The sequence below is a fragment of the Scleropages formosus genome, chromosome 6 (genome assembly GCF_900964775.1).
Source record: "Scleropages formosus chromosome 6, fSclFor1.1, whole genome shotgun sequence".
Taxonomy (NCBI): domain Eukaryota; kingdom Metazoa; phylum Chordata; class Actinopteri; order Osteoglossiformes; family Osteoglossidae; genus Scleropages; species Scleropages formosus.
The window spans coordinates 8,062,163-8,134,251 of NC_041811.1; the positions used below are offsets into that span (position 1 = coordinate 8,062,163).

Consider the following 72,089-nt stretch of genomic DNA (forward strand, 5'->3'; position numbering starts at 1 on the left):
TTGACTTCAGGCCTGATGCTAAACCCTTAAGGGAGGCAACACCTTACCCAACAGGATGTGGATCCTTTCACTGAACCTGTGTGTCTGGTGGCCACCTGGGAATCGATCTGCCTTCGATCCTTTCCGTTGTCCCCCCCCCCCCCCCCCATCTGTCCTAATGGAGAAAAAAAATTTTAATTCCCTTTTATGCTTTGATTGGGGGGTCCTCTATGCCAGTCATGGTCAGGAAGAGTGAATCCTATGCAGATTTTTTTCTTCTGAGTATTCATATGCATATCATATTATTTCATAAACTGAAGGAAATCATTTTTCCTCCAAGTGCTGATGTGAGTGTTTTAAATGGAGTTGGACAACAAACAGTCATTGCTGCCCCTCCAGGCCCAGCCCTGGACACTCCTGTTCAGCAGGTAAAGGATTGTTCTCTCAAACCCCTGTCCAAAATGAAGGAGAATAAGTCCCAGTTATGGGCCCAATATTAAAGTCACACTGGTGCTTCCTGTGGACGACCCCCACCGGAGACAGTGTATTATTCCGCGCAGGTGACCGGGCTCGTAAATGTCCGATAAAGCAAACGTCACCCCAGCAGGGCATGTAGGGTCACCGCACCTGTCTGACAGGGGGTCGACACCCCACCTCCGCCTTCCAGTTCACAATGCCTTCCCCATTTCAACTGCATGTTGGTTTTTCACAGATGACTGCCCTCTTCTTCCTTACGGGTCCTTAATGTGATCAATAGGACCAGAGGGTTTGGGGCAATTAAAGGCACTTCTTCCATGGTGCTGGATATTAGCATATATCCTAGGGTGCAATATTCTCCTTTCCATCACATACAGCCCAAAGTGTTTATTTTCCTGAGCACTGGGTGGCCTATACAATCAGCATGGAAACAACGGACCAAGAGCGTGTTTCAAACCCACTACATACCCCAGACATGAAACCTTCCTGGTGAACCACGCATTCATAAATCCTCCATAAAACCATCACCTTTGAAGTCCAACTGCCCCGTGCCCCCAGAAAACAGATACCCTAAAGTGGAGAACCAGAGAGAACGCAGGTCTTTGGTTCATGACAGGGCATATTGGGTTGGGTTGGGTTGGGTTGAGTTGAGTTGAGTTGAGTTGGGTTGGGTTGAGTTGGGTTGAACGTGGGGTTCGAGCTCATCTGCAGACGCAGTTCTGCAGCTCTCTTTCACATGTCTACAAGCTGCGGTCATGAGCTGACATGTTGACTGCTGGAGGTAACGCTTATCCACAGGTGGACTTGATCAGAGTTTATTGCTGGCATTTTACCAGATCAAGAGGACTTCCTGTTAAAGTCAAATTAAGTGAAAATCTGTCTCAAAGTTATAATTACTGCTACCGAAAATAATTACTATTAGTTACCTTAGTATTAATTGTCATATTTGTGTTTAGATATGAAAACCAGATAAGTGTAAAAATATGGCATGATAGGGATTTAAAAATCTTAAAAAAATAAACTCAGGGGTTTTACAATATACCATGATGTTCTGTATCTTCTTAGACCGGCATCGTACATTTTAAACATTAATTTGGAAAACGAAACAAAGACTTTTTTTAGGGCTAGACTGAGAAAACTGATCTGCTCCTTGAACAGGTCCTGTGGACCACCATGAGTCCCAGAAAGTATCTACAGCCATGCTTTCCACTTGAGCCCCCGACTGGTGCTCCAACAACAACGATCGTAACCCGTTAACACTTCCGTTAAAAAATGTATTGTTTCACAAACAGACATAAGAATGACATAAAGGGTTGGTTTTTGGAGACTGATTAATTCTAGCCAAATACACACACACACACTGCCTGAAGCCGCTTGTCCCAAGCGGGGTCACAGCAAACCGGAGACTAACCCAGCAACACAGGGCATAGGGCTGGAGGGGGAGGGGACACACCCAGGATGGGACGCCAGTCCATCGCAAAGCACCCCAAGCAGGACTCGAACCCCAGATCCACCATAGAGAAGGACCCGGTCAAACCATCTGCACCACCGTGCACCCATCTAGCCCAATACTAAAAGTGATTTTCGATGAATAACCCTCGTTAATAGTTTAATTCAGTCCAATATTAGGCTTAATCCATATCTGGAAATACAGCTCAAAAATAACACAAGGCTAAAATCTCTTTGTAACTCTTTCCTCATCTATTTGCTGTAAGAGTGTTGAAGACTCACTGATGTGCCACTTTTTGCAACTAGAATTTGCACGGATCCCTCCAAGCACATCACTTGCATTGTCACTTTTAAGTACTCTGGTTATTTATTGTTATTGGCCTTATTTATTAATTTTTTTGTGTCTAGTACCATCTACTGTGTTGTCTATGGTCTGTGGAGAAGCATTCAAGCAAGAATTTCACAGTACTTCGCACACGGTACTCATACTTATGACAATAAACCTTGAACTTGAACTATTTAGCCATAAAACAGACACATATTTTTCATAAAATACACTAATAAGAGTAAGTTTGTAACAAGAGTCGTGACTGAGCCCCTGCGCATGTCCAGTCCATTCCTTCCTGGCCACAAAACCAACGGTTGGTCTTTGATCACATCAGACTCGACCCACACCCACCGCCGATGTCCAAGCATCAGAGCAGGAGGACGGGCTCATGCTCAGCTCCATCGAAAGCCAATTACATTAATGAGTGTCACATGGCCTGTGTTGTGGCACCATGGGAAGTGACCAAAGAGAGGGAGCGAAAGAAAGAATACTAAACTTGTGGAGCAGTACAGCTCATGAATACAAAGCATCTACTTAAATATACTCTTTAATAAAACTGACCTTAATTTAGCATTTATTAAAAAAGCTTCCTCTTTTCCTATGTGCAAAATCTTGTACTGCACGGGGGCTTCTCCAGATTATCGTTTTTGAGTGATCTACGTTTTTCCGATCCCACCCCAATCATCACGTTTCAATCCCTCCCTTCCGGGAAACAGTACCAGACAATAAGGACCCAAACAACAAGACTTGACATAACAGCTTTTCCCCTTAAGCCAAGTCCCTTTATCACTCTGTCTGAAGTGCGTTGTAATTTATCCCACTCTTGAAATTCTGGACTTGAAGGTTCTACTGTTGGCATCCAGGCAGCTTCAGCTGAACAGAAATTAAACTTGCACTGCTAACAGTACAGATTTATGTCCAATCGTTTCCGCCTCTGTGCCCATGTTTATATACAAGTTGGTAACTATATGTTTAGACTTACATTTATGCATTTAGCAGGATGGACTAAATGATCACCTTCCTAAATTTTTCAGTAGCGGCTGCGTAAAGGCTTATCTGGGGATGATCGTGAAGTTACGGTGCATGAACATTTACACCATACATGAGCTGGAGAGATCTTGGGCGAAATGAGTCCAGAAAAGGTGAGTTTTCAGACCCTTCTTGAACGTAGACAGAGTTTCTGCAGTTCTGAGTGGTCATTCTACCACAACGGAGCCAGAACTGAGAACCTCCGCACTTTACCGTTCACTTATACTCTTAACGTTTTTACAGTTTGAATATTCATCCCATTTTCCATTCATTCAACAACTACCTATTGGAGGGGGCTGTACTAAAGTTCGTTTGGGGGGAAAAAAAAAATGGGGGGGGGGGACATTTACCTGTTCCAGCAGCAGGGCATTTGCCCATTCCATGTACCAGCTTTAAGAAAGGTGTGTTCACAGCTTGCCATACCAGTGTGGCAATGTGTGTGCATCAAGTTTTGTGCTCCATGTTTTAAAAACCACCTTTGGCGACAGTCAATGAGTTAGATCATCACTGATCGGTAACCATTTTCAGGATGGCCAAGACCCAATCAAAGATGACCCAAGTTCAGGGTGAGTGTCAGCATCATGCAGCGCTGTCAATGCTGAGATTGTTGATCGTGTTTTTTCATGTTTACGATGTTATCATTCTGAATTTGTGGTCAAATAGCCAATCAGGCCTTTTTATAAGGGGGTTTTCCACTGATTGTGGGATGAAGTCAGGACACACTGCCATAAACTGTAGGAAAGTAGCAAACAGTCAATGGTTTCTGCTCCACTGCGTAGGAGCAAAAAAAAAACACACAACATTCCTGTGATGCCACAGTCTCAGTTTTTGCCTGCTCTTGCTCCTTCCTTTGCTCCCAAAAATCTAAATGTTGTTGAAAGGAAAGAGATTTGACGATAATCCAGCCAAACTGTGACAGAAGAACTTGAAGTCACATAATAATTAGATTTCCAGTATTACTTCCAAGAAGCTGAAGAAAATTGGGTCAAATGCATTTCTGCACGAGATCACTTAGAAGGGGACATCATATGATATACATATGAAGAGTTCTTTGAAAAAATAAATTAAATGGAAATAAAAGCTAAGTCTTTTGACCGTTTGATCAGACCTCATAGAAGAAAAGATGGTTAATAGCACTATAGAGTATGTGCACAAGAAGGGGCAGATCAGAGAAACCTTTTTTTAAACCTTTGAACAAATGCAGAATTTAAAAGTTCTATTTTTCCAGCCCATTTCAGGAGTTTGCACAAAGGGAAGATCCGCCAGTTTGACTGTCCAGCTTCCTCAACTGGTTTCCTGGCTGGTCCAAAGGACTGAGGCTTAGTGGTTCATTCAAGCATAAGATCTACACTTTTCGTTTTGTTCTAACACAGATTTGTGTTTCCATTTTGGCTCCTGCTTATTCTATGGTCTTTAGTTTCTTGTACAAATTTTTTTTTGGTCTGTTTTGGTCTGCGCTCTATTCTACCAAGAGCGAGTCTCGTAGGGGTAGTCAAGGATGCGTAGTTAGGAGCTGGGACTCTGAAGGTGTCATTCCTGTCTGACACCCGCATCTCCTGCTCCATATCTTCTTTTTCTTCCATTTCTCTCTCTCTGTGTGTTGATTTATTCCATCTTCTTTCTACACGTACCTCACTGGGTCGAGTCCGAGTTGTGTGACATTAAAGAAATGTTTAACCTCAAGAATAAAAAGCGCATTCTTGTCATTTGTCAAGCCGTTCCAGGTAAGTGTGGACCAAACCAATCTGATGAGCTATTTATTGTGTCCAGTTTTCCTACCTCTCTGTCAACTCAGCCACACGTACTCAGTAAAGCTCCCCATATGACCACCCGTGTAGCCAGGATTGCAGATCAATGGCAGACCCTCTTTCCCTACCGCGCTCTGTCCTACAGGGTACCCAGTGCTGCTCCAGTGCTCACAAATCAAACATTCCAGAGTTACTTTCAGGGAGCAGCAGGTGCTGCAGAGGTTAGAGCCGTGGTCTTGCAATTAAGAGATCCAGGACTGAATCTCTTAACCTGTTGCCGTACCCTTGATCAAGGTAATTGCCCTGAACTGATGCAGTAAAAATTATCAGCTGTATAAATGGATAAATCATTGTACCACTATACAAACCTCACACTAAGTCACTCTCAAGGAAAATGACTGACAAACTGCCCTCGACTGCTTATCCAAGTCTGGGTCATGGTCGTCCAGAGCCTATCCTGGAAGCACAGAATGTAAGGCTAAGTAGGGGAAAAACATAGACAGGATGCCAGAATCTAGACATATAAATTAATACATGAATTAATAGTAAAAAATAATAAATTTGCAAACAGACTCCACTTATTTCAGCTTACTAACAGTGTGGGTAGCATACCTGGTCCATCGCATCGGCAGTTGTCACAGTAACGCAGTGTGTATGTTCCCAACAGTCAGTTTTTAATCCAGTTCCATCTATACAGAAAACCATCCCAAAAACAAGAAGTCTTTCAAAGCAACTTTATTCAAATTATATTAATGCAGACTAATAATCACATGATGATATGTCCCTTTGTAAAATATAAGAACAGATTCTAAAATAAATACAAAAATGTTACAACAGCTAGATGTTTTTAATCACACTGATGGTTTATGTACAGTTCCTCGCTGCAGGAATGTGCAAACCCATCCTGCTGCTCTCGTTTGTTCGATGTGCGATCACAACAGTCCCAGCGGTGTCTATTTTGGCAGCTCTGGCAACATGCGTGCTCCGAGAGCGGACGGCCAGGTCAGAGGTCACACCATCTTACAAGCTATATTTACAGGACAGCACGTTGCACTTATCACAAGACGAGGACCAAAAACAAACACACATACACACACAAACAAGCAAGCACACTGTTTCGGTTTCACTCAGAGGATGACGAGGGTGGCGCCTGTTAACGCCAGCAGAGAACGTCCATCTGGCGCTCACCTCACACAGGTTTCAGCGAGGTGGGGGAGAAAAGAGAACCTGAAAGTGAGCCTGCCAGCAGCTTCCACTTGTGCAAACACCCCTGCTGCCAAGGCACTGCATTCAAGGTGGGCTACAGGTGGAGGGACACAAGTAAGTCTTCTGTAATGACCTGGACACCAACAAAATAGTGGTTTTCTCAAATTTAACAGACCAAGCAGCTCCTTCTTACGGTAAGAAAACTAATGTATGGTAAACAGGCACGAAACATGACTAAACCAGACTAAACACAACCAAGGCAACATTACACCAAATATATAAACATGATTTGATTTCTGGCATAAAATACTGAGTATTATGGGTACGTAAAAAGGTCAAAGTTGGTCAAACGCCTCTCCACCCCACAGAAGCACTCTGTGGCAAATAGCCTACAACTGAGCATCTCCGCTGATGGGCTGGGTACTGCTCTAAGGAGGACAGGAAGGAGAAGACTGTGGTTTGAATCTGCACCCATACTCAGAGTCCTCACACACGCCTGACTCACACCTTCTGAAGAAACTCAGGGATTAAACTCTACACTTTTACTGCGGAAAGGATGGAGCGAAAAAAGCTGTTTTGCTGTTCCCCATGACATTAAAAATATTTTAAAAAGGGTAACATTCCCCGGGAGGGAGGCTGTCACCATGGCACCAAGCCCACATCAGTGCGCGCACATGGATGATCCCAGCCCAAGAAAGTGGTTGGCAGCGTAGGGTTTACAGCAGCCACCAGGGTGGCGCTGACAGGAGCAACCCCAGAAAGTTTACACAAGAACTATTAAACAGACTCCACTAGAGGCATGACCCCCAAAAAGGAACATATAAAAAGGAGGAAATATGGAAAATATTAGTAATAAGCCACAGGAGCTGTTACATCACAAGTGGCTGGCAAATGAGTGCGCGCTGCGTGTGTCCCCCTTGGGAACACACAGTCAGTCCTGTTTGTACGTCACATGAAACACTTCCCTTTTTGAGAAGAGGAGGAACCTAGAAGATTAGATGCATCCATCCAACTATGCACCCCAGTATGCATAGTTGTATCCAGGTATGTGCAGGTGCGACACCACCCTTTCTGTAGACTACTCCAGCCAATGGGACTGCTTTGTACAACCAAGTAACAGCACAAAGAACAGAAAAGTAGCCTTTACAAAGAAAAAAAAAAACCCTTTCATTACAATATTGTTTGGAACACAGCAGTGGACAGTTAAAAAAAAAAAAAAAAAAAGAAGAAGAATGGGTGTGTGTCTTTATGTGCACGCTGACAGCAAACAGTATCCTCCTTCACAGCTGCATGAGTAAGAAACACACTGTCAACTGCCTCAGGGAATCACTGGAGGGTATCACACTTGGCAGTTGGATGGAGACACCATACTGCTCACCTCTGTCCTCCTTCAGTGCACTTTTCACAGTCACACGAGTGGCTAACAGTCCCCATAGACTCGATATGGAGTTATCGTTTTTAATCAAATATGATCTCTCTCTCAAAACCTCTGCTCAGCCTCACAGTAATCATAAACAAAGAATACAGAAGTAAGCTCATATACAAATCAAATTTGGAGTTGAGGAATGGCTTACGTTCAAAATATCCTGACATGATAATTTAAAACAATGTTATAAATTTGACAGCTGACAAAAAGTTTTACATTTGGGGGAAAAAACCAATGGGACAGTGATCAGAAACATATAACAGGCCAAAGTTTAGCATAAGGCTCAAAGGACTTTCTACACAAATGTTCTGCTGTTATGAAAGCACCAGAAAGGTGTTATGAGGCAGGACGGAAGGCGTAAGGCTCTGAGCCCAAGATGCTCAACAACCAGAGGTCCTGCGTGTTACCTTGGTGAGCGGCGGCAGTGTTTCGATCGGGCAGAATCTGAAAACAGGGACTCGTTCAGGGCATAGTGGAAAAAACATGCCCATCCACTCAGCATCTGTCTACTAGAATTGGGCCTGGATGAAAACACACTAGTGGGTACAGTAGGAGGTAACAGTTGTTAAAGTGGACTCTAAACAGTGTGGTGGAGAAGGGCGCTACCACGGGTGCTGGCCTCAGTCCCTCAGTGCCCTATAACAGAGAGCTGCATTAAGGTTAGTGCATTTCACTGTGGTAAATACCAGACTTATAAACACTTCAGAATCAGATGAGACTCTCAACACTAATTTTGTCAGTAAAAAGCAGCAAGTGCTGCAATATTAGTACTCTGTTCGCAGAGATTCTCAGTAAGAGATGTACTCCCACATGTTAAAACCCGTGGGTAAAACCAGTGAAACATGAACCATCTGCTTATTTTAAACAAGACGACCAAACTCATGAGAAAATTTCGTTCACACTGCTGATATGCCGTCCTCCAAGGCTTCTTGAGCTGCCGCTTTGATAAACGTGGTGTGGATATTAAATATAAAAATGTAGGAACAATAAAGACGAGCAACTGAACCTCAGGAGGTCTGAAATGTCACACAAGATAAATGTTGCACCCAAGAAGCATCCCATGAAACACCCTTTCACATTTGACAAAGCAGGGAGGAAAAAGTCTGTGTCGGCAAGGGCATGCTTCTGCAGCCGCTATGCCCCCGGTGGCCACTGTGGGACACTGACCCCCCCAGGACTCCTTTGCTGCTAATCACTAAAGGAGGGAACAGAACAGCTATGAGGACTAGTTTGATATCAAACATTAAAACTGTAATTCCAAAGCAGTGCACTCAAAGTTAAACAAATTAAAAACAAAAACATTCCATATTCCATAACCCTATAACGTGAGGATGGGGGGCATTTATAGTGGCTCCTCAGAGGGCTAAAGGTTAAACAGGGGGCCGATGTAAGCAAACCTCAGACCCAGAGCTGGTCACCAAGCAGCACCATACATGGTGCTTCACACTGTCCAGATGATGGGGGATGGTACTTATCCATACAGTGGCATGAGGCCAGGAAACCTGGTGGACATCGAGGACATCACTGAGTCTCTATGGATGTGGAGTGGGCTGCTATGTGGTCTCACACAGAGGATGCTGGGAAAAGCAAGTCCTCCTTTTTAAAACGGGGACACACAGGGATGGTGAGTTCCGTGCCAATGGCATGGACTCAGCTGAGTCTTGAGGAAGCATCCACCACAGCAGGATTCTCTCCTCCTCCCTTCTTTACAGCAGCGACACACATCTGTACACAAAGAGGTCGAGTCTTGGCTCAGGCGAGACATGCGTGTATTCATGGCTCCTGGATCCCTTCGGGGACTCTTTCTGTCACACACACACTCTCTTAGTGCCCGTCTTTTTTTCGCTCTGTGTTGAGCTGCCATACACACACGGACACAGTGCTCTAGAAGTGTTCAAAGAGCGAGAAGAAAACAGAAGTCCATTGGAAAAGTTGATTTTTTTCCCTTTTTCCAATATCGAAACGAAAAAGGGGAGTGAAGCTGACTGGTGGTTCGAGGATGACGATGGGGCTGGTGAAGGGAAGGGTCCTCCTGCTCCTCTTCCTCAGTAGTGATCATAGTAGTGGTATGCCCCCCGACCCAATCTCGCCCATTCAGGACTCGGAGCTGAGTGGGGAGCGAGTAGGGCTCGGCGGCAGACGGGCAGCAGCGCTGTGCTCTGTGCGGAAGCTGTACTCGTACTGCAACACAGGAGGGGCAAGCAGGTGATGCGGTTGAAAAGACCACAGGAGAAGGGTTTTTTTTTTTTTCTTTCTTCAAAAAAAAAAAAAAAAAAGTGAGGCAAGGGTAGCAAAAGACATTTTTGTGTATTAATCCAAATTAACACTCTCGCAAGCAATTGCCAAAATAGCAGAGACTTGAAAAGCCAGATTAACTTTTAAGCATTTTTAATGACATGCACATTTCTTTATGAAACAGTTTTTCCACCACCTTTTACTATGTATAAATTGACTGTTTTTCAGAGCCCTGCTTCAGCATAAAACCCATAGAAGTAGGGAAACAGCGCCACCTTGTGGACGGAGGCTGCATGTTACGTGAAGCTGAACTGATACAGTTCAGTTACCTGCTCTGATTTCAGCAATGGACAATCTAGTAAATGAGCTTCCTTGTACTTCATCATGTGTATCTCTATGTACTTTGTTTTTGAGTATACTGTTTCTGTCTTTATGTTGCTGCAAGTCATTCTCTTGCTAATGCATGAAAAAGAAAGTTCTTCAACATTCAGCCTTAAAAACACTATTTCATGTACTGAGGCTCCCTTAGCAAGAGCTAAATAAATAAATCTGACTAAATAAATATGAATTGAATTTTATCTCACGGTGCTAACTGCTCTGCAGTATGCAGCTGAGGCACTAGGTGATGCTACATGACTGCAGGAACAATGGCAGCTCTGCCAGGGAGGCAGCAGGAATTTGCTGCTCTTCCACTGCCTCCCCCTGTAACACAGCAGCTCAGTAGAGAAAGCAAGTCAACTCAGAGCACACGTCGCCTGAAAACAACAGCTAGTTTGGGCAGGTCCAAGGAAAGATCTGCCAAGTAAAACACGGGTGCGACCCGACAGATAGTAGCAGCAAAGACAGGTCATGTGACGCACGAAAACAGGGAAACACACAAAAGGCTACGTTTGTGTTGCAGAAAAGGTACATAAAGACGTCCACACGGCTCACCAATTAACACCAAAGATGACAAATTAGACATGCGTGGCTAAGAGCAATTAGGATGCGTACAAGTGTCTCGATTCGTTCGAGAAATAAGAGGGATGGCCAGCTGCCGAAACAAGCACCGCATGGAGGAGCATTAAAAAGAGACGTATGCTAGAACATACAGTGGAATGCAGCCGGACAGCACATTCTCCCCATTAGGCGCCCATAAGCTTTGCCCCACCACACGCTTTCAATGAACATATTTTCATAAAGACACACATCTGGAACCAATAGTAAATAGTCAGTCACTTGCAGACTCACACTAACCCCTATAGGACAACTCAAAAATTCCCCAACAGTAGCTTTCAGCATAACTACAAGAAAAAGACAAGAAATACCTGCTCAAGTCACAAAAACACCCATCAGCTTCTCCTGTTTCACAGCTCTAGTTCTGAACACACTGTACAGCCTTGTATTGCACCCACATGTACAGGGTCGATCGGACATACAGCGAACCAAGGTTTAAACTCATGCTCCTAAAATCATCACAGAAAACCCTCGCTAGGAGATGCCAGACTGACTGGGTGTCCTCAGTAAAATATTCAAATCTTCACTCCATCCATCAAAGATCTGAACTGAAATCTGTATGCTCACAGTTGTATTTGACTGGAGAAAAGTACGTTAAGTGAATAAACATAAAGGGGATGCGCTCACCTCCTTCTCGATATCTGCCAGAGACTTGATCGTGATGCCCATCAGGTCAACTTGTTGCAGCTGGAACCGCAAACGCAGAAACGCAAATTTTCAGGCAGAGAATGCACCCTTTTACGTGGTGGCCTTGCACACACCACGTATAACAAAACAGGTTATGCAGGACAGACACGAAGCAGGCTTAGGGACTCTCATAAATCACCATCTGTAGGCTGGCTTTGAACACACAACACCGTGCAGAGCAGCACCCCAGCAGTATACTCACATACAACCCAAGCTCTTCGTACAACATCCAGATAAAGTGCAAATGATCATCAGACAGTTTACCTTTTAAGATTATTCAATCTGACAATGAAATTCTCATTTCCAGTGTGTAAACTGCTCCTGGATGCCTCACTTACTCATCAGAGCAGCCAGCTCAACACATCGAGGAAGTGAGAGAACCAGAAGGCAATGAAGAGGTGAATTACTTACATTGCCGGTAGCAGAGGCAAACTTCTCGGAGATCATGAAAGGTACTCCGTCCATTGCTAAGGGGAGGAGAAGAAGAAGGGGGAGGAAAAAAAAAAAAAAAAACATTGAGAGCAATTTACCTTTCTGAAGAGTGAGGAAAAACTGACAGCAAACAGCAGTTGAGTACAAATAACCAACAAAAGAAAAGAGGTTCAGTGCTTTATTTAGCACCACATATCTGATTCTGTTGAGTGGTAATCACCTGTTATTCCCAAACCCTCCTTGTCAGGAAGATGAATTACGAGAAACAAAGATGCTCTCAGACAACAGGAGGAGAACAAAGATGAAGCAGGACAACACACTCGTTGGTTGTCAACTTGCACGTGCGCAACTTCCTCTATCCGACAGCACAGGTCTGAACCGATAACCTGCCAGAAACATGGTGGTGCAATTGACAAACTCTCACATGAGGAAGCAGCGGTGCAGCTATAATTAAATAGGCCTGCAGTTAAGAGTTTTCACTTTATCATAACGACAGTGCCCTAAAAAAATAGCCTGATGGTGAATGAGAAATGTAACACCACAGTGAACCGGATGGATCCCCACAAGGATGTCCACATCGGACAGTGACACGTTCCCAGTGTTCAAGGGAGTAGGTGAGCACCAGACACATTTCGATAATGGAGCGGCTGAGTGTGAACTCATGAATCCCTAGTGGGCATCAGGTTGCATCCTTCAGACATACAGCAATCCCAGGTTTAAAGCTGAGCTTTATGTAGGTCACTCTCGGCTCCAAGAGAAGGAAGCAGTAAATGTCACGAGTGCATTCCCAGAACCAGAAACCTCAGTAGTACTGCTTCGCTGCCCTGGTGCTAAGAGTCATTCGGTCAGAGTTACAGGCTGCGTGTTCACCCATTCTGACCTCGGTCGGGTCAAATCCCAGTCACGCTTCACCATCTGTTACACGAGTCAATAAAAGCCTACAGAAAGGCTTTTACGGGTCCAAGCGTGCTGTGGTAAGTATATATAACATAAGCATCGCCCACAAATGCAGGGTTTGTCAGACATTTCTGAGGCCTGCCCTTCCAAAAGCCACAACCGTTTGGCATTTATGAGGCACCCTGGACACAGGGGTCACACGGGTACCGATAACTTACTCTGCTCAGTCACTCAAAGCAACCAAACACAATCCCAAGAAACACATTAATCTGGACAAAAACAGGAAATCCAGCTGAAATCACCGCTTCGCGTAAAAATAATAATTCTAGTAGGAACAAGAGAATTACAAGAATATTCCTGCATACATGGCGATCACAGCAGAGATTGCGTTTCAAGCACTGAACTCTGCAGCAACAGCATGTACTTTTATATTGTGACTGGTCGAGACACCAGAAAGAGACTAGGTTTGGGACCGTATACTTGGTTAACTCCAGGACCATTGAGGATTGTATCCAAAATGACACTATTCATAATCATATGCACAGTACTTAAATGATGAAATGAAAGTCAGAGATCATATGCGAATGCAACTTGATCAACCAGTCTGTTAGAGATTAGCATAGTTTAATTAGGTGTGCTAAAAATATTTTTTTAACAAAAAAAAAAAAAAAAAAAAGCACTACAAAATAAGATCATTCACAACTGCTGTGGAAATGCCCTTTTCTCCGGGTTGCAATTTATTGGCACGCATTTCTCTGGTTGCCGCAGTGCAGCTGTGTCAGTTGTGAGAAGGCAATCGTCTCTATAAACAGTGCTGTTCTCTGCTGGCACGGCATAAAGCCATTGGGGAAGTGACGGTCACTTGCGTGCGCTGGACAGCATGCACTCAGTTCCTCCTAGATGTCACCGGTCCTGCAGGCTCAGCATCTCCTCAACCCCAGAAGTCCACAGCCAAAAATACAACAGAAGACTTGCAAGTGTCGCTGCTCTTTGGGCAGGGAAAGAGAGAAATACTACATAGAAATATTACAACTAAAAAGTTTTTTTTTTTCTTTTTAAAAAAAAAAAAAAAAAAAAAAAAAAAAAAAGCACTACATTTCAATTAGCCATGCTTCATTCCTCAACGTACTACTTAATTTAGATGGTGTGAAGAATGCTGCGGGTTTCCTGAGATCCAGGCACAGGATTATTACAGATCCTGTTTACATGCTGTTGAATAATATCGTGTGTGTATGTGTAACAGCCACAGACCTCTTTTTACTCTTACCAGCCTGAACTGTAACTCATTCATCATGCCTTTAAAGCGACGCAGCACAGCCGCCATGCTGCCAGTTGTCATTAATTATGCTAATCAGCACAGAGCAACTCTCCCACAGACACTGCAAGCTGCTGCTGTTGTTGTTTTGTTAAGCCAGGCCCTGCATTCTTGTAGTCCTACACATCATGGTTGTCCACAATCTTAAAACTGCTAACAGGCTGAAACGGGTGTCAGGAATAGAAGTGACACAAAGTTCCCTTGAATAAAAATGTTTTCTACAAATAAATATAATCCCAAAATATTCTGACCATAAATTCCTGGGCAGAAGAAAACCACTTTACAAATGAAGACCATAACTCAGTAAAACCAAAAAACATACTAAGATTTTACACAACACCGTGCCATCAACCCATTTTTTATTTACAGTATTAAAAATATATTTTCCAGTACCATTGCTCAACAATTGATTGAACACTGATCAACTCATTTTATACCCCTGCAATCAAAGGGAAGCTGCTTTCGCCAACATCAGGGACAAAATAATATTTAAAAAAAAACATGCATGGGTGTCAGGAAAACTATGAATAATTGTGGTATTGAACTCCTTTCATTATACTCTGATTTAAATCAAAATATGTGGAATTAAAACACAGCACAAGTGAAGAGCAGGTCAAATTCCAGAAGGTCAGAAAGTCAAATGCGAGAACTGGCCGCACTGGTGTAAAAACCGATTTCCCATCAATATTCCAATAATAAATGTTAACGTGAGTGCATCTGATGCCCATATACAGGGTAAGCGAGAGCAGTTGCTCAGACACACTTGGCGGTCATGGCAATGCCTGTCTTCGTGTCTGTTTACTTTTAATTTGGCTCCTGCGTGGCACTTGGTTTAATTAAGCAAGCAGGCAATTCATCAATGGAGGAGCAGCCGCCTCTGAGTGCGACAGACCGCACATGGCAGCATGTGAAACCTGTCCTGCTCTCTCTCTCTGTCTCTCTCTCTCTCACACACACCCACACCCACACACACACACGCTGACATAATATTTAAACACATAACACCTGTTTCAAACCATCGCTACATCCTAAAAGTGTAAAACCTGCTATGAAGTGTAATGCTCAAGACAGAATTTTGACTTGTTAATCACACCTAACAGGAGCTTCAGGTACACACTTAATATATGTGCATACATGTCTACCGGCAGGGGTGGAGTTGAGAAACGGCAGTTGGATGTGGCAAGATGTGAGGCATCGGCATAACAAATAGGATTTTCACGTGAATAACAGATCTATATCTATACAAGCAAACATTTTGTATTCTACACAGGATGTCATTTGAAAAGTTCAGCAATCCTACAACACGGTAGGGTATGACAGCACATCCTTCCTCTGGTCACAGTGCAGCCAACCCCTTGGGCTCCCACTAGTCTGTTACAGGCCACTTGGGTACCAGGTCTCAGACTTACTCATAAAAAGGAAATGCTGAAAAGGGACAAGTACCTGCTCAACCACCCTGTTAGATACACTATTCACAGGCCAGTGCTATCCTCCAGATACCCAACAAAAAAGGTTTTTGTGTATATTTCTGGGAAATATTTTAAATAGGAAACGTTCTCTTTAAAGAGCATTAAGACTTAGCACGGCAACATGTACAGTTTGGGAGAGACGTGTTAAAAACCCTTGTCCTCTAGAGTGGACAAAAATCGATGGCTGGATCTCAGGTTCTGGTTCTTTCCAAAGGCGGGGGGGGATGCATGTCAACCTACTTCCCCACAGAGCTCATCCTCTTACAAACATGACATGTAGCCTGTGTTTCCCTGGAAATCAGTGACAAACCCACACTGCGCTTTCGCTGTGTTTAAGAAAGGCCGTACTTGAAAATGTGTCTTCTGGCACAAGGCGTTTGCCGATGGCTCACCTGAGATGGCGTACAGGTTTGAGTTCTGGTGCTCGTAATCGGGCCGGGTGGCATTCTTCCGTGTGAAGTTGGCCGGAAGTGTCATGGAGATGTGCCTGGTGAAGTGAGGGTACAGAAAGGCATTTGGAATGGAAGAAATAAAAGTAATAATTTCATTCAACAGAAGTAAGGCTGGAGGACTGGCTGTGGTATTTATGCAGAGACACAAAAGATTTGGCCTTGCCAAACTATCTCATTATTTCCCCATTCACTGAAATCAGGCCTTTTTGGTTTTAAATACATGACATGAGTTCTGTGTAATAAAGGACTTCCTTTCAAAACTCAAGTAAACCACGACCATGAAGGAGAAGATATGTACCATAACAATTCAAGTTTAATTCAGGAAAAGCATAATTGTTAGTGTAAGTTATTACACTAAAGACCATTACAAAAAAATACAATGGGAAAGAAATGGAAGTATAAGGGGCCACTCGATTTTTTTTCACCTCTGGAACAGATCACATTACACAGATTGGCATGTCTGACTAGCTGATGATGCCCTTCTGACCAGTCATGCAGTACTGCAAAACACCCGACCACCCCAAAGTGCTCTGAGCACTTCCCCTAATAATGTTACTAGCTGAATACTTCAATGCACAATTGTAATATTAAACTCTCAAAGGAAGACAGCTGAGAAAGGATACACACAAAGATAAACTGAGCCAAAAGCATAACAATACAGTCAAACTGGGCAATTAGTTTACGGTGCATCTACATTGGCCTTACACTGACATATACACAAACAAGAAATTACTATAGGCTGATTATTACTAATAAGTCTATATTCTGGTAAACCTAAATCCCAACTGCATGAACAAGTTCAGAATGTCTTTTTAAATTTATGCACAGCCACCCCAAATGCCAGGCACATCTACAGTGTTACAGTGAGTTGAGAATCATTCAGATGAAATAAATACTTTCTTTTTTTTTTTTTTAGATTCATCATTTGGTTCACATTGTCCCAGCTGTCTTACACAAGGAAAGATGACAGATGTCCCCCTCACTGAGCAAAACTGGGCTCTTTCTTATGCTGAATGCCAGGAATCAAGATGGCGGACCTATTGCTTCCAGATGGAAGACTCCTGCTCAAAACACAAAGGCCAGGAAATTATTTTAGAATAAGAACAAGGCCAATGAGCTTATTCTCCAAGAATGCTAACTGTGGTGGCATATGGCAAATCAATTACTGTTCTTAATTCCTAAAACAAAAAGCCAGGAACTGTGTTTACACCATCAACAGCTACGATTGGATTTGCGTTCTGCAGGCCACAGAAGTTCTGGGTACAATTAATCATCGTTCTTCAAAACACCATTCCATTCTGACACTTGTTTTGAATTTGAATATTTAATTACAACTGTGTTCCACATTAAATTACAGAAAACCTGGAGGCACTACCCGGAATTTAAACAATTAGGGCTTTTGTCTCTATTGAAATTTGTGGTCAAACATGTCCCCAAACACACACACACACACACACACACACACACAAACACAAGCCATATGGAACAAGAGGATGATAGAGTTGGACTCAGTACCTGAACTAAGAAAAGCTAGCTGATTGAAACCATCTTCGCATACACCTGCCTCCACTACACTCTTGCCTCTTCAACTCTGTGACGACAAAAATCATGAGAGGTGTTGGCCAAACTCTGTGACAACAATGTATTTCTTTTGTATACAAGAGGAAAGCAGGTCCCATATCCACCAACCAAGGGGAAAAGACAAACAGGTAGAGGTACAACGCAATCAACTAAGAAGGCATGAGTGAGGCAGGGCCAGAGTAGAAAAGCTCAATGGGGCCTTGCCAAGCTAAATTCCACAGTTAAATAAACACTACAACACCTGGCTAGAACAGGACTGAGAGGGACAGGAACACGGGGCAAATCCAGTCAGTAAATGGTGGGGGGAATCAAATATGGCACATTCAGCACCACACTTTGACAATGCAAGTAATCATCCAAACTTGTGGGTGGCTTCAGACGGCCCGAAACACAAATATGTGGCAAAGGTGCAAGAAAAGAAAAGTTCGAAAGCTGATGCAACAGTTTCCCTTGAACTTTCAAGAGCAACTTTAATTTCAAAATTTTAAAAAGTCACTCAAGTACAGAGAGGTCCAGGGAACAAACAGCAATCAGTCAATTAGTTAAAAAGAAGAGCTACAAATCTCATTTGTTGAAAATTTAAAGTGTACCCATCATGCAGTGCAATTTATGATTTTTTTGAAGTCTCCCGATAACACTCCCAACTCCGTATATGCCCCTCCACACAGCTGCATAAAATCCTGTGGGCCGCAGGGACTGGCCTTGAGCACTCCGGACACGGGGAAGAGTGAGCACGTCTCAAAGCAGATTTCCTGAACCCCCCCCCCCACACACGCTCCCCCCAAGTTGGCTCCATGTCACCGGGCTTATCCAGGCTGGACACATGTCAATGGCAGATGAGACAACCATATTGAGGGACGGGCAACAGCTCTTTATTGGGAGCACTGCAGGACTACCTCTCCGTATTCTCTCCCCTTAATTCCGAAAACCCGAGGAAGCTGTAAGGTTTCTTTACATTTTACACGCTGCTATAAATGCACAGCTGAGAAGGTTTTTCAGAAGTCCAATTTTTCAAAGCGCTAACTCATATAATGTATTCATTTGAACTCTGTTTGAGAACAGGACCAGTTTTGCCTAATAGGTCAGGTGTGAACGAGTTGCTAATGAGCTGAAGCACCTCAACAATCTGCAAGAGCATGAACCCGAAGGCTTGGGCGGCTCGTGCCCACTCCCAAACCGCTGTTTATATAGAACGGCAGATGGGCTCAAGAGGGGTGGGGGAGGGGAGCTGGACGCACAGAAAGCCTACTTCCGCCGCGCAGACGTTCCACATTAGGGAGCTAATAACCGGCCGTCTGGTCCTCCCTGCAGCGGCCAAGGCCAGGGAAGCGAAATAAACTGTGCCGTGACGGCCGCCAGACGGGACACTCCGCTCCTCAATGCCGGGCCAGGGTGGCACTGCTTGAGGGCAGTGGGAGGTGGGCCAATGGTCGAAGTCCGCCAACACAGAATGAACCGATTAAGGCGCACACTTTCATCCAGTGTGATAAACCCTGCCGTGCTCAGTGCTCCTTCGTTTCAGTGCACTGATTCTCATCAGATGTTTCACCCTCAGGTGTGACTGGCCTGGACGAAACCCTCACGGCACCGGATTGCCGCGTATTATCCCAAGCCAAGGCAACCCCAGGACACCCAGCATGCCTCTGCCAGCTTCAACAAAGTCCACAAAGAGGTCATTCAAGAGCTACGGGACACCACCCCTGCTTGTGCTGAGAAACACCACATATTGGGCAGCACAGTACACAGTTCGGGGCACAGTCAGCAGCACACCCCAGCCGCATCTTCATCTAGGCTAACAGCCCACGAGAGGCTCCTTTGATAGACCTACACAAGCTGAAGGTAGCCTAACGGTTAGGGACTCCGAATTATTACCGAGGGATAGCAGGACCCTGCAGTATATCAAAGTGAAGTACTGTGGGTACAACTGCAAGCAATGCAATCATTATAATAAAACATGTCTTGAGCAACACAATAAAGCCCAAAAATTCTCAAAAGTCTATCTGAATCAGTGTTCAAAAAACAAAAATATGTTGTTCTGCAAGAGGCACATGTGCACAATTACAGAACTTTAATAATTTCTAGCTAACATCAAGACCTGATCTGTCAAACATGTTCACAAGGAAAGAAACATACGCTTGCTGACCACAACCTAACGTAACCTTTTGAATTAACTGTTACTGCCCATTGAAATGATACTCAAAGCTGTGGTCAGAGGCGCCTCTACAGCACTGCTTGCTGGTGCTGCACAGATCTCCAACATGAAAGAAAGCACTGACTAAAGCAGACATGAGCTTTGACCTGAAGCCCTGCCCTGTGATCTCAGCAGGCTTCCAAAAGGAATGCAACTCCGTTTCAACTAAACTCCCACCTGGGGGCGCAACGGTGGAGACAGGGGATGTCAGCTATGGAATTGGTGGCTGATGGCAGAGAGCATTCAGCATTTCCCTTGCACACCCCTTTCCCTTACTGCAACAGCTCTGTTTATTTACAACTTGGTGTACAAAGTTAGACCTCATCCTGTCCATGAATAACAAGAGCACAGTAAGACCTGGATGCGGTTCAAAGTCTACACTTCACTTATACCTTCATCTCGCCAAGCACATAAACATGCAGAAATATCCCCCATAAGCATCCCTCTTTTCCTCTATCCTTCCAGGCCCATCCTTTCTGTCACCATGCCAAGTCTACCAAGACACTGCACATTTTACAGGAATTTATACCACACTGAACTTCTATTCTTGACTCATTTAATGTTTTACCTGATACTTTATTTCACTGTGACACTCATTTATCTGACATCTATCCCTAACCCAAAGCAACTTCCAATGAGACCCATTTATACAGTCAGATCATTTTTACTTTATCAATTCAGGGTAAGTCCCATGATCAAGAGTGCTATCCCAGAAGGAGGATTTGAACTCAGGTCCTTTAAAGGCAAAGGGCAGATTTAACAATGGCAAGTTTATCGCTTCTATGTTACACTAAGAATTTTGCAGGTTATCGTCTAAAAGACCAAACACTTTAACCCTCCACAGGTAAAGCAGGTCATTTATATTTATATAATTCACATGAAGCTTCTTGCTTGACTGCACTAGAGACATCGTACAGAGATAAGAATCCTGCTCCAAGTGTTTTAACCACCACACACAGTATCGGCCACCTGTATATCTCAGTTCTGTTCCGCATCTCTAAAATGCTCCTTGCCAAATCCTCTGTCTGCACCCTATGAAACAAACTGTGTGAAAACATGCAGTCTGGACATCCAGCAAAGAAGCAGTGACCAAATTCTTCAGGTCTGAATTATGAAATACAGAACCGCAGGTGCGATTTCAGCTCTTAGCATTGCAAACCCTTAACCACAGCTGCCTGTGGGTGTGGGGCACTGTACAAAAGTTCAATGAGAGACTGCAGGGCAATTTAAATTTCAAGATAAGGGTAACCACAAACTATTTAACAAACTATGCAAACCTCGTGAGATTCCACAACTAGACCTTGTCCATTGTGAAATTCCCCGCATCTCAACCGAAAGAAACAAACACAGCAAATAATTCCAACATCTCTTTTGAAATCATTTTGAAAGGAAAATGATAACACATGTAAATGTAGAAAAGAAAGCACTGTTACAATCTGGAAGGTTTGCGTGAGGTGTACCTGGTGGGGTTAGGCGGGGCTACTGGTGTAGGTGTGGCGGTAGAGGTGACCGTGACAGCAGTCTGGTTTGGGACCGGTTCCTGGGTTCTGGGAACCTTGCCCATGCGGTACCAGATCCCCATGTTGTTCAGCTCCCTGCAACCAGAACCCACATCACCAATTCCTCTTAATCTCATGCAAAGCAAAACCAAATATGAAACCACAGCAGATTTTATTTGAACTTCTTAAAGTGAAAAAAGCTTTGGAAATGATTTCTAAAAATGATTGTTTCCCCCTAATGTAACAGGCCAAGAAACTTGGGGGGGGGGGGGGGGGGGGTAAGTTTCTCGAATCCAAAGGTCAGGATGTACCCAAACAGAAGAGATGTAATCTTACAGGCAGAACAACAAAATCAATCTGCAGGAGTTGGCTAAGATAACCATGCTAATCACTCCTTCCTTGGGTGAAAGTCTCAAAGGAAGGCACTTGGTTTCAAATTGGGGAATGACAAGAACTCATATGAACCATGACCCAAGCTGCAGCTCTACAGACCCAGGAAACCCCCTCTGAAGTACAGTCATAAAGGACAGGTAGAAGCAGCAGTCCCCTCTGCCCATGCCCTTTGCTCACCCAATGAACGTGTATTGGGGAGGGGCTTGCTTGGACCTGCCAATAATACGGATGTCACAGATGGCTGCCTCGGTGGAGTCGCGAGGGATGAACTTGATGCAAAGCCGCCTCTTCCTGAACGCTTGTTCCTCTGTGCGCCATGATGGGAAAAGGGAGGTAGGGGCCATCAGTTATACATGGCAAAATGTCCCACCAACTGGCTACAGATTAACCTTTTATAGACTCGGACAGTTTGCACTAATATTACAAGGTGTCTTGTTTCACCTCAGACAACTGGAAACGCATACCATGTTAATCTACCAACAAAATCTGAATTTGTAATAAAGATGTCAACTAGTACACAAAGTTAAAATGACAAATACTTATTTATTCATCAGCAGCTGGTTGTCCAATTGGTTGAGCCATAACTGCAATAAATGTTCCATAAAAGACCAAAAGAGGCCACTCTCAAGAACTCTCACGCAGACCTCCTTGCTTCTATCAAAAGAACAAAATCTGCAGCTTTAAGAACTTAGCTAAGAATCTCCTTAACGCAAGGCCAAGAGAAACCACTGTGCTAAAGTCTCAGTACGATTCTGAGGAAAAGTCAGCAGGAGGTTCTCAAAACAGAAGGGGAAAAAGAAAATGCTCACGTGTGTCCACTGTTTCTTGAATAGGGATGAAGCCCACAGGCAGGGTGTCCTTCATGTCGATGAGCTTCATGTCCACAAGCACGTTGCCAAGATGGCTCTTTGAGAAGAAAGGGGAGGAGAATAGAGACCATTTGAACATTTTATTGTCATGGCTGGACCTCGACTTCAGTGAGATGACTCAACAAAAAATGGGCATCTCACCAAGGGCTTTTCTCGATATCAGGCTAATACACAAGAGGAAGGGAACTTGACTGCACTCAAGTAGAGTGATGGAACTGGATTCTGCTGCAGTGACTATGGTATTAATCATCAGTCTTGACCATGAGAGCCATTCCATATATGAGTTTCATTTGGACAGATTGGTCAAAGAGAATTAAGAAGACTGAGGCCCATCTTTAAAGTTCATCTCCACATACAAGCAGACAGAAGGCTTACCAAGCTCTAGCCTGGAGTGAGATTAAATCACAAAGCCACTGCACCCACAACACTCACTACGGTGGCTAATTAAACAGGACCTTTTTTTGTCACTGGTAATTAACAGCAGTAGCAACGGTGACTGGCAAGCAAAACGGCCTTTGCTGATGGTGCTGTCATGTTTTATTTGCATCAAAGTTCTTAAAACAGTACAGACGCCCCACGCTTTGAAAATGACAGAGACACCCGTAAATCTGCGTATCGCTTAAAAAAAAAAAAAAAACTCAGCAGCCAAGAGATTTCTTTCAGTAAGTCCCTGTGAAAATGTGTTGGGGTGGCCATGTCTAAACAAGGCAATAAATCAGCATCTGTCATTTTCCTGCTCTCAGCAGACAGCTCTGCCAGCTCCTTCATTTTTACTCTACACTTCAAATTGACGTTGCCGTGTTGCATGGTGACACAGAACATTAAAACAGAACATTTTAGTCCCTCCAGATTTTTACTATGTGTGGCAGGATAGTTTTCACACCGTATCCTACAACACTGCCAGGCCCATTCTGCTCTTCTACTGAGACAAGTTGAGCACCAGCAAGTTTGTTTTTTTGGTTTGTACAGAACTTCACCAACGTACAGTTCAGTGGGACAAGCACGATATGATCCGAGATGGACAGTGTAAATAAGCAATAGTGGGGTGTCCAGAGAGAGATTCTGGTAAAATTTTTATGTTGTGGAAAGGGGAGGCACATCTGGAAATATTTTAGGATTATGCAACTGAAAACTGTTCTGTTTCTTTGCTTCATTGCATGTATCACTCTGTGAGAAGAGCACTCTATAAAAATAAATTGAATTGAATTTAACTGAAATACAGTCCTACTGGTTCAAGCTCAGAAGGGCAGCAATGCTATCCCTTGATTTCCTGGGCTGAAGTGACTAGGGAGGGACTAGAACTGCTAGTCATCACCAGACAAAGCTACTGTATGGCATAATCATCACAGCATCTGGCAGATGTTTTCATCCAAAGTAACACTGAATTACAGATTTAGAATTTACATTTATACCCCTTATAGGTACAACAATCAAAACTTTTTGCTTTTTTAATAAAAATTGCTAAACCTTTTAGTGTCCTAACACCGCAATACTGGCATGACATACCTCCCATGTGAAGCAATGCAAATGTTGTTCATTCAACCAAATCGTATCAAACAAAAACATATCACCCCTCCAATCCTCCAGACAACAAGATGTGCACAGAAAAGCTCAACCCCAGCTGTCCCTCAACTACCACATATGTCTTTCTCTAGAGGTGCCCAAGCAAATGAAAAGGCAAGGGGACAGAGGAGGGATCCACGCATGGCAGCCTCCCTATTTAGATACCTTTATGCCATGTTTATTATTGATTAGGAAAGATTAGTACTGACAAAAGCTGGGTAGGTGTGACTGACCAATGTACTCTTCATGGCTACACCAGAGTAAACTTCACCCTTCTGTGATAATAAGCTCTTTCCTTTACCTACAGAAAAGACAAGATTTTGGATAGCTATTTGTGTAATGCTTACCCCTTTTCCAGCCTGTTTTTATACCCAATTTAATACCTGTGTTAATTTGAATTGGTAATTCTATCAGAACATCACCAGAGTCACTGTTTACCTGCTGCTCATATGAAGACAGTTTTCAAAGATCAGTCTATGCATAGTGGTTTCTAACCAGAGCAAATTAAGACCCAACTGTACTGAGATAAATGTTTGAAGTGCCATTTCACATAAATTCAGAATTTTTCAAACAGATGTAAATATGTATCTTTCACCTTCGAAGAGGGGCTGGGTGGTTTCTAAAATTGTCTGTGGGGACATTGTTAAAAATAAAAAAATAAGAAAAACAAACAAAACTGAAGAATCTTGCACCAAATTATCATAGTAAAGACCTACATTCTCCAGAGCAGGAAAAGCATCAGTGAGATTTATTTGATTTAGACATTTCTATACAAGATCTGTGAGAGGAGCACTAACAATTGCAATAAAAAGGCTATGCGCAAAAAAATTTTAAATTATATTTGACAAATAACTGAGTAGCTTCGTGCAGGGTCTTTAAATACACCCTACTTTTATTCTTTGATTCATGCAAACCTGGAAGAACATGGAGGTATAGCTAGGAAAGTCAGAGACATATGCACTAGGACTTACGTTTTCTTTGGAGAACATTCGTGTGAAGCAGAGATAGCGTGTGACCTTGGATTTAAACAAGCCATCCTTCCACAAGTCAGCATCGAGGCCATCTGTTGTTTGTGAAACCTGCAAGTTATTTAAAAAGAGAATCACACTTAATTTAAAACAGGTTCATACCTATATCTCCCCCCGATTATGTCTTTATAATATTAATTAACACATGCCATCTTGTTAATCCCACAACTGAATTTAAGCCCCAAAAGAGATGGGAGAAAGCAGATCAAATAAACGTCTGCTGTGCCAAAATCTACTTTTTTCAAGTGCTTCCTCGGCTTTGTGTGCTTAGCAGACACACTGGAGTGACTTATAACAACATAATCGCATTTAATGTAACTCCTACTGAACAAAAAAAAAAGCAGTACAGCCATTCAAGTGTTTAAACCTGGACCCATTTCGGATAAACAAGTCCAGCTCCTACTCTACAACTCTGCCCCCATTCTTTTGTTCCACAGAAAGGCAGGAAAGCAGAATTGACTAAAAAAGGGTCTTATTAGCCTTTAAATTACATCAAGCTAACACATATGTGGATGAGACACAGCAAATGACTTCCAGAGGAAGCCCTACATGTTCCCAAGCTCATCCGGCCCCTGATCACAGCCCACACCTTTTGGGACCGTTTCTGGGTCACTGTGCACTGCATTGTGCCTCTGCGATCGCTAAGGGCCAAACCAAAAAAAGCTGACGAAAGGGTAATATACCGTACACACAAGTTCTGTGAAGAATCAATGCTTTCATTCTGTTCAGTTCAAAGACAATCCGGGAGCAAAAAGAGGAAGTCAACGTGACTAATCTGAAGGACCAGAAGGACCACCACAAAAGACACTTGGGAGGGGGGCACACTCCCCCTGGGGAGAGCCGATAAGCTGGCATCGATGTTGAGGTGGGGGAAGGGAAGGAGGGTTGCAACAAATAATGCTCTGTTAGCACATTGCTGCTTGCTGCAGAACAGCAGAGCTGTCTTTGTGTGGAAGGATTCTCTTAGAGCAGCCTGGCTGATGGGGGGTTCCGGGGGCTGCGGGCTGTGGACCGGCTGTTCACACTGGCTCTTAAACTTCTTCTACAGAACACGCAGAAAGTGGGGGGGGGCTTTGTGAATACAACACCAACATGACAATGCACCCAAAGAGAGTGAGATGATGCACCCAGGGCAGGTCAGACTTTGACTCGGCCCTCCAATTCTGCAGCTGACCGAGCAGGGGGTCGTCTATTAATGAAATAGAAATAAGGAAAGGGAGAGAACAAATGCTGTGTGCTCCAAAGTTTTCGTGAAAGACCACTGTGGCCAAATTTACGGACCATGACATTCTGTAGTTCTGCATCCTGTGACAGGGACAAAAGTGGCTCAGCAGCTCTGGGTGCAAGTCTTCAATCAGAGACTGAACTGAACTTCTGTAGAAATACTACAGTATATAAGAAACATGTCATGACATTCAAGCAACATATATCGTATGCCCGTGTGCATCTCTGTGGTGTGTGAACGTGATCAGTATTAGATGACTGATGAAGGTGCCACAATGGCACACACAGGACAGCAGGTAGCACAGTGTTTAGGGATGAGGCTTTGCAATCTGATGGTCCTGGGGATCAAATGTAACTACTTCAGTAGTACCCTCAGTCAACAGACTTACCCTGAATTTTTACAATGAAATTACCCAGCTGTATAAATAAAGGGTAAATAAGTATAAGTAAACAAGTTTGCTTATTCAACAGCACTGGACAAATACAAGTTAATAATATCCACCCACACCCAGAATAAATTTTTCTCTATAACAAATGCTAGCCTTAAAAATTTTGAAAGCCTAGCAGTTACAAGTACAAAGAAAGGACCTGAAGTTATAGTATTTAGCAAGTAGACTAGGTGAAACTGTAAAATGTGTAATGTGTATAAGCACAAACTCTCTAAGACAGGCAACCATAAAATCAGTATGCCTTTTTCTTTCCTCTGAGATGTACGTCGCTTTGGAGAAAAGTACCTGCTAAATGAATAAATGTAAATGTCTAAAAACATTACAGGCAAAGGAGCCCCATCAAGTTAACCTCTGGGCCCATCTGCAATCTCAGCTTCTTCAACTTTGTATGTCAAAATAATTCAAACATGGTGAGAGTAACAGAACCAACAGCCAGAGGGAATGATTGGTGTTTTATTTCTACCCCAAGTACACTTAGTCAGCAAAGAGACAATGGGACAATAGAGAATTAGGAGATTAGACCAATACTTCGAACAAAACTCACTCTGGGATGTGACCGATGGATGACACAGGGTAGGGGTCACAGATACAATTACTTATGGAACAAAAAGCAGTATAAAAATCAACCCCTACCACTCCACACACACCTCCAGAATTTTCATGGCAACAGATGGAGCCCATAATCTAGAATTAGATGCCACTATGAAATATCAACATGGGACAATCGCCTCCACAATCAGTCCAGTGCAAACGATGACTCAGGATGAGAAAATACAATGAAGAGGGATATTTAAGAATTAACTAATTAGAACCAACTGAGTAATGTGTACTTTTAAGGTGCAGTAGGAATATTAGCAGCTATTAACATGTTTCATTCCATTCTGCATTGCTACTGGCTGTAGTAAAAGGTGCAAACTTCTCAAAAAAAGCAAAAGAAAATAACGCAATGACGGGTAGGCTGCATCTGTCTGTCTACTTTCACTTCTTAGCATCTAAAGCTATTTAAGGGTGTTGTTCTTCTTTTTAAATATTTAGGGGATTTTTAAAAATGCAGAAAATCCGCTCCAACAATCCAGTTGCAATAAGCTATTCTTATCTATTGTACTATTGAAAAACTATTCTATCACAGGGTCATATTATGCAAGCTGGCTGTGATTATACCACAGAATTACCACTACCAGATGAACTGTGTAGGTTATGAACCGGATGTCATTGTACTCACCACGTCATAGCCAGAGGGTGCCTTGCTCCGTGAGGCCACCACCCCGACGCCAGTGATGGGGTCCATGGGCAGCTCCGGCAGGGCGTCGGACAGGTCTCGCACTTCGGGCATCATAGCAGGGTTCTGTATCACAGAAGGTCAAAGCCATCAACACTTGTCCCATTCCCCATTTCCAACACTGCATCTGATGACAAGGTGAAAGAAGGCAGCCGAGAAAAGTGGAAAGCAACAGAACACTGAGTACATGGAGGAAGATGGTATGAAAGTACACACATACTGTTGATGTTTAGGCAGAAGCAGCTGCAAAAGCTCAATTACAAATGATGACAACATCCTTAAATAAATGAAAGATGTAATTGTAATTAAGAAAGATTTTTTGTAAAACTGCAAAAAATCCATACAGCTACCTTAATCTAGGACAAATTTCTATTCTATGGCACCACCCTTCTCTACAAAGGAGAAAACACAAGCCCAAGCTTGAGTGACAGGGAGCGAAGTGGAAACACCATGAGAATCTGCTTTAGGTTCAGCAGACTACCATCAGTCTCAGGGTTCCCATTATGTTCGACCGTCGTCTTACACAGCGCCCCTTTAGTGTTGTTCAAATCAGAATCACACCTCCACTTCGCCTGGATACGTTCACATGGCAACCAGAGCTGAAGCGCCTTTGGACTGAAAGAAGTCACTCATTGGCAGGAGAATGAGCGGTCTCCTGTAAAAATGTAAGCTTTAGCCACTAACTAATGCAAGATATTATCCTAGCAAACACATATACTGTTTATGTTCCAGTTTCCTTTAAGAATGTAAAGAGACACATGAACTTGTGACTCCTGTGTTGAATGAATGAGTCTCCATGGTATACCGCTTTACTGTATAAATGGGTAGATCATTTTAGTACCTTAATTTTGTGCATGATTATTGTGACCTTGAACAAACACATCAGCTATATGTTAATTACTTATAACACTGAGACAGAGGTAAACTTAGCTTACATTACTAACACAATGAAAACTTTTGTGCTTTCACTTTTAGTAAAAGGAATCATTTTACATATTTTTCTTTAAATGCTACAGTAAGCTGAGAACAATTCAGCATTGAGGAGCAATCCTTACTGCTACCCTGAATGCCTTCTGCCAGATGGTAGAAGGGAACACAGAAGGAGAGCGCAATCCTTGCAGACAGAAGACAAAGCTCCCGGCTGGGCAACAGGGCCTCTCCAGAAAGCATTTCCTTGGCTGTCCGCACCCCCCTCCCCTAAGAAAGCAATTCACAATTCACACCAAGCGCTGCTGACAACCCCCGTTTGCCTTGCCGACACTGTTCGCTACATCAAATCAAGAAGAGCATGCAGGGACATGAAGCTTAGTTTTACTGAAGGAAAACTAAAAAGGACACTAAAAAAATGAATTACACTACATTTATTTAGCAGTCACTTTCCTCCAAAGGAGCTTCCAATGAACTCTATATAGTGTTATCAGCCCACACACCTTATTCACCAAGGTGACTTACACTACTAGATACACTACTTACAATGGGTCACTCATCCATACATCAGTGGAACACACTCTCTATGTGTCACTCAAACACTACGGGAGAATCTGAACAGCATGTCTTCGGACTATGGGAGGAAACCCACGCAGACATGGAGAGAACGTGAAAACTCCACACAGACTGAGCAGGGATAGAACCCATGCCCTCTCGCGCCACCCAGGCACTGTGAGGCAGCAGCGCTACTCGCTGTGCCACCATGCAACCCATCAGCCTCATAACATATACACAGTACGTATAGGTGAACATGAATATATGTAGTTCAAAATGTCTCCTAAAATGTTGTTTGAGCAAAAAGCACTGGGAAAACACGTAAAAGCAGAGACAGATTAATTGAACAAAAACTAAAAACAGCATTTTAGTCTGGTGTCCCATCCAGTCTGTGTTTCCAGGACAGGCTACAGAGCAAATTTCATGGAATGAATTAATCCCACTATGGGAGGAATGGGGCTACATAAGTTACAAATTCTCTTCTCATTGTGGCAAGTATCTGGGACAGCTGAATACATCCTAGAGGCACCATTTACATTTATTCATTTAGTTGACACTTTTCTCTAAAGCAACTTACAATGTTAAGGTCAGTCATTACAAGATATTACAGTTATTTTCCTCTCTATACAGCTCTCATACTTCCAGTAAAACTGTTGGTGTCTGTGAATGAAGCACTATAATGACATCATTATACAAAGGTTGTGGTGAAATTTCATTTTTGACATGTTTTTGATGTGCTATAAGCTGTTAAAGCTTACGTATGTATAAAACACTGTGGTTTAATTATCCTACAGTACTTGCCATTATTCAATTCATTAATTTTATTCAAGTACCTGTTGCTGATACTTTCCTACAATTTTCTAGATGTTACTAAAAAACCTTTTAAGATTTGATAAAAAATATATTGGGGAAAAAACCAATAAACTTGACTTAAACTTTTTTTTTTTTTTTAAATTTCAATTGGCATGATTAAAATCAGCCAACCCTGCCACTCAGTCACAATAAAACAGTGAAGCAGACCCTGGGCAGGAGTTGACTCAAAGTATGCATCAGACTGAACTTGGGAGCAGATGCCTGGAAGGGCTCAGACTTCATATCTCCTGTCATCAACACTAGCTTTGCTGTCTGGAAATGTGAAAAATACACAGTGGTCCTGTACACATGGGCAGCAAGAGGCTGCCAAAGGCATCTCGGTTGCAATGTTATCAGCAAGGAACCAGGGTTAAACTGTGAAAGTCAGGTCAACCATGCACGTACAGTCACGTGTGTGTGCGCATACACTAACACATATAGACCAAAACAAGGCGGATGCCTATCGTGAAATTTCACTGTCGAAACCAGTGACTAACAGTTACACAATGCATACAAACCTTGCATCAACAAACAGCTTTCTTACAACTTCCGTGTTAAAATCAAGGACCCACCCAATCATATGCTCCCTGCACTTTTCCTTGTCTTCAGTCCTCCAGGGATACAGACCTGTGTGACCAACAGTCACATCATTGTAGAACAAAACAGCAGAAGCTACTCTCTTAGATGCTGCTTGTGTGCTCACAAAAGAAATTCATGAAGACAGTTGTTACTGTGCCAGTCACCAAGCCCATGTGACAAACTCTGGTCTTGCAGGACTACAATACAGCAGGATTTACAGGATGCATTTTAATTAAGACCAGATTCACAGCCAAGCCACCAAGAAAGGAGTGACTCACTGTCTAAATAATTACTTAAAATGAACTGAAACCAGAGGAAAAGCAAAAGCAGCATGTATGCTGTGACCTTAGTGGATAAGCACTAGCCAGCTCTGCTCCACATGAACAGCATGTTTAGCACAGATTCCCTTTAACCTGTAATCCTTACCATTCCATGTATATTTACTATTGGAATATTTCTGTTACTTGCAACACAGAAACTTTGTTTTGCTTATGTAAACCGTGCCAAAATCATGTCAGGGAATGTATAACAAGTACAGATACAGGACAGTGTTTGCAGCAACACACCCTGCAAGCCAAAATAACAGAAATTGCAGCTAAAATACTGTTTTCCAAAGACAAGTTGCGAAAAGATTTACACAATTACTAAAACTGCATTAAAAAAACTATTTTAAAAAAGACCATTTGAGTTGACAACAAAAGCAAAGGGGCTGAATCTGAATTTGGCGCTTATGGGATTTAACAAAATTAGTAATATGACAAAAGTCCTAAAGTGCCATTCCTATGTATTATCACGTGATATAACTACCTTGGAAAGAAAATTGGATCATATAGTTATTTCTCTTAAATACAGAATACTTAATTTTAAAAAACAAAAAATTGTCAGCCAGGTGTTATAAAAGCAATCTTGTCTAGGAATCCATCTAGTAGAATGACTCCTTTTTCATAACTGTCCTCAAGAAATTGCAACAGACCAAAAGGACTCATGAAAAACCTCCACTGCAAAAAACAGATGTGTTTCCCAGAAATTCATTAAACAGCATTTACGCAAGTGCCTCTTCCCATCATACTATGATCACATTGCACATGAGGACAAATGGTGAATTCAGCCCAAACAAGACATCTAAATTAAGAACAACCAAACATACTGGATTCAGATAAATTGTTTGAAAGAGCTCTGATTATGATTCCTCCCAAGACTGTCATTGACGTTACTTTCATTAATATGCTTGTTAATACATATGTGTAAGCTGACATTAAGAGAACGCCGTACTTATTATACATCTTAACACTAATTAACCACATTCCCAAACTCAAAAAGGCCATTTTATTAAAACTTGCTTAAAAATGCCTTTTAAAAAAGTCTAACTCAAAAACCCACACTGAAATTTGGCTAGTGCCAGCCTGTGTCCTGGACAACTAAAAACAACCAAAGTTAGAATGGAAAAAGCCCCCTGCCTGAGGCCAGCCTTTTTCATTGTGCTTTTAAGTATGCCTTAGAGAAAGCCTAAGAAAACACGACACTGACAGACGCTCTAAAGAAACACGCCTATGACACTAACATCCCCCCAAATTCAAGGCTAAGGGACCAATCTGATTCAACTGTATGAGCTATGAAAAACCACAAAAGGAACAAATAAGTATGTAGATGTCTGGAATATATTTCCTATTCCATCTTTTAATGACTCACTATTTACACTAACATGTGATGCTGCTGCTAGAAGACCACAGGTGTTCAACTGGAACATGAAATACAGTTCAAGTGAAGAATCAGAACTACTAACTGATTATCTCCACTTGTCAAAAAGAAATTACTTGACGCTTAGTCCAATTAAACTTTTCAAGGTGAGGTTTATACATTAAGCTCTTTACAATGATAACCTTTTTTACTGCAACAATTCAAAATAAGTACTCTGATCAAGGGTAGTGCTGCAACTGCAAGACAAGAGCGCCAACTGCAAGGCCCTGTTAGATATTGAAAAACCACTGGTTAAAGGAACAGCTGTCAAAAACTCAAAATACACAACCACTCATGTCCTCTGCAGAAGAATAATCTCTGCTCCACATGCAGCAATTAATAGTGGAATTTAAGCACAGCTAATAAATTCACTATTCAATTTGTGTGACTGTGCTGCAGTATTTGAATCAGCAGAATTATATCCTTCTAAAATAAATGAACTGTCATTACACAGGTCTTAATACAGCCATACTTTAACACTGCACTAAGTTCAACATCACAATTACACAAATACAGCAGCAGATAAAGTAGTAGTAAAGGCCAAGTTCTCTTTGGTTTTAATCCCTACTCCACCCTTATTCAAAGTCCTTCCACTGTACTGATATGAAAAAAATTGCCCTGATGTATAAATGATTGTAAATCTTCTTAAATACAATAAATAAAGTTTAACAATGTATATTCCTTATGGAAGAGGCCTTTTTGATGAGGAGAGTATTCATGGCTTCCAGGACATTTCAAGTATTAATTGCATTGTGGAGTCCCAATATTATCACATGTTCTGTTAGCAAATTAAATCATAAAGATTTATTCATCTGGAACAAAAGCAAGTATCTGATCTCAAGTGTTGCTTTGAAATGTCAATAGGAGGGTGACTGAACTGCCAGTGTCACACACTTCAGAAGCACAAGTGTGTGGCTGATTAACACCAGCACATGAATATCAAACGAAACAAAGAAAAAAAAAAAAATCATATTTGTGGTTTCATATTTTCTAATTTGAGTCAATTAAACATTCCAATGAAACTGTAAGCTTTAAAACGCTTAAAGTCAACAGGAAACATAGTAGTAGTCATCACCACCTTGTAATCTGAAGCTTGTCGGTTTTAATCTCACTCCGTGAATGTGATCAGATTAATTTATACATTAGGAACATCCTGCTGTATACATGAGTAAATCACTGTAAAGTTGAACTTACGGTGTAGGTCACATTGGAGATGGTGTTAGATCAAAAGGTCAACAGTAATAATGACACGTGAGTACACGTATGTATGTTGACATAACAAAACCACCCACTACAACGAACAATCCCTCAAGACAGTTATCTGAACACTCCCAAGATACTCTACCTACTATGTGTGATTGAAAAGGCCAAAAAAAAACCTGCATAATATTCAATATCCAATAAAAATAAAAAATAAATACACTGACTGATGTCGAGCAGTCAACACAATGAATCTGACAGATTTTTTTTTTTTGTCACGAACGCCTTGACCACATGGGAAATGTGTAAATATCACCATGATTATTACGTTTCCTCTAAAATTAAAAGCAGAAAAGTCTTTTCTGATATAAAAAAAATCTATAATGAAGGGGGAAATCCGTTAAGAATCCACATCTGGCACGGCTGCCGAAGGACACGGCTGGGAGCAAGGCCCTCCTCTTGAAGAAAAACACCGCAGAGTAAAAGGTTTTTTTTTTTTTTTAACAGAAAAACACACTCAGAACGCTGAACTGTATTTAACGTGCGTGCTGCTGTTCGAACCCGTTGTCGACTTAACTGTTATTCGCGGCAGCTCGTTCCTCCGCCTCAGACAAAAGCAGCTTTTCATGACCAGAGACGCGGACTCGTGAAGCCTCGGACTCGCGTACGAGCCGCGGCGTGCGAAAGCAACGCGGCGGGCGGCTGCGAGAGGGAGCGAGCGGCGCAGGGGGAAGCAGCAGCAGCGTCAGTAGCAGTAGCAGCAGCAGCTAGTCGGCTAACTCAGCATCGGTTTTCCTTACCCAGTGAAGCCAACAACTTAATCTCAAAGAACAAGCTCTCTCTTATTTACTGCGTCTTCGCTGGTCCTCTTCTCCCCGCTCTCCCGCGGTCACGGCTGCGAATCCCGCATTTTTCGGTTTCTTTCTCATTAATCATTAAGCTGCCTCCGCTAACGCGTAAAACAGTCGTAGCGGCTCCTAACGGCCGTCTATATCTCCCGCAACGGGAGTGCGCGAGGCACAAGACCAGCGGGTTTGGACGTGCGTGCGTGCGTGCGTGCGTGCGTGCGTGCGTCTTCGGCGCGCGCAGGGCACCCGTTTCGTGCGGGCGTTGCGGAGGCCACATGTTCACCTGTATACGTATGAATGAGAGTGTATAGTTTAATAACATCGATTTTGACGAGGCTGTACATTAATTAAAACATTAATAACGATCACATTGACTTGTCACAATATGGCTTCATTGTTACTAATGCCTGGCTTTTATAAACATAGCTAATTTTACATCATATATAAGGCTTTTATATGTTTAAGTTTTGCTTTATCTACATTAATACGTCTTCACCTTTATTTATTTAGCTGACACTTTCCTCCAAAGTAACTTATAATGTTAACAATTATTTACCCAGCTGGGTAATTTTACCAGAGCAATTTAAGGTAAGTACCTTTCTCAAGGGTACTCTGGGAAGAGGTGGGGCGCAAACCTGCAACCTTTGGATCCAAAGGCAGTAACTCGAATTACTAGGCTACCAGTGGGTTGGACCACAGTCCTGCTCTCTGGTGGGTCTGGGGTTCGAGTCCTGCTTGGGGTGCCTTGTGATGGACTGGCGTCCTGTCCTGGGTGTGTCCCCTCCCCCTCTGGCCTTACGCCCTGTGTTACCGGGTTTGCCGCGACCCTGCTTGAGATAAGTGGTTTCAGACAGAGTGTGTATGTGTGTGTGTGTGTGTGTGTGTACTTTCTTTCTTTAACGACATACAAAACCCTTACTGTAATACTGTAACTTTTTGCAAAAAGAATGCTTGGAAATCTAAAATATGCTCTTTCCCACTGACACTAATGCAGAAGACATTAAATAACCGTCTAAAACAAATATTTTTCTGAAACATCTAAGTGTCTAAGACTTTTGCACAGTACTGTATATATAGAGGGGGGTGCGGTGGCGCAGTGGGTTGGACTGGGTCCTGCTCTCCGGTGGGTCTGGGGTTCGAGTCCCACTTGGGGTGCCTTGCGATGGACTGGTGTCCCGTCCTGGGTGTGTCCCATCCCCCTCTAGCCTTACGCCCTGAGTTGCCGGGTTAGGCTCCGGTTCCCCGCAACCCTATATGGGACAAGCGGTTCAGAAAATGTGTGCGTGCGTGTGTGTCTGTACATATAGACATAAAACATACACAAGCTTTATTTGCTCATGACAGCTTACAGTGTTAAAGAATCAACTTTAGTTAATGGCCCCTTTACACAGCAAGGTATTTTTTTTACTGTATCAATTAAGGACCATTTGCCTGATCAGGGGTACTACAGTAGGTGGTACAATTTGAACTGTGATTAGTAATGATGCCAAGAGCAGTAACTGCTGCTCATGGTCCTTTCCTGATTTAAGGCACTACAGGGATGGTGGGGATTGGGGCTTTTCCCAGCAAACTCCTGGTTACTGGTAACCCTTTCATATCTTTTTGTGAAGGGCTTGAACACAAACACACACACACAATCACAAGTGGGGTTGCAGTGAGCTGGAGCCTAGCCCAGCAACACAGGGTGCAGGGCTGGAGGGGGAGGGGACGCACCCAGGGCAGGACGCCAGTCTGCTGCAAGGCACCCCAAGCAGGACTCGAATCCCAGACCCACCACAGAGCAGGCCCTGGCCAAATCTGCTGCACCGCTGTACCCCCTGGGGCTTGAATAGTAATTTAATAATTATAAAAAATTAGGATACATTTGGAAAAAGAAAAGGCACGTACTTTGATTAATCTGAACACGTGCAAAGCATAGACCGCAATGAGTTTTCTTCTTATTTGAAAATAAAGTCAGGAATATAGAGGAAAAAGCTTCTAGAGTGTGGCCTCATTTGAGCCTAAAAGTTTAGTCGTGTGGCTGTATGAAAGTGTTCTATAAGTAGTCAACATTGTTCTGCTGTCTTCAGATCAAGTCACACTAAATGGTCATGTCACAGGCCAATTTTGTGTTTTGTTCTTGTAAAAATGCCATGTGACATCTCCCAAAGATGACTTCAGTAGAGCCCATTGTTTCAAAAATTGTTAAACTGCCAGCAGCGTGTATTTATCTTGCCAGCGTTCTTGTCATGCATTAACATATGTAGATTGTGCTTCCCGTTATGCCAAACAAAAGCAATATTTTATGCTCACAACTCAAGATTATGCAGTGGTACAGGAATATTTTTAGCCGGTCTTGTCCAAGTCGGCACCCACCACTACCTTGTTTGCTCTCGGTTGAGTGTCACCACACGTTGACTTGATACGATTGAATGACCGGCGCTGGGACATGGGATCTTCTGTGATTAAAATCACTCACGCCTCTGACAAGGAATCAATGGCCATGGCTCACGGGGCTTTAATGTTGTTGTACGCATCCCCCAGCCCAACCTTGGACCTCTGTAGACCGCTCGAAGAAGACGGGGTTGTTGATTCTCATTTACTCCTAACCGGATTAGTTAATCCTCATGTCGCTAAATCCCTGCCGCTTTCATCTGAGCATAGTCGTGGCAGGAAACCCAGGCAGAAGTTGAAGAGGAAATGCTGGCTTGGTGTAGGGTTCTCTTCAACATTTCCTTGTGCATCGTGAGTCGATGAGTGTCATGTGATGGACTGATGTCCCATTCAGGGTGTAACTTGCTTCACACCCTATACTTCCAAGATAGATTTGGTCATAACCTCGGAGTCAGAGGGAGTAGTACAACCCCCAGATCCACATCTCCTCACACCTTCTGTGTAGGATTAAATTAAATATTTTACAACTTTAGGAATCTAGCTTGATTCCTTTAAAAATGTGTGATGTTTTTCGGTTAAAGTGTGAAAGCTGGACGAGCTGCGGTAACAAGAAGCCTTCGTTTTCCACCAGATGTTCTCACTGTTGTTCTTTCCAGCTATGGCAGGCGACATGTCAGAGGCAGGATTTCACACTTCATGCGGAATCTGCAGCACGGTCTTGCGCGATCGCACTTTGCAATCTCATCTGCATGGACTTTTTTTTTTTTTTTTTTTTTTTTCTTTAAAGGAAAAGGGCTTCATGATCACCTCCTTCATTGAGAAATGTCCTGCCTTTGGAAGAAAGAAGTCAGCAGGAAGCTCAGTGGGAGCAACTTGACTGTCAGCGTGGAGTTAAGAGTATGAAAACTATAGCAGGGAATTAGAGCGAGTTTGTGTGTGTATGTGTGTGTGTGTGTGTGTGTGTGTGTGTGTGTGTACTTGAGGCATTTGGATGTGATTAACCATTTACCCAGAAGTCTCTTCTGCAAAGACATGCAGAGTTCAAATGCAGAGGCAGCTGGGCTTTCCACATGGGAAAGGCCTATTTTCATTTTCATTTCATGCTTTTATAACTTACTTTCATCTATTTTTGAAATAACTGAGTTCAAATATTGGGTGGCAAAAAAAGGTTTAAACAGCTGAAATATTTTTAAGGTCTGAAGAAGCACTGAATGCATTAGAGATGTATTTTTCTCCTTTTTCATGTGCTCCAAAGTTGAAAATAGAATGTTCCCTCATTTCCATGCACTCCAAAGCTGTTTTTGTGTGTTTTTGAAGAGGCTGGATTCAAATAGGTGGTAAACAAGCCTTAATATTGCTGAAAAAAAGTTTAAAGTACAAAGAAACACTGAATACACGGAGTGAGAGCTATGTCCGCATACTTGGCGTTAAGCGAAGCCTGTTCAATGTGGGTGTTGGACTCTGCCAAGGTTGTGCCTTGTCTCCACTCCTGTTTGTGGTCTTCATGGACAGGATATCAAGGCGCAGTCGAGGTCAGGAGGGCATTCTATGTGGGGGCCGGAAGGTGATGTTTCTGTTTTTTGCAGATGATGATGTCCTTTTGGCACCATCACATGGATACCTCCAGCACATACTAGAATGGTTTGCAGCCGAGTGTGAAGTGGCTGGTATGAGGATCCGCGGCTCCAAATCTGAGTCTGCGGTTCTCTCACGGAAAAGGATGGCATGGCCCCTTCAGGTAAGGGGAGAAAATTTGCCCCAGGTGGAGAAATTTAAGTATCTTGGGTATTGCTCACAAGTGAGGGGAGAAGGGAGAGTGAGATCGACCACAGACTGGGAGCAGCGGCAGTAGTAATGCGGTCGCTGTACCGGACTGTAGTGGTAAAGGGGGAGCTGAGCCGTAAGGCAAAGCTTTCTATTTACCGGTCCATCTACGTCCTTACCTTCACCTATGGTCATGAACTCTGGGTAATGACCCAAAGAATAAGATCGCGGATACAAGTGTCTGAAATGAGTTTTCTCCGTAGGGTGTTGGGACTCACTCTCCGTAACAGGGTGAGGAGTCCGGACATCTGGGAGGAACTCAGAGCCATTACTCCTCCACGTTAAGAGGAGCCAGTTGAGGTGCTTCGGGCATCTGGTAAGGATGCCCCTTGGGTGCCTCCCTTTGGAGGTATACCAGGCACGGCCAACTGGGACGAGGCCCCGAGGTCGGCCCAGGACCTGCTGGAGAGATTATATCTGGGGATCCCCCGGGCTGAGTTGGAGGAAGTCGCAAGGGACAGGGACATCTGCACTTCTCTGATCTCCCTATTGCTACCGCGACCCTAGAAGGACAAGCAGTCAAGAAAATGGATGGATGGATGGATGGAGAAACACTAAATACGTGATATTTTTTCTATGTGTTGATTTTCTCCAATAATCTTATAAGGTCAAATAATCAATGTTCACATCAAAGTACTCTACTGAAATCCATGCATAGAGCAGGTAGTACAAATAGAACTCAGAAACACTTTATTTTCATTTAATTTTGGAGAACAATGAACAGTAAATCCACTGGTTTAATGAAACAGCATAAGTGAAGGTAATTTAAAAGAACCTTTATGCTAATTTGATTCCAGATCTCAGTAAATTCTTTCACACTGAGGTCAAGCAATTATACAGGTAAAGCTTTTGTACTGATGTAAAACATGGGAATCTAGTCGATAATTATTGTAGGGAATGCAACCTCAAACTTTCTCAGCAATATTCAGCAATATTCTTGCATGTACATTGGTGATATCCCATGATCCAAAACAGGTGTCACGATCTCATTTTCCACACAGTCCCTTCACCTCGTGACCACAGCAGATGAGCTGTGAGCTTTCAGAAAGAAGCCAGAAGCATGTCTTTCAATACACTCACTTTTAGGGAGTTCGGGAGGATCACGGTGAAAACTACGGCATAACAACCCCAACACAGCGTGAATAATTAACAGAATAATTAGTGTTCAGTTTCAGTTACCCACGACACACCTGACTTTTACATTAAAAAATCATTCCGCATTAGTTATCAGGTTTCAGCAATGACATGGGGGGCGTGGTGGCGCAGTGGATTTGACCGGATCCTGCTGTTGAGTGGGTCTGGGGTTTGAGTCCTGCTTGGGGTGCCTTGTGATGGACTGGTGTCCCGTCCTGGGTGTGTCCCCTTCTCCTCCAGCCTTACGCTCTGTGTTGGCGGGTTAGGCTCCAGTTTGCTGCAATCCCGCTTGGCACAAGCGGTTTCAGACTGTGTGTGTGTGTGCTTCAACAATAACAAGCAGAAGCCTGGGTTTATATGATCCATCACTAATGTTTCTCAAAGAATTAGTGAAGCAAAGGCCACATGAATTCATTGTAGAACATGCAGACTTCATTATTATTATTGTTCACATAACAATTATATTCACGCCCAAAAATCTACAATTTCACCTTACATCATCTGCTCCTATTGCCTATGCCTGGTTGCCCCCGGTTGCCTCTTAAAAGACCCTACCGTTTGTGCAGCCTACTCGCCTCCCCCATCCCCCGCCCCTCTGCTTGGAATGCCACCATCTGGCATGTCACGTGGTCGTCGTGACGACTCCTTAATTACATTAACAGCACAATCCGTCATTGAGTTACAAGGGGAGGGTGCAAATAAGGGCCCTAGATGTGAAAGGGGAGCAGCACATGCGCGTGTGTACCCGTTTGCTTTGTGCTCGGGGTATCCCGTCACAACGGACACACGGAGTCCTCCTTCGGGACCTGGAGGGGAGTTTGGTTTCGCTTCGCAGGATCGCAGAGCAAAAAAAAAACGGACGCTTCCTCTCACAAAGCAGCCTTGGCTCCGCATTCCGAGAAAAAACAGACTGAGAAATAAATAGATGTGGAGCTCCACAAAGAGCGAGTCGCCGTAGTTAATGCACATTTATTGTGAGCTGGCAGGGACAATGGCACAAGGTGGAGGAAAAATGAGAACAAAGGCGGCGGAAAACGTGATTCATTGGTCCGGCACCTGCATATCCACTTATTATTTAGTCGCAGCGCACGAATAAATGACTGCAGTATTCATCATATTCAAATGAGGCCGGCTTGGCATTTACGAATAGCCAGAAGAGGGTCTGGTCTTTGCCATATGAAGACGTACTCCAGAAAGAGATCGTAAATGAGATATGGGGCTTGCAAAATGGCCCGCTGGTGATTTGTCTCAGTGATGAAGATGGTAATATTTGCCCATCAGGTGCCCATTCTAATTTAAATTACAGTGCTGGTTTCAGTAATAAGATTTCATTATAGGTAGCACTAATTTGATTTACAGAGATTATGTTGTTCTTCATATCACATGGGATTGTATATCTTTTTAGTGAAGGCGTCATGTCTGTGTTCCGTTTCTTAAAGCCCAAACTAGAAATGGAAAGAAAAACTGGAGAAGAAAGGAGGAAAAACAACTGACTAAATGTATCTTATCGTTTATCATAATTCCTCTGTCTGTTTTGTTGCAGTTCGCATATTTAAGGAAGATAGATGATGCAAGATGCTCTCTTCACATTTATAGTTTTTTTTTTTTTCCTGCTAAAGGCGTCCGAGACGGAATTATTCTGCCACACTGCAATGTTAAAAGTATGTTTTTTGAACAATTGTGTCTGCTGTGTTTCTTCCTCCAGGCTGGATGCAGTAGTTCTAGTTCTGTCAACATCTTATATTCTGGAAAGATCTCACACTAAGCCCTGTCACCACCTGAGCTGCCAGAGCGACCGTGTTACATGAAAAAATGTGTTCCATCCATTCTTGTCATATGGGAAAATTCCTACACGAAACTCATATATAAACACTACAGCTATTACATGCAGAGCTTAGTTTTTAATCTGTTTTCATTATTCCTAGCAGTGTTTACTGCTGAAACTGCAACAATTACACACACATAAAAGTTGTCAATATTTCAGCACAGCAGGGTATATTTCAGATATGAATTTGTTTACAGCATGTGCAGAGAAATAAATAAAGAAAGAAAGAAATAGAGGCTTTTTAATATTTGCTGTTTGAACATGTGACTTAGCATTCAAAAAATACCAAAAGTCCAGCTGCAACTGAAAACTTTTGGAGGGTCTGAATACATTTACATGAATCATATACAAGCAAAGAGTATATTGTACTGTTTAAATAGCACTGTATTTTACTTTTTCTTCACTATGGTGTTCTCAGAAATTCAGTGTTCTCGTAACAGCTTTTTTTCCAAGACTCTTTTAACAGTGTGATGAAGCCAAGGGGGTACATGAGCAAAAAGGTGTAATAAGTAGTTTTTCCAATGTTCTCTTTTCCGGAACATGTCCTTTTATAATGCGTGACAGTAGGTAGGAAGTGCAGTGTGATTTATGGCAATTGTAAGGAGTTCCGTGATTGTTATATGCATCACTTGTGCCAGCTCTTTGGCTTTCCAACGAGATCATTTTTTTAAATTTGACTTCCCTTCCATTTCATTTTATGACGTGGTGTAAGAAGTGGGATCTTCTTCAAACTTTCGACAGGTTGATTAACCCAAGCCTAACTGTACAAATGTGTATGTCATATAATAACCATGTAGCAATCAACATCGGTGAGGAGTTCTATGAAAGCAGTAACATGAATGAATAATACCAAATTGGTTGCAAAAGTTCCAGGCCAAGTTTAACTTAATGTGGTCCACGTCACAGGTAGAATGAAACCGCTATTACAGGAGCTGTCCCACTGACCAGAACTAGAATGTTCAAAGTTAATCCAGGTAGTGACCACACTCTATCTGAATTAGAGGTTGGATCATTTGCTTGTCTGCTGAATTTGTACTACAGGGAGTCAATGAAAGACTGACGCTGAATAAATGACGCTGTAGAAGAAAAAAATCACCCTTTACATTACGGTTCTCTTGTAGGTTGAGTGCATTTCCTGATACATTCAAGGGGGAAATGTTTCTGATCATCATTTCCATTAATCTTTAGCTTAGATTTCAGGCTCACCTGAGCTGCAATGACACATTTTTATTGAATACCAGGTCAAATGAGAGCTGGAGCAGCAAGCCACAATCGGCCATCATATTGCAATCGAAGGACCCAAATCAAATCCTTACCCTCCTTTAGTGCCCTTGAGCATGGTAGTTACCCTGAACTGATACAATAAAAATTACCCGGCTATATAAATGGGGAAATCATTATAAAGTAGTTTAGTGTACAAACCTAACATTGCAATTCAGGCAACAAAATTATTATATGTGGAGTAAATGGCTCATTGGAATTTAGGTCAAAATGGTTGAGGACCAAATGGCAGTACCAAGCATGAACCTCAGAACTGGATCAAGATGAGTTTGTGCTGATTAACTTTGATGAGTAATGTGGTGGAATGTAATGTCTAGAGTAAGACTAGGGCATTAACATGTATTCCCACAATGCTTTGCACCATGATCTAATCCTTAAAAGTGACTAATTAATGCTTCATAATGAAGTACTTTTCTCTGTCAAACAAAAGTTCATTTGTATTTTAAGATTTGTACGTTATTACCGTATTATCGGTAACCCGATATACAGTTTAAACAGAACACAGCAGTTCACACTGCACATGCAGTAAATGAATTTTGCCAACCCCATAAATACAAATGGCGACACTGAGATTTGTGGGTTAAATTACAAGCAAGAAAATGGCGAGAAATAACCGATTCAATCGTTACTGTTAGTGTTAACAGTCTGTCTTGTTTTATCCAAATTCTTTCGATGGCTGACATACACTGCCTGGGTTTCAGAGAGGGAGGGAGAGAGAAGCAGAATTATGGCTTTAATAATAAACAGGAAAAGTAGGCCCAGTCTAATATCACAATGCTATTAAAACAGTCGTCTTTGTTAGGATTCTGTCGCCTATCTATTGTGCCTGTATGTATTTATATATGTCAACGTGTGATTTAACACATGTCTTTTATCACTACGAGGCCTGCATTATGCACAGGGGAAGCCACTCTTTTATAAGGGCGTAAATAATGAACGACATCACAGCTCCGCATTGCCCATAATGTTGTTTGCTTAAACTCCAGCAGGGACGATACGTTGAGACAAACAAAAGAATGAAGCCAGCATGAGACAGACTGGTGCCTAGGAAAAACATATATTGCATCATTGGGTTTATTACTTTCAATTTTTTCCCTTTTTTGAAGCAGTCTTTCTTTGTTGTCCACTGAGGAGCACCATGTGAAAACGTACTCTTTCAAAAAAGTATTTATACCAGAATTCTGTAGATGTTACAAAACTTCCACTATTTTTAAAAATGCATCAAAATCATCTGTATAAGTATTGACTAAATAAGTGAAGCACATTTAAATTATATTATATATTTATAATTTATTGCATAATGCCTGGACTATTCTATTGCATGACAATAATGTTTACTTGCATAGAGGAGGAACCCTCAGCAAAAATTGCAAACATTACAATAGCAATTTCTTGTTTTGCACTCGGTTTTGTCCTTTTTTTGTATCTTAAGTCCCTTAGCTGTTACAATAAAGCAGAAAAAATATTGTGAAAGGAACAGCTACAGTACATAACCTGTCATGCAGTATACTACCATTCATTTTCTTCCTCCCACTTGTTATGAATATGGAAATGATTACCAGTGAGTTAATGAAATATTAAGCTAGAAACTTTGTCGGTTTTCTTATTTATTTTCATTTCAGTCTTTAATTAGTTTAGTTTTAGTTTTTATGCAAAAAAAAAAAAAATCAAAAAAGTTCTGCGAAAATATAACGTTTTCCTTTTAAGTTTTAACTTTAATTTTTAATTTAGCATTTTAATTTGCTTTTGTTTTAATTGAAGTTTTAGTTACAGCTTTTGGATTGTAGCAAGTTTCACATCTGTTCCATTTGTTTGAGGGCTTGCACACATTTAGTTTTTATTTGTTTTAATAAAATGCATAGTTTTGTTTTAAATTATACTTATTAATAATTTAATTTCAAATTGTTAAAAGTAGAGCGTAAGTATCAAAGTACTAAAACCCTTACGGGTTAGTAGTGCTTCCATATATTATATGCACTCACTATATGAACAAGTAGAACCATAGAAAATGTATGGAAAGCCTGAACAGGTCCCACAATGTCGTTGACTCTATGATTTTTTTTTCTTCTCTACTTTCACAGTCCCCTGCACACTGTTCGATACCGTCTCATGGGAAAATCACGGCCGCATCCTCCACCCTCAGTTTGTCGCCCGGCCGACTCAGCACACGAGGCGTGAGCGACCGATTTCCATTATCATTAATATCTGCCGGAGAAATTCTCAACACTGCCGTGATGTGTCAGCCTAAACCACAAGAGACAGCTCCTTATTGATTAGTTTCCCAGCTGCCCCAGCGTACAGCCCGACTGATTGGGCCCTTCATGGCTAGGCAGCTCATGCATTTTCTGGTAATAAGCTGCTGCTCCTAAGTTAAAACAAATTGGATGTGCAGTCAGTCACTGTCCAAATGAATCATCTGGCAGGGTGTCAGAGGGAGAGGCCCAAATTATCATCTCACCCGCAAAAGACGGAGAGCCAGATACAGAGAGGGAGATCAACGCGGGGAGATATCAAACACCGCGAGAAAAAAACTTTGTGTTGAAGCTCGCCAAATACGCAGTGGCGGGACGCCCATTTCTGCACGTGGTCCGTAGCTCAAGTCCTTCATATTCCAGGATTTGACTGATTTTACCCGAGGTTCATCAATATTCAACCATCACTTTATCATCACAAAATACACCGATGATGAATGCACTTCCTATAGTTATCGACATAATTATCCATATATTTAACTGTTTGCTTTCGTCCGCAATTGTTCCGCCTACGTGCATGTGTGACGTGTCTTGCACACATGGATTATATGTTATGGTTTGTTGATTATCTGAAACTTGTGAATGTGAGGAGCTTGGTGATGTCACGTGTCATGTATACAATAATAAGATGTTGAAAAGTGAAAAAGATAAAATCACGTTTTAAATGGTGCAAACAGGCGAAGACGTGGCGCTAAAGGATAAGCTCGAATTCGGATATCTACGGTGTTATTGTGGTTTACAATGATACCGTGTGTCATATGAATGATGATCATATCAAAAACATGAACATGAACATATGAAAGAGTAGAGATAGCACTGGGATGGAGCACTACATAACACTCTTGGGGGCGTGGTGGCGTGGCGGATTTGGCCGGGGCCTGCTCTCTGGCGGGTCTGGGGATCGAGTCCTGCTTGGGGTGCCTTGCAGCTGGCGTCCCGTCCTGGGTGTGTCCCCTCCCCATCTGGCCTTGCGCCCTGTGTTGCCAGGTTGGGCTCCGGTTCGCCGTGATCCCGCTTGACACAAGTGGTCTTGGACTTTGTGTGTGTGCGCTAGATAACAGTAAATTGAATTGTGCAGCTGATGTAATAGTAGTAAGGGTTGTCGGTTCACATCTCACCTACTGCTATAGTACCCTTGAGGAAGGTACTTCCCCAGAGTTTCCTGTGCACATACACTGTCTGTAACCGCTTGTCCCGAGTGGGGTCACGGAGAGCCAGAGCCTAGCCTGGCAGCACAGGGCCCGGGGGGGAACACCCAGGACGGGATGCCAGTCTGCCGCAAGGCACCCCAAGCAGGGCTCAAGCCCCTGACCTGCCGCACAGCGGGCACTGGGCAAACCTACTGCGTCACCATCCCACCCTTTACCCAAAGTTGTTCCACCGAAATGATCCTGCTGTGCAAATGGATAAATAGTTGCAGGTAACTCAACATTGCAATTCACTTTGGAGGAAAGTATCAGCTAAATGAAAAAAGTAAATAAGCTGAGTTGTGGTATGCATATTGGATATGCAAACACGACTTTATAACCTAGAAAAACGATTCCTGTAAAACGCAGCAAAAACTTTTAGGGGTATTGAAAGCATGAAACTGTGCGGAAGACCTACTATTTTATTTCAAACAACTTGCTGTAAATTGCGGTTGTGAGTAAGTTTTGCCAAAGACGGTTCATTCCCAGGGATGGGGAACCAGGCGACACAAAAACAAACACGCTGAAGGTTTTTTAAACTTCCTGCCGGTCTGAGGATATCAATTTTGGAGCAAGTTGGAACTAGAGAACATAGGGATATGTCTGCAGTGGTATAAACAGATTTGAAAGAAGGAATGAGGGCCCCGATCTCAGCCCGTACTGAAAGAAGGGGTCCTTGATCACAATAAATTTGGCACAGGTCACGTGTGTTTGCTGTTCGGTGGCACGCAGCAGATGAGCGTCGCAGCCTGGATGTGTTTTCACACACTCATTAATTCACCAAGTAGCTGCTTTGCACCTAATAATAAGGCAACCCTTGCACAGCTGGATCAGCACAATGGGTTGCTGGTGTCTCTGTAACTTTGCTGCATCAATTGTTAATGTTCTATTATAACAAAGCCAAAAAAACCTGGAAAAACTTGGTGCATTATTAAAAGCAGATTTAAAAAAATGCCACTGGCATTTTTTGGGCCCTAAATTTATTCTGTTGAACGATTCCAACTCTTCGACAAACATGATGCATAGCGGGTAGCAAAAAGCTTATTTTGCTGGAATTCGGTCTGTCTCCCATAAATGAGATCAAGGCAGAGTGTATAATAGCAGTTAAAGACACTGACATTTAAGACCCTCTACTTTCTACTAAATAAGAGTAAAAATACATTGCCTGAACTGCTTGTCCCATACAGGGTCAGAGGGGGGCTGGAGCCTAACCCAGCAACACAGGGCGAAAGGCTGTAGGGGGAGGTGACACACCCAGGACGGGACGCCAGTCCATCGCAAGGCACCCCAAGCGGGACTCAAACCTTGGATCCACCAGAGAGGAGGACCCAGTCCAACCCACTGCACCACAGCATCCCCCGAGAGTAAAAATATACTATAATAATTATTATAGTCAAAATAATACTGAATACATGGGTCCAATACAGTTAATTGTTTTACAAAAGCATCAGCTAAGCAGTTAAAAAGTAGTAGACAGTGAAATGGTTAGAGCTGCCACCTTGCTGTGGGAAAGTCATAGGTTCAAATCCCTGCTTCTACTGGCATACCCATTACCAAGGTACTTAGCCTAAACTGCTGCAGTAAAATCACCTCTGTTCCCCAGACTTACTACTGTACTTGGGTGTGACTCATTAAGGAGAAATGGGCACCGGGTGCATCCGTGTCAACAACCGCTTGTCCTGAGCAGGGTTGCAGCTGGAGCCCATCCTGGAAACACTGGGTGCAAGGCTGAAGGGGAAGGGAAAACACCCTGGATGGGATGCCAGTCCATTGGAAGGCATCCCAAGCAGGACTTGAACCCCGAACCTGCCACACAGCGGGCACCATGTGACAAATTAAAACTTAATTCTAAAAGACTGGACTAGGAAAACCAAGGGGCATATGGGAGAGCAGAGTATTTTTATAAGTATTTGAGAGTATTTGTATAAAAAGGGTAAATTAGTGCAAGTGCTATGGTGCACAAATCTAACATTGTAAGTTGCCTTGGAGGAAAATGTCAAATAAATTAAGATTAATCATAATAATAATTGTACAGCTCATTCATGCAGGACCAGGCCTCAAGGGACCAAACACTGGAATGATTAGATACTCCAGTGCATCACGATTATTTTTTAGTATGTTTAAGTACGATATAGCATGCTATTAGTATCCTTATATAATAAGCAAAACGAAACTTAAATTGTAAAAAAATTCATACAATTTAAATATTTAATATGATAGTACATTTCTCAATACACAACCTAAATGCAGAATCATCCTATTCATTGCACCAGCCTTCTCCCTCTCGTTAAGATCATCAGTAATTTTTCTCCCTAGTGGCGGGACAATACATACATGGATGAAGCACAATTTGTTTAAAAAAAAAAATAAAGAAAAAAACATTCAATATTTCGCCAGATTTGCAAGCATGTAACAGTGAATACAAAAAAATCTACACTTAGAATCTGTTAAACATTTTGTTATAAGAAAAACTTCATTACATATAACAAGATTCTTGTAATGTCAAAATCATTTTTAAAAAAAATCACGTACAGCGCATAATACAGTGGAATGATCTGCCAGTCTCGTGACCAGATGCCCCTCCCGCTATTAGTCTGGTCATGGGCTCCTAAACTCAAAGCTGGTCCTTCACAATTGGGACCTTAATTACAGCGTAGGGATTTAATAGGAAGCGAGTGGTGCAGCTGTGTGGGATCACTGACTGTAAAAGGAGAAGGTGACGGACGGTGTTTTGGTGGACGACGGCCCCCCGGCGAAGTACCGCAGCCTCCCTGTGATTTTACTGCGGTGCTACAGATGAGGGCCTCCTTAGAGAGTTGTGAGAGTTTCGACTAGGGTTTGAAGCCAGCGCTCTAAACAAAACCTATCACAGCGGGTCTCTGTGCCCCCTACATGTGAACCCCCACCCATCTGGAACCTCTGCTCCCCTGGGACTTCGTGGCCCTTGGAAGCACGGCCAGGAACGTTGCAGCCGCCGTGAGCCGTGGATGATTTTCTCATCAACCCCGGATCGTTGTGGATCACGCAGGTCGACGCGCACACACACACGCGCGCCATGCGAGTCACTCGCTCCAGGGTCACTCGGGTCACGAGCAGTTAGAAGGGAAGCCATCGTGGCGTCCACCTTCGGGACAGCCACCTCGCGGTTCCGAGGAAAAACCCACCACAACCGTAAAAAAATAATTAAAAGTAACGCCGACACCCTCGGACGACTGGAGGGCCGCTGTGGTGCGAGGGAGCCGCCGCAAGCTGCCGACGCCTTGGGTTCGACTCGGGATGAACGGGGCGCCCCCGCAGCGGTCCAAACCGCCTTCCTCCAGTTTCCTTTCATGAGGGACCGTCTGTCACGCGGCCCTCCGTAAGCACTCCATAAAACACGGCTCACACTTACAGTAAACTTGTTTCATTATTTCGCCTTATTTTTAATTCGTTATATTTTCCAGATATGAGGACGGGAGCCAGGAAATCTGATTCGTTTCTGTCCAAGATCAAAACCATGCAGTCCGCACACATGCTAAAATAATATCTGGCGTGTTGGGAAGTCAAGGAGACCGAAATCTTGAGGGCGCACAAATATTCCGCAACAGCAATTTTCTCAAAAGTCATGCAAAAACAGCTAAATATATCGATGCGACAAAAAAGTAATGAATAAAATAACAGTTATGGAGCATGCAACGGCATTCTTCGTCCAAAAAGGGCAGGAAATTTCAGATCTGCAAATGCGTTTTGTTGGCGCAGGAAAAAGTTTCCCTTCTGATAAAATCCTGATAAAATTATAATAATAATTTTGTTATTCATCTATTTATCACACATTTCTCTCACTCCAAAGTGTCTTACAATGCTAAGCTACTTACACTGATTTACTCGCTCATGCAGCTGGATATTTTTTACCCTGCGTTCTGTCAATTCAGGGTAACCTGGGTCGTTCTACCACAAGGTGACAACTTTAACTGCCGTGCCACCTGCTGCCCAAGATGCACTATACTGTACATAGTGCTCCTTCTGATAATTTCTGCACATCACCAGCAAGGAGAATGTGTGAACAAAGAAGAGTGTGTGTTACAGTGATGCACAGATCTACATGTGACCTCCAAACACCCTGAAAATCAATAAAACCCCTCTAGGAAAATGTTGTATTTTACACCATAATTTACCTCACCAGAGCGTGGGGACAGTGTTTCGGTGTTTCAGCCACTCCAGCCACTGGAACGAAGTGAATAAAGAGGTATAAGAGAGGAAAACCAAGTCAATAGAACCTGACTTTGCAGGAGTGAGTGTACATGCACATCTCCTGCAGGGGTAATGAATGGGAATGAATGCAGAAATTCCATATTTTTAATTGATATCATGCAAAAAATCAACTATATAGCTTTTAATGGTTTCTTCTGTAGTCATTGGAAGAGACAACAAAAAATGAATTTCCGTATTAGGCAGGTTTGCAGATGCAAGTGACAATTGCGGGGCTCATGTGTAATTTAATAATTGTTACCTACAAGGGGAGCAGGTGGCATAGCGGGAAAGTGTTTGCCTTAGCGCTTCCTGGGTTTAAATTCCACCTCCAGGGGTAGTATTCTTGGTGTAGGTATTTACCCTAAAGTAACACAATAAAAATACTTAATCATGTAAACGGGTAAATCGTAATAAGTAGCTTAGTGCCCAAACCTCATATTGTAAGGCTCTTTTCATGAAGGTATCACAGATCAATAACAATTAACATTAGTAAGGATAATCCAATCAAGTCATCCATATAAAGTAAGCTCAAGTTTTGAAAAAAAATGTTAGTTAAGGGTTACAATGAGGATTTATGTTAGCCATTCGAGGCCTGGTTTATGCTGCAGTGCTATCCTTAGTATCCACCAGTAAAAACATGGGCAAAACCATTCAGCCAATCAGAATCCATTACAATTTGCTATTAATGATGGGATGATATAAATAATATGTAAATATATATATATATATTGTGTGTGTGTATATATATATATATATATATATTATATATCAGTAAAAATGTACTCTTGAGGATGTATTTATAACTACAACTGGTCTTTGTGATGTTAATGGTTTCAATGAATATTTATCTATTTTTGCTCAAACCCTGTCTAAGGTGTCTTACAAGTTTTTTGAGCTGGTTACTTAGCTAAATGTTTTAAGCAAAGTACCTCACCCATTTGTGCAGTGGAGTATTGCTACCAGAGCAAATCAGGGTGTGCATCTTATTCAAGGTTCTAGAGCAGAGAAAAGGTTTTGAACCTGTAGTCTCTGTAGTAAATTACCACTACCTTGAGCACGAGGGAGGGGGTGCAGTGGAAGCAGTGGGTTGGACCGGGTCCTACTCTCCCGTGGGTCTGGGGTTCAAGTCCTGCTTGGGGTGCCTTCCAATGGACTGGCATCCAGTCCTGGGTGTGTCCCAGCCCTACACCCTGTGTTGCCGGGTTAGGCTCCGGTTCCCCACGACCCCATATGGGACGAGCAGTTCAGACAATGTGTCTGTGTGTGTTGAGTTTCATAGCTCAGTAGAACTAAAGACTCATTAATAGTGAATAATACGAAAAAGTTTTAAAAATCCCCATCGATGTCTGAATTCCTCTCTCTCTCTGCTCTTTTCCACCTGACTGCAGTGCTTTGGTCGCCAGGGGGAAGCATTGAAACAGCTGAGGGAAGCGGCTCCCTCGTCTAATTGGGGTCGCGGCCCTTTCGCGAAAGCATAAATTGCTTCTGCGTGTGGAAACGTCAGTGGAACAAAGGCCTGGGGTTAGCGGATGCGATGCCGCGACTGGAATGCCATTAACGTAAAATAAAGCCAGTAGGGTGTCAGAGCGCAGCCTGTAAACCGAGAGTCCGTTTCCGCTGAAATTACCATGTTTACATTTATTTAGCTGATGCTTTTCTCCAAAGCATTAATTCAGGGTAAGTACCTCGATCAACGGTAATACGACAGGAGGTGGGAATCAAACCTGGACCCTAAAGGTGTCACCTTTAACTGCTATGCCACTTTCTCCAGACCAGATGGATAATAAGTACTGAACTCCAAATACCTATAATTTGGTAAATCATTGTAAACAGTGTAACAGCATAAGTTCCTTTGGAGAAATGCATCAGCTAAATAAACTAAAGTGTAAATAAAAAAATATCCTTGATAATAGTTTTCAGATTGATCGTACGTCTTGGTGATGTATAGTAATGTGACGATACCTTCTCGCCCTGTAACTATAATCAGCCTTCAATGTTATTGTGTTACTAGCTTCCCTCCAGCAGTGCATGTTTCCCAATTCCAGTTCAACTGGCCTGTTTTCTCTCTATGTGTGTGTGTGTGTGTGTGTGTGTGTGTGTGCTTATGCAATGTGGGTTCCAGAAGGCGAGCGGGTGCGTCTTCTCAAATCAATTTACCAAGGGAACCACGGTTTTGCAGTAAGCAACTACACTCCGGGTTGAGGGGAGGTAGTGGAATTGATGCGTGCGCTCTCTTTGGGACCCGTCCACCTTGACAGATCGCTGACGGATGTGGCAGGGGAGCGTGTGTTTAGGAGAGGGGTGTGTTGGAAAAGGGTACGAATTTACTAGCCTGAAACAAAAGAGCCCAGCAGGTCTCGCTGCGTGTTCCGTTCCAGGGGGTCTTAAAATATTAGCAATAATATGAAAAATAGTTGGCAGGAATGTGAGAGTTGCTTGGATGGATCCGGCTGAAGCCCGTCGTGTCCATCTGTCCACCGCTATGATGCCGCGCGCACGCATACACAGACCAGCACACACAAGCACGGCTCGAGCGGCGCTCCGCATATCTGAGCAGGGCTCTTAAGAACGTCAAGAGGAGGAAACGAGCCAGGCTCACATCGACACCCGGCGCGGAGTTATGGGGTTGTTAACTGAAATGTTTGTAAAGGCAGCGCGGAGGACATCTGCTGGCCGTAGCAGTGGACGGGAACGTGGTTGGGCCGAGACGTCGAGCCCCGCGTGTGTGTCCTCCCGGGAAATTCTCTGTCCTTCCCGGGAAGGTTTATTTTAATAAACCAAACTGAATCCAGCTCAATCTCCCTAGAGTTTGCACGATGTCCTCGTGTTTTTGTGGGTTTCCTCTCCAAAGAGTCCAAAGAAGCATGTTTCAGGTGAACCGGTGACTCTGAATCACCTTCATTGCGTGTGTCTGTCCAATATGTATCCTGCTTCACACCCTGTGCTTCCGGGATAGACTCTGGACTCTATTCTGGACAAGTACTTATTGATAATAGATGAATATGTGGATGGACAAATGATTAATTAATGGTATTTAATGCCATAACATCTGATTCACAGCACTTACTGTATATCCTAGCCATACTGCACTGTTCAGTAAAAAAAGTGCAAAAAAGGACAGTGATCTAATTTTTTTTTAAAGGACTAGCTGTTAGACAACCACCAATACTGCACATTATTGAAGATTTTATTTAAATGTTGTTTTGGTGCTCTCTGCAGAAATTTCTTTATATGTGACGAGAAACAATTTATAATATCACTCACACACACTCACAGTCTGAAACCACTTATGCTGAGCGGGGTCATGGTGAGCCGGAGCCTAACCCGGCAACACAGGGCGCAAGGCTGGAGGGGGAGGGGACACACCCAGGACGGGACGTCAGTCCATCGCAAGGCACCCCAAACAGGACTCAAACTCCAGACCCACCAGAGAGCAAGACCCGGTCCAACCCACTGCGTCACCACGCCCTCCTTTAAATGTAGGAGAGAAGAATCGTAAGAAATGTGCCGTTAAATAACAAAAACCATGAAAAGCAATTTTTGAAGAAAATGATGGCAGAGACTGTGTAACAAAACAGACTGTTTCCAAACTCCACATCCAGTTGTGTTATTGTATACATTTTTAATGAATCTTCAATATACACCAAGGCAAGAGAGAAAGTTTTTGGATATATTTATAAGATTTCTAGGGAGTTGTCCAAATTTTAACACATGATATCATTTAAAAGCACAGACACCTCCGCTTCTATAAGGCTTATTACGACTCTACGCTATAGCACGGGGGAAGCGTTTAAAAGCATGCATGCGTGTCCTGTAGAGCGGACAAAACGAATGGTTGGGTCTCAGGAGGATATGATTTGTAAACACATATCAGCAGTCGGAAAAAAATAAATCCTAAATATCTAGAGCGGCTCTTAAATGTGCTTTCGGTGCAGATTGGTGGGGGGGGGGACCTTCAAACTGGTTCGCAGCCCTTTCCGAGGTGGGATGCGAAGGACGCGTGTGCGGGATTCGGAATGCTTTGCGTGTTCCGCCTGCACCTGATCTTATCGCAGGGTATCTGCTGCCTGCGGAAAGGGGATAACAAGGCGTGCAGACATCCGGTGGCAGCGAACTCAAAGCAGGTTAAAACTGATAGTCACCCGGCGCCGTGACATTTTACTGGGGGATCTGCGGCACATCCTTGTCAGGGATTATGATTGATGAGCCCGCTGCGGTCGGGCCTGGTGCTAATGCTAAGCAGTTTGCGAAGCGACAGTCCGGGAATGGGATACGGAGGCCCAAAATAGAGACGTTTTAAATATCCCCTGTGCCGCTTGTGCATCTTTGTTCTTTTATGTCTCTCGACAAGCAAATGTTTGAAGCGGTGCGTCAGCTGGCTCTTTCGAGTCTGAAAAACACACGAAAATGTTTGCCCTAAATTCCTCCTTATTCTCTATTCCTTCCCTCCGCGTGTTTATAAAAAAAAGTCAAACCTGAGCCCGTTATGGGAAACGAAGTCACTCCACTCAACATCCAGCCATCTACTCATCTGTGATCAATAACAGCTTCTCCAGTGCTGGTTTGCAGTGATCCAGAGTCTCTCCTGGAAGCACAGAGTGTGAGGCAGGGTATACCCTGGATAAGACACAAGTCCACCCAGTATGAGTACTGACAGTACAGCCCTTTACAGACAATATTCAAATTTGGGAATGATGCTCTGCAGCACATTCAAGCTCAAATACTATGTGTCTCACCATAAGGTTTATTTTTAAAAAGTGTGGTAAATACAGTATATATATACACACACACACATATACAGTACATATACAGTATGTATGTACCATATATATATAGGATATACAGTATATTCAGACCGAGAGAGGAGAGAGGTGGGGTGGGGTGGGGTGGGGTCCTGCTCTCCGGTGCATCTGGGGTTCAAATCCCACTTGGGGTGCCTTGTGATGGGCTGGTGTCCCCTCCTGGGTGTCTCCCCTCCTCCTCCAGCCTTTTGCCCTGTGTTGCTGGGTTAGGCTCTGGCTCCCTGCAACTCCGTATGGGACAAATGGTTTCAGATGATGTGTGTGTGTTCAGACACTAGACATCCCTCAACTTAAGTAAATAGACTGTTCTTCAACCCATTACGTAAGTCAAAATTTACATATCTTCCCCCTCTGCTACAGAGCTAAGCCTTCTCATTTCCTTCGCATTTGTTGCAATCACGGGTGTAAATCAATTGCATCATATACTTCTCTAGTAAATGTCAGACATATTAAATACTGCAATAAGACATAGGCCTAGTCAATGAAATACATTTTTACATTTCTACAAAGCATAAATTTAATTAAAAAAATAAACTACTGCATACAGTATGCTTACAGTATTGTACTGTGTGCTTCCCTTATATCTATTAGTATGCTGGACCACAAGAGGGTGCTGTTGTTGCGTAATTTATAATTTCTCCATCTCAGTTATTCAATCTTGATGTTCCTTTGTTCTTGTTATTTGCACACTAGCTGTTCCTTTCACGTGCTCCTTTATTCGTGCAGCATCCGTCTCTATCGCATTCACAATCAATACGGCTAAACCTGGTTCCCGTGCTATAGACGATAATTTTTGTCCGACTTCATACTTCGTTATTATGTTTCATTTCATCTCCAAATCAATTGCTGTACCCTTGCGAGACGGTTCTTGCTTTTCTTCAAGCCCACGTTTGCCGCCAGGCATTGTGAATAATGAAAACGGTAGAAAATAGGCGGGAAAACCAATACTAACGAGAGGAGATGCGTTTATGGCTCAAAATGCAAGAACTGGGAAGATGCGGCTTCCTCCCTTGTCTGGTTACGCCGACTCGCGCGTAACGTATTTCAGATGTTTTGCGAAAAATAAGAGCGCTATCCATAAATAATCTGCATGTTGGGAATTTTTAACGTAAGTCAAATTTACATAAGTAGAGGTTTGTCTGTATATATATATATATATACAGACTTATATATACCACTACCTTCAGTACTTCATGATCATATCGCATTATCTGATCCTAAAGCCATCCTTTTTCTCAGAAGAAAAATAAAGAGTTTTTTTCTTTTTTTTTAAAAAAAAGGTCCTACTTGCATCCCATTTTAAATGTCAGCCAGCAAGATTTTGTTCGGTATTAGCAAAGCCGGCAGCCAGAGGTGCAGAATAATTGCAGCTGGGCCTGCAGTGAGATTTACATAATTCAGGAGAAGATAATTAAAGGATCTTGGAGTTGCTCTTTTTTTTTTTTTACATACCCCCCTCCTGACTTGCCATCACCTTACAAAAGAAGTATTCGTTTGCATTAGGCTCCCTGCTTCTCAAAGGTTCATTTGCATAAAATTAAAGGTTTTGCGTGATGTGGAACAGCAGGGCCGTGTTTTAAATTCTATGTTAAAATGCCCCCCTTGTGGTAGTAGTATGTTAATGATCTCACTGTGGTTGCATGGAGCTTGTTTCCATCTCCCCCCAGGATGCTCCCTCTGCTGCCCCCCACCTCATCCAAACACTCCCCTCCACGGACTTGGTTTCCCTCAGAGTCTCACTACTACTGGATGCAGAAATGGTGGGACTCGGGATATTACTCATGGGCACATGAATGAATGAATGAATTAATGAATGAATGAATGAATCGATCAATCTTTATTTATCCCAGAGGCGAATGTCTCTCATTTTTAGCAGCATACAATATTAACATGCACACACACGACGTAATGCGCATATACGATGAAAAAGAAGTAAGCAGATAAATAAGTTAATAGGAAAACAAATAATCAAGCAGTAGAATGCAAGTGTAGAACTTGTATGACAGCATTCCAAGGAGGACTGAGGCTGTTCCGAAGACAAAGGGTGGCCCTACTCCTTCTGTGGTCTTTGGTATTAGTATACTGTTCCCATTATTTTGTCCAGCCTCTGAATGTGGTCAGCAAAAGTCAACACTGACTCAACTACACTTGATGACATGCAGTAAGACGCAAGAACATACTAATCTCCATACCGTAATTTCTATCCTTCTGTTTATCTCAACAGAGAACTTTGACCTTTCTCTTCAATGCTTATTCTCGCCCCTCCCTCCCAACCCCTATATATGAGGGTAATTCCCAATGCCCATGATGCCATTCCACCATTTCACCAGTCCTCAGGGGACTCACACATATGTTGTGTGACACGCCGCTCCACCCCATTCCCCCCAGTCCCATTAATACACTCCAACCTACAGTCCAACACGGCCATTAATTAAGGCCCCAAACGCCACTGCACCTTAACTAATGTGACTCGTGTACAAATGGCTGGTCCTCAGTTATTCTAATTATTGGCTTTGGGGAGAGGATGACAAGCGACCTGCCATCACGTCTGGGACATACCGTGGTGTGAGTTGTAGGGGTGTTTTACAAACCATACGGCTGTGTTTACTGAACGCTGAGTGCGGGGTTCTTCTGGAGTCTCGTGTCAGCACATGGCATACAGACACCCCACCAGGGGATTAGGTGGTAACTTAATGGCAGTGTGGGGAGAAATTATGTTGCTTTAAAATACTCGTTGAGACAGTCTCAGGTGAACATGCAGCTACACGTGGCACATCCCTCACATAAGTCAAATCAACAGTTCCTTTCAGGCTTCTTGCAAAAAGCCTGGATGAAATATGAAGTGCCCATCATAACTAACTTTCTTGTAGCTGCTTGTATCAAGTTCAACACCAAGACCAATGGACCTTCTTCCTGATATCTACAGGACCTGATAGTTCACTTCACCCCAACTAGACTGCTACGCTCCTCCACCTCTGACCATTTGTGGTCCCACATACAAAAGGTCCAAAATCAAGTGTATGATGACAGTTCACCATTCTGTCTCCAGTGTGGTGAAATGATCTCCCTCTGACCTTCAGAGCTGCTGAATCCTTCCAACATTCAACACGTATCTTGAAACACATCTCTTTTGTGTGAACCTCCCTCCTGATCCATGAACTTTGACTATGTTGTCTGTTTTTTTTAACTCATAATGAAAACACAGAAAATGTCTACCAAATGAATAAATCTAAATTTCATGTACAAAAACAGCAAAAAATAGGTAAGGATGGGCCTTCTTTGATTTGCATTTTCTAGCCAAATAAAAATAAAATGTTGGGCCGAGTCAACAGCTTCCTCCAAGAATGATCGCTTGTCAAACGATAGGATATTCTGAGTGGGTGTCAGAGGATCTATGGACGTATGGTGGGTGGTGGTCGTAGATGTTTAACTGTTTCCAAATGTCCATTTTCCTGCTTATTATTGAACCATAATTACCAGTAAAAACAACGGAGGCTTTGGCCATTGCGATGCAGCCATTCAGTATGTGATGTATGAGCCCTATTAATCCCCTTTAATTCCCGCCCTGTTGTCCTATGACACACTGAGATATACAGCAGTACCACAATTAGAGCTACTCCCTATCATGCTGTTTCGCTACACCTCTCTTTCATGTTAGCTCTTCAAGTAATTTACCACAATCATTCACCTTTTTTTTTTTAAATTTCAAAAAATATTTTGAAATAAATGCACGTTTGACCTCTTACAGTGCTGCTTCATTTAGCGGCCCATTTCTCAAGAACACGTCTAGGGCACCAATCGAGGTATTACTGTAGCTTTAAAGACACCCAGATGACAGAGGAACCTCTGTTGGTCTGCAATTCCAGGTGTGTAGTAGGTATATCGACGCAGAAAACAGTGCATTGGAAGTGTATTCCTACACCATTAATCAATCAGAAATCTAGCCTTCTGCCAATAAAGGATCTACTGTATGGAAGTCAACTTGGTGAGAATCACGTGAGAAGGTATGAAGTGTGGTTTACCATCATTTATCTGATGCTTTTCTTCTACGTAGACTCTAATTCCTGGACACTATGTTATTTGCAGTGATTTACCTATTTATACAGTACAGCTGGGTAATTTTTACTGTATAAGTTCTGGGTAAATATCTTGATCAAAGGCTCTACAGCAGAAATAAGATTCAAACCCAACTTTTTCCCCCTGGAAGGGGACAGCTCTGCCACTGTAATAGCATTACAGTCTTGAAGACACTTCTGTCTAAAATCACTTGCACAGCATGCAGTTTGTTTTTCAGTTGGACTCTCCTTACTAAAAACTTCCAGGTTAGATACTAGGTCCAACCATCAGAACCAATCCAAGGATTTATCATATCGCTGGTTCCTTAACCACTGAGCTGCTGTGACAGAAATCACGGACTCGAATGACTATGTGAGTAAAGGTCAGCTCCCTGAGAATGTGCAGCCAACCGGACAGGAGTTACAGCCCATCACGAGGCAGCAGAGGCTGATGCAAGATCAAGAATGAGCAGGCACTAGACGGACAGCGTCCTCGTGCAGTCGTTTAAAGTCCAGGCCTCAGTGGACAAGGACATGGAAATTCAGTGTTTTCACCAAAGTGATGCATTGAATTACAACACTCAAGAAAGATGTTTCTGATGCCACGGTCTCATCCCTGTCCACCTCATCTTCCACGGAAGAGAGTACTGCCTTCCTGTGCATGCTGTCCATCTTGGCAGACATTGGTTTTTCAACACAAATAACCTGTGATTAACATATATTGTGTCCATTAATGCTATTCATGCACTTTATCTTATGGCCAGAAATCGGCCAAGTGCCAGGTAAGCCTGGGACAATGGAACTGCGTGGAGTTAATTGAATGTGGAGTTCAATTACTGCTGCACCGTGTCTCAGGAAGATGAGTGGTGTGATTGAAGAATGCGTTCCAAGCGCACGGGATGCTCAGCTGAAAAGGATGCTCCGTGGTGTTCAGAGCCACATTTTTCCCCAATGAATTAGTTTTTATTGGAAAATATCGATTTTAGTTTCACAAATGTATTTGTGAAACACAGAGGCACAGCAGGTAGCACTGGCGATTCAGAGTACCTGGGGTGTTTGGGCATAGGTTTCAATTCAGTCCGGTGTGTGTGAAGGTTCTGGTGAGCTGGTGACTCTAAATTGCCCCTATTGAGTGTGTGGTTGCCCTGTGATGGAGTGGCATCCCATCCAGGGTATACCCTGCCTCACACCCTATTCTTCTGGGATAAACTGAATAAAAAAATTCTAATATTTTATTATTACTATTATTACTATTATTATTATTATTATTATTAGTAGTAGTAGTAGTAGTAGTAGAGTCCTGTCCAGTATGCATCCCTACTAGTCTTGCTTCCTGCACCTCGGGAACAGGCTCCAGATTGCCGCAGCCCAGATTTTTACAAGCGGTTCACAAAAGCAAGTGAATTATTATTAATATTATTTATTTAGCTTTGCACAGAGACAGGTTATATTAGCCAATACAATGCTTACAAGGTCACAAAATAACCAGGAGTTGACAGTACAGGATGAAATAGTGTGGCAACCAGCATAATAAAGCTGGCACAGATTTAAATATTTTTTTAGTATTGTACTCATTACAGAGTGACACAGCATGATTAGCACAGTGAGGAGAAAAGCGCTATTGCTAATAAATTACATTGAAATAAGTCATCTGGCAAGTGAGGAGATGAAAATAAAAAACTCCCAGGTCAAGGAAATGGAGAAAAACAAAGCCCCAGTTTTAAACAAGATGTACTGGCCTTCTATCCCATCACACCTTGTGCTTTCGGGATGGACTTCGAACCACTGACTTGGACAAGTGGTCGTCTAATCGTGGTTGACACATGGAGGCACTGATGGCCAGAATCACACAGGGACCATCACGAGTCCAGACCCAAGAAAAAAAGATTGCACAGGAATAAATAACATCTGTCAGCTATATATGTCTTCAATTAGAGATGAGAATATTTCTAAATGACTAAAGCAATCTGTTGCCCCCACATGTGAGTCCCCCTCACTGTTGCCCTCTCACCAGGTGCCCTTTGAGTAAAGTCATACATTACCTGCACTCTTCGTATTTTACGTCTGGCAAATTAATAGATGGGAAGAGCACTGGACAGAACACAGATAAAAGTGTGCGCTTTGCATTTATTAAAAGGCACGTTCTCTAAAGGTTACAGCATCAACGGCAGCAGCAGAGTCTGCAAAATTTAATGAAAGGTGGAAAAAAGAAAAGAATGTGGGGCGAATTTGATGAGTCCAGGCTCTTATTGAAAATTTCACCTTTTCCAAACACGTTTTGTAAGGGCAGCAGGTGGTATAGTGGTTAAAGCTGTTGCTGTGCAATCTGAAGGGCTTGGGTTCTAATTCCAACTTCTGTGGTGGTAGTACCACGCCTGATCAAGATATTCACCCTAAATTGATACAGTACTGTGCAAATGGGTAACCCATTTCATGTATCTTAGTATATAGCTCAAACCACTGGATTCTAGTCTCCTGTCTTGGACAGTATGGCATCAAAGGAACTGCACTGAAATGGTCTGAGTTTTGCCTATCAGGTCGATCCTACCTAGTTTTTTGTGACGGTTCACAGTCATACCCTCAGCCTCTATCAGCTGGTGTTTCACAGGGCTTAGTACTGGGCCGCTTACTCTTCTTCATCTACATCGCCTCCCACAGCCCAGCATCATCCCCTCATCGCCTCTCACAGATTCTTCTACCACTACTAGATTGCTAATACTCAGTTCTTCCTCTCCTTTCCTCCAGAGTTACAGATGTTTCCTCGTGCATCACCACCCGCCTCTCACACATCTCTGCCTACATGTCTGATCTCCACCTACAACTCAACCTCTCTAAAACAGAGATCCTTCACCTCCCAGCTGGTCCATCCTGTTGAGAACTTCCTACTGAACTGGGCAACTTGCTCATTTCTCCTACTCCATCGGCCAATATTCTGGGAATAACGATCGACTCAAGTCTGTCTGTCTCTCAACATATTGGAATCACAGCCTGATCCTGCAGACACATCCTGCACAACATCCGCAGGATCCGCCCTTCTTTCAACAGAACAAACTCTGCACAACTTCTGGTCCAGGCCATGGTCATATCCTGCCTGGACAGCTGCAATTCTCTCCTTCTGGCCTTCTGGCCTCTCCCATCAAACTTCTCCAGCTGATACAGAATGCTGCTGCCCAAGTTGTGGATCACCTACCAAAGCATTCCCATGTATCCCCCCTCCTCGTCTCTCTGCATTGGCCTTCTATTGCTGTTTGGATTAAAGTTAAAATTAAAGACTCTGGTTACAGCCTACGAAACCATCAATGGATTTGCTCACGAATATCTACAAGATTTGATCATCTGTCATACCTCAATCAGACTGCACTGCCCTATACTCCTCCACCTCTGTCCACTTGGTGGTTCCACTCACAAAAGGTCCAAAATCAAACGCACAAAAATTTTAGGTTCTGGCTCTGATGTGGTGGAATGACCTCCCCCTCTCACTCAGAACTGCTAAATCCTTCTCAACATTTACATTCACATTTATTCATTTAGCAGACACTTTTCTCCAAAGCAAGATATAGCTTGTAGAAGATACAATGTGTGCATTACATTAGAGAAAGAGAGACATAGTTGCAGATGCGTGATTCTTAAGTAGTTAGTTTCTTTCCGCCATACAAACCAAAGTTCATCACACGAGTAGCTGCCTAAAACTTCATCCGAGTATTAACGATTCCTGATCACCATCCAAGTAATTTTTTTTGAGATACATGTAAACATTTACGTATCGCGTACAAACATTTAGATATTCAAGACAGGTCTAAGAACTCACCTCTTTCGGACTGACTTCTCTCATCTCCTATACGCTTCAGAAAACGTGTATGTGTTTATCTATTGAATCATTTAAAGAAAATGCGCTTTTCATATTGTTCTCGAAGATATAGGTCACTTCAATAGAAGAATTTGCTAAATGAATGCATGTAAAGGTAAATGTAAGTTAGCTAAATAAATAAGAAACAAATGAAACATCAGAGTATCAGTTAACCTGATGCTATGTGCAAAATAAAAGTGGTTCAAGTATCTCGGTATACTCCACTAACAGCAGAAGCTCTGCTGTTGGACCCTTAAGCAAGACATTTTGCATTAACTTCTTTCATAAACAACCAGCAGTATCATAGAGTCATGGCCAGGAAGATTTATTTTGCCAAACACTCGTTTAAAACACAAAGGTGGCTTATGATGTAAATGTTCCTCACTTTTGAGCTTTCTACCTGACAATTACCTCCCAGAGTTGTGCTAACCACCAAACGTGTGATCGTACCGGAACGTGTCTTGTAAGAATAAAAATTGCAAGTCTGCGACTTGGCTCTTTGTGTTAAACAACATTTGCGTTAACTTTCGAAAACGCGAACATGTTACAGCTGATTTAACTCTTTTTTGCTCCACTTCAACAACCTGTTTTCAACATTTTTTATTTATTGCAGAGCAAAAGTGACCCGTATTTACGCTACCAGTGAATAGATGTCGGTAAAACTCACCCAAACATACCAGGAGTTTGGGACCACTTTGTTTCAACTTTCGTGTAGTTTTCACTGCTTGTTTCTGGTGTTTGTGAGTGTCAAGGGATGTATGTATTACTGAGCTTTTACTGATAGTGGCCGAGTGGTAAAAATGGTTCTGGAGTTACATTTACATTTATTCATTTAGCAGGTGCTTTTCTCTAAAGCGACGTAACTCTCGGAAAATACAAAATCACATTACATCAATGGATGGATTTACGAATAAACTGAGTTACAAACAGACTTCTGGTTCCAGGTATGTTTATAAAGGAAGGGAGGACACTGTATTGTGCTCAGTGTCCTCTACGTTAATAAACATGAAGTCAATGGAAGAAACAGGACTGCTGGTAGTGTAGTGGTAAGCGCTGCTCCCTTAAGACCCAAAACGTTATAGGTTCAACGCTGTTCTCCAACTGTAATATCCTTGAGCAACGGACTTACCCTGAACTGCTTCAGTAATGAAATACCCAGCTGTATAAATGGGTAAATAATTGTAAACCCCATTGTAAGTTGCTTTTGAGGAAAGCATCAAATAAATGTAACTGAATAGAGGGAATGGGCTACCTTTTGGTAGAAAATTTAACAGCAGAAAATAAATTTGTCCCCAACGGGTCTCCCAGGCAAGGGGTTAAGAGTGGTGATGAGGAGTTGGGGTGGATGCAGGTGTCGAAGGTCAGCCAGGAGGTGATGTCGGGATTGACAGAGGATCATGGGAATGTCAGGAGTAGACGCCCGGGGGTGCCATATTCTGGATCTTTTATGATGCTTGGTGGTGTTTAACAGTGCTCCTTTGTAAGCGAATGTTAATGGGCAAAATGAAGCGAACGATAAGGTGATTAAGCGGCCTTATTAAAGGCAACTTAGCGGAGTCCCGTTCTACAAGAGCCAATCCGTCTCGGCCCTCGCGAACACACTGATAATAATTTTAAAAAAAGTCCTGATTACGGTGACAAGTCCTGAGCGATACCGCAAACCTGTTAATAACAGGAAAATTAGAGCGAGGCCCGTGCGGAGAGTGCAGATTAATCCCCCCCCGAACTGCAAAGCTGCAAATACGTTCTCAGATAATGAGCCGCCGTACTTGTCAGACCGCTCCTCATCTCACATAATTAATGCTGAGGAAGACTACTTCCCGATGGGCGGAATTACTCATGGTCTCCGGAACTTTCCTACACCAATTCACATTTATCGCTATTCGTTGGCATCTTTCAGTTTCGGGCTACATCACTGCACCACCTTCTTCCCCGCTTGCTCAGTCAGTTTTCCTGAAAAGGTGTAATTTTCTTAATATTTTGTTATATGTTTGCATAAACTGATCATATCTAATATTTACATACTGTAAATATTATTCTTTATACTTGGTAAAATGTGATTTGCTCTTTTACCTTCACTATGTATAAGATTCATTAGTTTTTTTTTCCCCCGAGCACAAATATTAACTTGCTGGTTATTTATCAAGTGAATTAAATTAAGTATGTAGTCCCCCCGTCCCTTCTTACCACCACCACCACCACCACCGAGGCGTTACCATAACTCATATAATATCCACTGGAGACGTGTATCTAAATCACGCCTTGCTTGTCTAAGCACTGCGCCGTGAAATTTATTAGCTCTGTATTTGAATTTATTATTCATCAGAGAGTGTAAATAATACATAGTTGGTTCCTTTCTGAATTAACCCCGTGTTGCACCAGGATCATGAGAGTCGTTCCATTGAGAAGCTATCCTGTTCTTTAATTAAAGCTGTAATTAATGCATTCATTAGTTTAAATCCCCAACGACTGTGTGCCGCGGTTGAGGTGTCTTAATTAGAGACTCGTGCCTCTTTGGCCTTCTTTTGCTCAGCTTGTTTATTTCCTTCTCAACAGCAACGGGATGTTTTTTTCGTTCAGCACATGCTTTTAAATGTTAATACCTGAATTTGTTAACTCCTCCTAATGAAATCCGTACATACCCAGTAATTATTTCAATAAGCATTTTATAAACCTGAGGAGTACACATTGACATGCTGGGAGTTGAACCAGCAACCATGCGAAGCACACTCATATATGCTGTCACATACACTGCTTCCTTGAGTTACAAATTTTTGAAGACTCAAACATTTTTCTATTCATGTATTGACTTTGAAGTGTATTTTCTTCCCTGGTCTACTTTTGAAAATTGGTTTTGGAGCAAATGTCACCTGCGTTTCTGCATTTGGGGGTTGCAGGCCACAGTAATATGCACCCAAGCAGAAGAGGAATGTGGGATGGATTGATTCAGCTGATTCAGAGACAGGCCTCTGCTCCTGGTTGTGTTCATAAGCTGAGGACTCAGGTTATTGATTTTAATCACACATACACGTTGTCGGGAACTGCTTGTCCTCCGCAGGGTCATGGTGAGCCAGAGCCCAACCCGGCAACATAGGGCACGAGGCTGGAGGGGGAGAGAACACACCCAAGACGGAACACCAGTCCATCCAAGGCATCCCAAGCAGGGCTCAAACTCCAGACCCACCGGAGAACAGGCCCTGGCCAAACCCACTGCGCCACCACGACTCCCCGATTTTAGTCATATTTATCAATTTATCTGAGACTTTCATTCAAGGAAATGTCAGATTTTTGTATATTTTTGTACATTGAGTTATTGATAAACATTCACCCATTTACAGCTGGATAATTCTTACTTTACTATGTCAATGTAAGTACATTGATTGAGGACCCAACAACAGAAGAGGGAATTTGAACCTGGGTTCAAACTCTAGGGGAATGGTGCCCAATGAATTTATGGAAATACCTGTAAATATTAATTTCTTTCTTACTTGTGGAATTAGGCTGTAAAATATTCCACGGTACAATATGGCAAAAAGTCAGCCTTATTCATTCCATTTTAAACCTGCAGATTATTTCGGATTAAATTCAGAAATATGAATGTATGTGAAAGTATTGCAGTAACACTGCTAATAGCAGTTTCATCTGGTGAAAGGTGAAGGCGCTTTGTGCAAAGGTGTGAGAAACACAAAGTATGGGAGGCCTGTCTCGTCCCCGAGCCGTGCCGGCGTTGTCTGAGCTTCTGACTTGACGGCGAACCCCACAGGAGTTGGTTCATAACTGCGCTTTATATTTCGCTCCCTGTGATTTTATCAACGTCGTTAGAACATTCATCGCACTAAGTGTGAAATCCATCACGGGCTGACAGCGCACCAGCAGACTAATGGCTGCTCAGCGATAATTTTTAATATGATTTTTATTTCATTTAATCTCTCCTTGACAGAGGTCCCACGTCAGCGGAGAGCTGTCGTTTAGAGCAGCCAATTTGTTTGTTCAGGTGAAGGCATCTATTACCTGCGCTTTTCCAAAGTTGACAGAAACCTCAGCAACACTTAGTTCATTTGCAGGTGCAGACAGTCGCAGGACAGGACTGGGCTCAAGTAGTCTAGCTTGGGAAGGTAATCGCAGGAGGGAACTGACCAGCAGATGGCATAGCGGTTATGCCCTTGTGGTCTAAAGACTGCCATTTGAGCAATATCTTGACTAAGGTATTTACCCTAGCAAAAAAATTTGTTTCATTCTCACTTCAAATTTTTATTATCGTTAAACAACGTTGGTACTATGATGTTGCCTGTCTCCCATGTTTTTATGCCTGCCATCTATACATTATGTGAAATACTTAAGGAAAGATTATTAAATACAATTCAATTTATTTTTATAGAGCGCTCTTCTCACACAGTGACACAGAGCACTGAGAAAAGGCATTAGACAAATAAACAAATAGATATTTGGATATACAGTATATTAAATCACTGCAGCATCCAGGCAGTTATTATTACTTATTATTAGTCCTATGGGTTTTATTTTCGTACAAAAAAAGAAGAGATGCATTACTGGTTCTTAGTGTTTTATTGGTATTCTGCAAACAAGGGAAACCTGTGTGAGTAATAAAAAAAACAATCACAGCAATTACTAATACTTAACAGTAATTGGTTAATAATAAAATATTGATAGTACACATATATAGCATAGAATAGTAGTACTGCATAGTGTAATCCACAAAGTATAACTATAGATTAACAGTAATGTGACAGTGATATATATATAATAATTATGATGGTAATATCACAGTATAAAACGCTGTTAAAAATCACCCTGTACTGCACTCTGACGCTGACATGACACCACACACGATGACACAGTGAAGGAACCAGGACTCCAGCTCAAGAGTTCAAGTCTTCACCTACAGTTCTGGATCCATTTTCCCCCGAAATTTATAAAATTAGTCACAAAAATGTGTGAGTCCATGTCCTTTTGTCTTAAGGAACCAGTACAGCTGACACATGTTTGTATCTTTGGAAAATCATAACTCAGATGTTCATAACAGGAGGAGAAAAATACAAGAATTTTAATATTAATTCTGTCACGGCTTCTTACTGCTCTGTTACAACTTACCTACAACTTAATTAACATATTTCCATGTTTGTAATAATAATTTATCCTGTGTGTTTATGCAGATAAATGGCTTTAATTGCAGATGTCTTCATTAATGTGTTCATTTTAACAAAAAGAGAATAAAAAGAGAATAAGAATCATTCTCCCTCCGTTTGTTCTAACTTTAAGTTTTTGGTTTTCTTGACTTTGTGCTTATAGTTAATGTTCAAAGATTTTAAAAACTAAATTAAAAAAATAACTATTCAGCACTTTGGGAAGATGCAAAGGATATATGTATTTTACAGCTATCAGGACCCTTTTCAAAAAACTTAAATTAGTGAAAAAATTAGAATATTATCTCTAATAAATCTTCTACATCCCTGTTTTATAGTAATGCTTTTCTAGATATTTTTACTTATGTTGTAACAAAGGATGATGATAATTCTGGTGCTATTTCTATGAGAAGAGATTTTAATAACTGTTTTTGATCAGAACGTCCTAACGGAGAGAGTGAAAGCAGAACAAAATAATGCATGCAGCAATCCAAGGTGTATCAGATAACGAAATGCCATGCAATAAAATTAAAACTGTCCTTCTGCAAAAGGTAATTAAGGAGCCAGGATTTCATATGAAATTGTCACTCAAACATGCTTTCAAATCCAGCATTAATTATTTCAGTCAGTCTACAAACCTAATAGTCTTAAATTAAAACACAATTCTGCAAATTATATATGAAGCACAGTTACTGTACATCAAATTTATGACTATAAATTTGCTAATTAATATACTTAGCAGTAATGGACCAGTATGGGGGGCATTAGTTTATACAGGGAGAGCTGATTCAAATGTCCACTAATATACAGTATAATTCCATGCCATTTCCCATCATGCCCTGGGGCCCTGCTGGTTGGATTTCTGGCAGCCTTGTTCATGCAGTGGGTCCATTTATTGTAGAGGTGTCTCACTGGGTGGATCAGTGTTTTCTGTGTGTGAGTGGTGGAGATTAATAGATGAAAATGACTTTGGAGTTATGGACAAAACAAGTTACGAACACAGTTGTGTTTGTAACTTGAACAGCCAGTGCATACCCAGACTACCCTTTGGTCCCCTGGCCAAGGCATAAACTATAGAGTAACTCTTCATTGACATTAGTTTACCTTGAGCTTTTATAGTTGGGGTAGCTGAAAGGATTAAGATGCCCTCAATGTCCGCCATCGTCTTCATATTCTTGACTGAGCTGGCTTCAGCACAGAAGAATAAAATCACTTATTGCAAACGCTGGGGTCCAGATCTGGCGTTCTTTGAATTCAACACAGATTCACAGCAGAAGTTTTCATTCAACCGGACGGTTCCCTTTGTGTCTGTGGAAGTTCACAAATGAGCCGGGACAGCTAAAATAATCACACAGATGGCACTTGGGCTCTGTGGCAAGAGGCCGTTGCTCTCCTAATGACTTGGATCTCAGTCCTGACTCTGAAATAACTGATTGAATTCAAATCTTCTGGCAAAAATAAAATCATTATATGCTGGTTCAGGTTTTTCCTCCGTCCAAGCTGCCAAAATTTAAGCACTTGATAATTGTCCACTGCACCCATATTGAGGCACGTATCCCTGCCTTCAGCTAAGTCAAATGACAGTTCCTACTAGATTTCTACATTAAATATTTTATTCACCATAAGAGTTTAGACATTTTTCATTACTAGAGGAATTTCTCTCAAGCGCACTTTATGAAAGCTTCCCTAAATCCTGAAGAGGGAGGTACCATGCATAATTTCATACATGGGTGGGATGATGTTGATGCTTCTGATCAGTTGACTTATGTTTGCACAACAGCACGTTAGTTAAATCTGTGGATTGTTCTCCCTTCCAGTGCAATTTCAAGACAATGCAGGAAAATTCTCCAAGCTTCCTGGAACAAAGACGGAACCAGGTGGTGTTGTTGTTAGAGTTATACTTGCACTCAAAAGACCTGGCTTTGAATGCCATGTCCTGTTATTGTACCCTTGATCAAGGTCCTCTCTCTGAACTGGTTCGGTAAAAATTACCCAGCTGTATAAATGGGCATTCAATATAATTCACTTAGTGTGCAAACCTAATGTCATAAGTTGCCTAGGAGTAAAGAATCTGATAGCAAATGAGTTAATAAATAAATAAATGCTGAGTTAAACAAATGCTAATAAATAAGCTTACTGTCACATCCACGCCCACAACACAAGCAACAACACCTGACTCCGCACTAGCTCATGAGTAATCACTCACCCTATAAAGACCCTCATCAGCTCCCGTACCGTTGCAGAATCTCGTTTGGGACAACTGCCCTTCCTCGTGTTACCACACTCTTGCTCTGTCCATGATCTCCGGATTTTTTTCACTCCTTGCTTCGTTCTCCGACCATGTCCATGGATCCTCGCTCCTGTCCTGTTCGCCGATCGACCGACTCTTCGCCCGTCCCTGGTTTTGAGACCTTGCCTCTTCCCTCAACGTCTAACGAACAACGCTGCACTTGGGTTCAGCCGTCTCAGCTCCCTGTGTTCCGCGTAACACCTATGATGTGACCTGAAAATTCCCATATTTCTCTATCCAGAACATGTTGTTCTTGAAAATCTTGACAGGATCCTGCAGATTGAATTGACAAGGGAGGTCAAGAAAAACTGCTGATCATCCAGGATGAGCTGGATTCCCAGGCTCTAGTCTGACCGTCATTCGTGGTCAAAAGAAGAACAAGCTATATGATCAAACCCCTTAGTCACAAAGCAACTGTTTAAATCCCCTAGAAATATTTGTAAACAAAGTTGCATAAGAGGTCTAAGGTCATCAGAGGTACACGTGCTTCCTCGAATGGGCCTTTTTCAGAAACTGAGCTCATTTGTCGGCTCATTGTTGATTCTGCTCGAGCTGGACTCGGCCGTGATGAACGTCAGCTGCGATGGCGGCGGACCATGCCGTAATTATAGAGTGAGCGCGCTCTCCACCAGGCGTGAGCGTTATGTAAATGGCACACCTGTTTGCTCAACAGTGTCCACAGCTCTCTGAGAAATCAACCACTAATATGAAGCATGGGTGTTGCATTTCAGACCATCTGCCCACTTATTTGTTCAGTTGAAGAAAACAGACATATTTTAATATTATGGTGGCACCAAAATTACTGGCCTTTCAGGTTAAATATTTGAGAAGTCTGGCCTTTGTAATACAACGTTTGCTACACAGCCCTATGCAATAAACATATTTATGGATCGAGTGATTAATGTAGTTCAAACTGAAATACATAGACAAATATGGCTTTTGTTAT

General features: G+C 42.5%; 1 protein-coding gene across 1 annotated transcript; it reads right to left on the bottom strand.

Moving 5' to 3' along the window:
- Positions 1–5,775: 5,775 nt before the first annotated feature.
- mvb12ba (multivesicular body subunit 12Ba) lies at positions 5,776–35,032 on the bottom strand. The gene is made up of 10 exons (XM_029253068.1): positions 34,852–35,032; positions 28,145–28,267; positions 25,193–25,300; positions 22,599–22,695; positions 21,967–22,096; positions 21,358–21,492; positions 16,066–16,160; positions 11,972–12,027; positions 11,501–11,560; positions 5,776–9,823 (listed from the first exon to the last, which is right to left on the bottom strand). Exons 2-10 carry the CDS (start codon positions 28,256–28,258, stop codon positions 9,737–9,739), a joined length of 882 nt encoding a protein of 293 aa, XP_029108901.1. The 5' UTR covers positions 28,259–28,267; positions 34,852–35,032; the 3' UTR covers positions 5,776–9,736.
- Positions 35,033–72,089: the final 37,057 nt, after the last annotated feature.

Excerpts from the sequence above, each read along its gene's own strand:
- mvb12ba (XM_029253068.1), bottom strand. The coding sequence starts at position 28,258 with ATGATGCCCGAAGTGCGAGACCTGTCCGACGCCCTGCCGGAGCTGCCC. Across the intron at positions 21,493-21,966 it reads CCCCAATACACGTTCATTGG|GGAGCTGAACAACATGGGGA; the intron begins GTGAGCAAAGGG and ends TTCTGGTTGCAG. Across the intron at positions 12,028-16,065 it reads AAACCTGTACGCCATCTCAG|CAATGGACGGAGTACCTTTC; the intron begins GTGAGCCATCGG and ends TCCTCCCCTTAG.